Source organism: Streptopelia decaocto, assembly GCF_964273445.1.
Source record: "Streptopelia decaocto genome assembly, chromosome: 2".
Lineage (NCBI taxonomy): Eukaryota > Metazoa > Chordata > Aves > Columbiformes > Columbidae > Streptopelia > Streptopelia decaocto.
Genome location: NC_138655.1, coordinates 34,930,677 through 35,002,765, shown reverse-complemented (window position 1 = coordinate 35,002,765; position 72,089 = coordinate 34,930,677). Strand labels below are relative to the sequence as shown.

The window sequence follows — 72,089 nt, the reverse complement described above, 5'->3', positions numbered from 1 at the left end:
AATATGCTGGATCCTTACACACATTTATTTAAGGCTATTTATAGTACTCCAGACTCTGCTGGAAGTACAGTCATCCATTGTGGAGCTACTTCGCCATACTCCCGTTTAGGAGGGAGGGAGGGGGCAATCAAGCGTCTGATTGTTCTAGGGAGCACAGGTATGGAGGTGTTAGATGAAATGTTCATTTGCAGCCTGAACGGAGATCAAAAGGTTCAGCCACTTAGTAACGCTGCTGCTGCCAAAACCATAGGGGCACCGTAGAACTTGGAAGTCCCAAACCGCACCAAATTACAGGCCCAAATACAAATGCTGCTCATAGCTGCAGGCATGGAAAAGGGACTGTGTGCCAGAGCAGGGGAAAAAAAACCCAAAACAAACCTGAAAAAGTTTTCAGTCCTCTGGGGACACTTCTGGAGCAATATAAATGGCTGTACTGTACCTTGGAGCCTGAGTGTTGAAGTCAGCAGCTCCCTTATAGGCATGTGACTTCCAGAACAAAGTTCTTCTTTCTCTTGTAAGCACTTGCAAGCTCATCTAAACACTGCCACTCTCCAGTCTCCAGGGCTTGGTTATCAGGAGGCCTCTCAGACCCCAGTCTTTCTTCAGTTCTTCTTTTTAGTTCTTTTTTTTTTTTTTTTTTCTAGAAAACAAACATAAATAACATGTTTTCTGGCTTCAGATGAATTTTAACAAAGGGTCCCACCACTTTACACGTTGAACAGCAATTCAGGCTCAGTTCTCCGTGGTAGCACAGAGGCCATCAGCTCCAGTTCTTCCACTGTAAGATGAGAACATACTGCTTCTCCAGTCCTCCTTGGTCTGATACATGGATCACCTTTTATCACATTCAGATGCAAGTCCTAGGGCTGTTAGCTATTCTAGAGCAGGCATGCTATTTTAACTCGCAGTGTCATTCAGATATCCAGGTCAAAGGATTCTGAGTTGAAAGTATGGAAAAGCATTATAGCACAACATTTTGTTTTCATCATAGTGTGCCTTGAGTAGAAAAATCTGCTTTTGAAGTTATGGGTGATTTTTGACAACTTTCCTCATGAAGCTGAATCACATGGCCATGCAGAACCCAATACGCTACCATTTTTCTTTAAATCAGCAACTGCAAGTCACAGCAGATAAAAATACATTTGTAGGTCACAGATTCTTAAGTCAGTGTCCTAGTATCTACGTGAGCTAAATATGATCCACTACTTGAAGATAAGCAGGTAGAAAGTTTAAAATGACCAGTCCAAGATTCACAAAAAAGACTGAGATAGATTCAGAAACAGATTTTAAGTCATCATGCTTTTCAAGTTAACTTCTCAACTGTACTGTGCAGCAACTCAGTTTGATACCAGATCTAAATCCACCATTAGAAGTAAGAGCAGGCTGATGCTGGGGTGATCAGCCACACTGCTCTGAACTCCAAAAGCTGGATCCTCATTGGAAGAGAACAACTTTGCATTTTACGAAATTACCATGGACAAAGTAATAAAATGGGAAAAGGACAAAACAAACTGTTGTAACAACTAATAAGGTAGCTTTATCTTGAAGACTTCTATTTCTAAAATTACATCTTGTGATTAGTTATGGCCCTTTGAGAACAGATCTCCAGTGACAGAAATCCAAGGTGCTCCCAGCAATGAGGGCAGGCCAGCAGTGCTCCTGCCAAAAGGGGTTCATTTGTTGTGCTGCCTTTTTCAAGATCTCATCATTCTGGGCCTTTGAAAAGCCCAGTGTTTACTACTGAAATGTTGCAGAATAAGATGTAACAACCACTTTGGGACTTCTTCCTTACTTTTATAATTCAAGTGTCTGTTTTTTAGGAGTTTGTATTTTGTACAATTAGCTTAAGTTTCTAGATGTACATATACATAAAAGCTCATGGCTGAGAGGCTTCACCTGAGAGCAGAGCTTAAAATAAAAAGACAAGTATAACAGACCTTTGACTTGATTCTCTCTTATAGAGAAATCAGGAATGCGGTACAATTGCAGTACAAATCATACTGTTTAAAAGCATTTTCCTGGATCATTTGAAAAATGTTTTAATAGCATCAGCAATAACAACAGCAGAGAACAACCACTGCAGGGGCATTACACTTCAAACAAAACCAACAGGCCATTATGGAGTGAGCATGGCCGAGAAAGGCCAGGCTGTGTTTAAGATAAAGCCTTTCACTTCTGTGTTGGCAAGTTACTGTTTATTTTCCTTGTGATATGTGTATGAATACCTCAATATCTCCCTGTTCTGGGAATACAGTTAAGCAACTCAACTAACATGTAAATGCATGCAACAAAACCAGCAAAGACGATGTGAAATACATATCAGAAAAATTAAAGCTCAAAGATTTAAAAAAAAAAAAATAAAAAAAAAATGAATGAACCGTTAGGAGCTACTTCCTGATAAACTTAAAATATAAACCCAAAGATGAAGTATTCATTTAGGTAAGGTAGGAAAGATGTATAAAAGCATAGATAATCAGATGTATAGAACAGTTTCTGCACAAGAAAACACTAAGTAGGCTGGGAACCCTCAGGCTTGAAACAGAGAGGTCTATAAAATCATGTGTAGTTCGAGAGAGATGAGGAGAGAATGATTATTCACTACTTGAGACGCACACAAGGAAATAATCAGGTTTAAAACACAAGCCAAAGGAAATACTTTTTCCAAACAAGGCATGGTTAAATTGTGTAACTTATTGAGCGTTGTGGATGCCAAGTATTTAAATGGGTTCAAGAGGGCTTATACAAATGCATGTAGAATACTTCCATTGGTGGCTATAAAAAAAAAATTAAATTTTTTAAAAAAAAACAACAAAAGTTTTGATGCAAGCAGATGCTTCAGAAGTCCCTAAGCTGATGACTGCCAGAAACCGGGTGGATGAAACAGGATGATGCTTCTCTCTGTCTCGTGTCCCTTCCCTGAAGAGCCGTGAAGGCCAGGGACTGGAGCATGTGCTTTTCTGAGCTTGTCCAGGACAGCAGCTCTTCGCAAAGGAGTCTCACAGCTGTGGAGACAAGAAGTCTGCCGGGCTCCCCGGTAAGAGGAACCTCGAGGGTTAACCATAGTTTTTCTCAGCCTTCTCTGCAGCTCATTCTGGTGACTTCGCTGACTTGTGGGACAGAGAAGGGGAAGATTGCGAGAGCAGGAGCAGAGAGGGTCAAGAGAACTGTGGCACCATTCACGTCACATCTAGAAACTACACCAACATCTCCTTCATCTTAAAAAAAATTTTCCTCTAGAAAGCTTCCGAGAGATTTCTTGACAGCACAGACAGTTTACAATGTCTGAAAGTCTTTTTTTTATGGCATGCTATGAACAAAATTTAAATACCAGTGCCAAGAATTACAGTGATTTACATCATTCTCTCCAGGGTGGGGCATACTCTACCCTCTATCCAGTTAGAGGCTCCTAATATCCCCCATGCTGCTGAGCTGTGTCTATCATTCTAAATTAGAAGGTTTCCATTTCAAATTTCCTAGGTTCTCAAAGCAGGGCATACGTGAGGGTACGTATTTAAGTCCTGAGGGAATCAGCTGCGTCCAGCACAATCACAGCTCCCGGCTCCTGCCGCGTTCCTGCGGGTCTCAGCCCAGCTGTTCACCTCCACAGCAACAGCCAGAGCGAGAGGAGAGCGCTCGCCATCGCACCTTCTCGGTGTCGGCACTGCCAGGCTGGCGACTCGATTTCAAACGCAGTTCCATAGATGTGGAGCCACGCAAATCGACTTTTTGCACTATGTCTGTCTCAGAGGTCAGCGTAGCAACACTGAGCTGGTGATCAGGCCAGACACTTAACCTGTCGCTTGCAATTTAACAAATTACAAATCAAAGTACATTCGCAGCTCATGACATGATTCAGCTAGTTTGCCGTCTCTTACCAGAACTACCCAAATCCAGATGTCCAGGAAACTTTTGCCCAGGCTCCACCAAAGGCTCAAAACATTCCTGAAGGAGAGCCATATTTCTTATAATTCTTCCAGAGCTAGATTACCCCGCACTGCAATGCTTTCCAGCAGCAAGAGCAACCCTAACAGGGCCCAGAACAGCCAAAGCCAGTGCATATTTATTTACTTTTTTCCTAGGCAGAATTGGGTAAAATTACCCCAAAGTCAACAACTGAGTGTATCACACTGTCTTCCACTGTCACCTCAAAACTCTTCTATATAAAAGGGGGCATATGCTAAAGGAGCATGACATTTCCTTATTATTGAAGGCAAAAACCTATAAACTACAAATTTTAATTTTCTGAGAAGTTGGTTTAATTGCTGCAGGTGAGGTTTTCATATGGCTCCTGCAGCACCAAAATGGAGATGTCCACAAGCAATGCTCTCACAAAATAAGGATTTCCAATTGTTAGATAAAAAGCCAAAATTTCTTTTCAGTGCAGAAAACAATTTTATAAGCTCCTCTAACAATAACTTTGCTTTGAAAGCACCAAAAATAGGAAATACAGAAAGCAGGTTTCTGCTGTCTTCCCCGCCCCAAGGATTAAGCTGAGAAATCCCCATCTGCCACAGCACTGCATACGTGCCTAAAAAACTGAACTCGGCCAGCAGATGTAATCCGAGGTTTACTTTGCATTCTTAATGTTGCTTTTAATCTAAGATGTTGCAGTTTTGGGTTCAGATAAAGCTACAACACTGGAGGTCTACGTGCTGCTCTCTCAACCAGAAGCAAGGAAGTAACTTTCGGCCAAATAAGGACATTTTCCAAGCCCCGTAGAATATAACATGGGTTTTATTAGTACGTCACCACCAAGATCCAAAACTACAAGGAGTTGTGTTTAATTCAATTCAATGCTCTGTTTTCTGACTTATAGCAGAAATGCTACTTAAAAGCAAACATGTAATTTTTGCAGAAAACCCAGCGAAAACATGGGCCTGTGGATGTATTTTTGCTGCCTATCAGACACCTGAATTCAAGGACAGCTGACACAGCCTGTGGTGGCCTCTAGTGGTTTGGCTCACAAGACTCCACACTTCCCATCAGTATTTGCTAAATTATTCTGGCAATGGCACTGGGGCGAGATGATGATTTTGTGAGGTGCAGCAGGGGAAAGATCAGGCAGGACTTGTCACAGTCCTCCGAGGTGCCACTTAGGTACCAGTATCTGCCTGTGCTCACCAGCTATGGTTCAGTTAGTCACCTGACAGGTAGAGCCACCAGTAAGGTAGTTCTGTCTTTTAAAATTGTGGTTTCCATTGATTTTCTAACACAATTTCTTTTTAAGCTACAGTTTAAGCTATGTTGTCTAACAACTAAACCAAGAACTAGATGCATCTTCATGGAAGACTGATTTTCCCTTAACATTTTCTTTCAGCTAACCTGAGGATTTGCAAGTTACGAATGCAGGTTTTAAGAACAATTAAGTAGTTCAAGAGTTCTTCAAAAGCAACAATCTGATGTATCTTGAGGTGAAATGAATACAAACGTGCTGGGATCTGTAGTCAACCTCTCCACCATATAGCAAATCCAACCCATGGGAAGGTAACGCTCATGGCAAAAGCTTCCTAGAAACACTCCAACTTGCCCTAACTCTGGTGACAGTTCTTAGTTCCCCACTATCTGGCCTGGATCTTCAATGGATCAGTGTAGAGGTTCATGCAAAGACTGCATGAAATTTTACTCTTCTACGTGAGCGAAGCTGAAGTCTAGGAAGGCTTTAAAAGTTGCTTAGCTGAAGAGGCTGGAGATACTTGGATTTGAGTAGTAAACTCCCAGACCACGCTGGACACTGCCCAGTGCAGTTTTTTTATATTCTCTCCCCAAGTTCATGGTTCCCCTCTCAAGTTCGAAAGCGCTACTCAAAGGATACAAAACACTGTGGAAGCCTTACAGCAAACCCCGCCTTCCCAAGAGGAAAGACCAGCACAGCTTCTCAAGTTAACAGAAGGCAAGAAACTCAGTCTTGAATTCCTGGTAATTTTGTGCAAGTTCCATCTCCAGCCTGAGTTACAAGGCATTGCTCTTCAGCTTCAGGAGGTTTCCTGGGTCTGTGTTCACTAGTTCAAGTGAATATCCCCAAACAGAACATTGCATTTGTCTTTGAGCAGTATCTCTCCACGGCTGCTGGGCTGTCGGCAGGACCAGATGCAATTCACATGCCTCCAATTTTGTAACAGACTATTCAAGCACAGTTTTCATTCGATACTCTTTATTATGATATCCAGGAAAACAATAACAAGGTGATTGCTTATTACAGCTTCCACAGACCGGGGCTCCAGGCCTTACTGTCCTGGGTACACACACGTGCGCATACACACGCACACACACAAAAGACAACCCTTGTCACGAAGAACTTACAATCTAAACCAAAACAAAGATAATGATTAATCAAGAAACAAAGAGGAGGAATCACCTGCGTGAGAACACAAGATAGTATTGGCTTGGCTTTTAGTCTGGAGTTTAAGAGTTGAAATTTCTGCCCCGTTACAGTATTCTTCTCACCATGGGCTGAATTTTTACCAGTTAATTACAATATAAGATATATTCTTCAACATATATAACCAAAGTAAGAAGACACAAAGATCAGGTGCTAGACCATCATTTGTCAAGTTTTATACAGCAAAGCTACAGTCTAGAGATTCAGAGATCTTAAGTACTCAGTTTCCTAAATACACCACCATCCAGAAATACTAGTTTCTGCTACACCAGTCAAGGCTTACTGATACATTTTTTCACTTCAGGATATCAAATTGCCTAACCCTTGTGCATGGAATGAAGTGACAACTGTGTTGTGCTGCATGATAATGCCTGACCTTTGATGTTAACCAAAATAAATAAGGAGCAAGAACAAATACTGAAAAGCTATCAAATTATAAAGCTACACTTTAGCTGCTCTGATTCTGCAAAGAGTTTCAAACACAAAAAAAGAAGAAAAAGGACTTGTCATTTCTGGCACTCACATCACAGACTTGCCATCCTTGAGCTGGATAAAAATAATTTGTGGAAACCTAAAATAAAAGCGACAGGACACACAGACGGAGATCAAGAGCAAGTGTATTGGATTCAAAACTAGGTAGCATGTTTTATGTTGTTTTTTTTTTTTTTTAAACCTGAAATGAGAGTTGTTGCCTTTTGTCTTGTCAACGTCAAAAGAACTTCTCTGAAAGGCAGAAGGAGGCCGACTGCAGCAGCAGCCCAGCACTCCTCACCAGCGTTCGCACAAGGAGAACTGACAACTGTAGATGCCAATAGAAGTTCTGCTCCACCCACAAAGGCACTTGCTATCTGGGCATGAGCTGTATCCAAACACGACACTGCAACGCAAGTTGTACCGTAATGTATTCATCTGAAAGAGTTTTGGTTCCCATTAAGTGGGTTCTGATGATGCCCAACATATCGATGTGCTTATTTCTTGCATGTCTGATGCAGAAACACTCTGGCATTGCTTCTATTTTAGTTCTGAAGAGCACAACAAATTCCTTAAAGAGTAAAGAACTAGGCTTATCAGATCCTAAGCTAAGTAGTTCAGGGAGCAATGAGAAGAGGGGATACCTGCCAGACATCCACCACCACAACCTATAGTATATATATATTAAAAAAAAAAAAAAAAAGTCTCCAAAACACAAGCATGGACAGATGCAGTGCTCTAAGGATAATCCACAACTGACAGCGTGAGAACTGACATGATGAACACATAACTAACGTCAGCCCTTTGAAGCATCTTATTCTTTTTAAAGGATCGCCTACATTTTCCCCACATCTTAATTTTGTAGGACATTTGAATACCCTGAGCAAGAGGTAACCCAAGTATTTGCGTGACAAGATGACTATTACTACAGCCTCCAGGCACCAAACCACAGCTCCCTGGAACGCAGGATCTCTACACAGGCTCTCACCGGCCTGACGTTACAAATATCATGATTGTCCCTACTTACTGTTCAAGTCTGTTCAATACTGACATTTTCCATAGAGAACAATTAGGACAGCAATGACCAACACTACACAGGGAGCCTATTGAAGCTGCCAGTCTCCATCTTCTGTAAGACAGGCCCAAAGGGCTGAGTCACAAATGGAATCAAACCCAAGTACGACCTCGGAAACAGCTGGTGAACTTCTTGAAAACAGGAAAACAAAATTAGAGAAACCAAACAACCTTTCCCTCCACATACCTAGGCAGGCCTACAGTCTGGAAGACCTAGACCTACTTCAGTGCATAAGGGGTTCATGTGGACAAAAAAACATCCCACACCAAAAAAGCAAAAAGCCTGTAGTTTCCTGGCTGTTAAGAATTCCTATATCTACACCACCAGTATCATCTTGCACTGCTTGGAAACCCCAAAACAATGTCAGACAAAAGGTATCTATCCCAGTAGAGTAAAGCACATCAAGTATCTCCCCTTCCTCCACAATATCTGACAAAAATCCATTAAGACTCCAAATATTTGGCATGTAGGAACTACCAGAGAGACCATCTCCCTTCTGCTATTGATGAGGGGAAGGCTTCCAATGAGATCTTTCAACTCATACTGTAACAGAGTATAATTTTCAACCAAGGACACAGTCAAACAGGGTAGCTGCCTTAGAGCTTGACTGGCCTTTTCCCTCCACCTTTTCTTCTTGCTTGCACATAAATACTTGTGTACCTCCAGAATTACTATCAGGCAACCAATCCAGGAGGAAAAACAACTTCATAAACGAGCTGTTTTTCAGCTGCACCATCTCCCCGATCTAGCTCACCATGCAACCAGAAAGGCTTGGGCTAGACAAAGCAAGGGACAGAAACCCAGTTTTGGCAGCAACCTACATCACTTTCAGCATAGCATAAGTGTGAAAATGCTCTCTTTAATATGAAGTTTTGCCTCTGACAAAATTACCTCAGGTGCAGTTCATCAGAAATCTGCAAAGAGCAGAAGGACTGTAGATGTGTGTTAACCCTTTTTACAGAAGTCTGAATACTTCTACCAAAGTACCACACTGGTTATTACAATTCTGGGTAATGTAACTCCATAAACACAACTAAAATTTTCAAATGAAAAGGTATTCAGGAAAAATATCAAATGCTTACAAAAAACTACTGATTTTCTAAATGCATTATCCCACCATACTTAATTTACTTTCAGCATATTCTAACATCAGCAGAAATAACCTATGCATTTTCTCTTCATAGCAAATCCTTGATCATTCCCAGATTTGGGGATGGGATCACCTGCAAAGCAGTATTTCCAAAGAGCCAAGTTCACGAATAATTCACACAGGAGAAATCAATCTCTGCAACCACACTCAAGAGGAGAAAGTGTTGAGATAAAAACAAAAATTCTGAAAATTATTTTCAGCTGCTGTGCGTTCCTTGTTTGTACTTTGAAGTCACATATAATTACTTAGTAAAAGTAAAACACTGGTTTTGATAGTAAATTCTGGCATGTAAACCAAACATACATTTAGGGGGGAAAAAAGGCTTGAAGTCATTTATTTTAAGTCTTGGAAAGTTCTGACAAGATGGGCCAGGGGGGAGGGAGTTTAATATATTGAAAAACAAACAAACAACAAACCCAACAAAAACCAAAACAAACCAAAACAAAATTAAACAAAAAACAAACCCAACAAATGTTATTCACAGTCTCTATGAATTACTCAATTCAAATCCATCTAAGTGGACAAAGCCGCCTCTTTGTGGGACGTGGTAACTGACCACGATAAATTATTGCAGCTTAAGCAAAAATTTTGTTAGGCATAGGAATATAATAATGATCTCTTTGGTCATTTCCATTTCTAGTTTTCCTCATTTCATAACGAAGAAAACATGATTAGACAACTGATGTTCTTCCAGCTTACCGAATCCCAGATTACAAAGAGCCAAAATGCAATAACATTTGAAAAATCAGTGTTAAGCAATTCAAAAGAAGTTATCCAGGCAAAGAAGAATCTTATGTCAAAACAACATCAAACTGGAAACAGAATCTCAAAATCTTCTAAATCAATGGGGGTGTCCACCCCACGGTAGCAAATTAAAAGTTACTGCTTTCGCCTGATCCAAAATTATAAATAAGTATTTTTAGTTATAACACAAGAGACCCTGGCTTCCAATACTCTACCCGAATTCTAGAACAACTGAAATTATTCTCTATTACCGGGCAGAAAGCAACAATTCCCATAAGGCAAGGATGAAGATTAAGTCATAGTGGAAACAAAAGTGCTTTTTTAAAAGTCCAAAGGCCAAGAACATCTGTAAGGCCAAAAGGAGACAAAAAGCAACATTAGTATTAACAGGCAAGAATTCACTCTTTTGAAGTTTTTAGAAGTTTAAATTTCAAGACTACTGTGCCAAAGAATGAGGTTTACAAGAAATAGTTTGCCTTTGGGAAACTATTATTACAACCCTTGGACTCCGAAAGGTCTTAAAGATCTCAAGAAGTACCTTAAACGCTCCCTTCATAATTTGTTCCTCCATCCTTTGTGATTTTGACAATGTCAGTACTACCAGATATTACAAGCAAACTGATTTAAAGTCAAAGTAACAGAGTAGAAACTTTAAAAATTTGCCCCTTTTGGCTTAAGGTTCAAATTGAGAGCAAGGCACAAAGAATCCATGAAGGTCTTTTTAGAAAGATAAGACATGACACATGATTTTGTGCAGTGAGTATGTAACAGATATTCAATTCCCTCAACATTTTCGAGTTCCAGTTTTCCAGTTTTGTGGCCAGATCAGAGAGATTCAGTTTCACCACTTGAGTTTTATTTATTCAAATCAAGACATGGTTTAGCTACTGCCACTGGAGCAGCCTGGGTGTATTACAGGGTGTGCTGCCCCAGGGTTCTCAAGCTACGCAAGTCCCGTTCTGTCAAATCCACTAAGGAGCTGTGAAGCAAGTACTCAAGAACTGCGATTAAAATTACCCCAAACATCTAATAAGTTATACTGCAGTAACTCTAAAGAGCACTCAACAATTGAAGAATGGATAGTTCCTTGCAGTGAAGATTTTGTACTAGAAACATTTATTCTGTATATTAAGCAACCAAACTGTAGAAGATACAGAATGTAGATTTATTATTTTCTTGGGTATAAACTCAGCTATAGTAACAGTTTTTAATTAAAACTATTTTATTTATCAGCTTCATTGCTCATAATTACCACTCTCAATCAATAACCAATCCAATACTTGGGTTAACTTGCAAGATTAATTTAGCAACTTCTTAAGACTGAATTAAATCTCTAACTCATTCTCAAGTGAAATGGTACAGAGAAAACATTAGCTGCATCTTAAACTGGAAAATAGACCGGAGAAATCTTCACATTGAATACAATTATGAGAGACAGATAATGGAAAAATTCTCAAATTAAGATTTTTCCAGTTGTAGTAAAGGGCACAATAAATCAGTTTTCAGAAGCTGTAGCTTTTAAATATTTTTTCATAAAAATATATATAGGAGAAATCAAGCTATTTCCTAACAGCAGTGAAACAAAGCAAAGCAAGTAGAATAAAGGAATGTTTCTCATTACTTCACCCATTTATCTAATAATTTTCCTCTTTGTGGAGCCTTAAATGCCTCCTAAAACAAACACAACACACTGTAAGAACTGCCACCCTCTAAAATCAGACAGACAAGTTTTCAAACAAGGTCCAACACACACTAATTCTGCAAGATACATACACTTCAAAAACACAAGAGTAAACAGTGCTACCCAAATCAACTCTTTCTATGACCATACACACTTCCTTCTATTTTTCAAGTGCTAAAGCTATAGCTCAAAAAAGTTTTTTTGTTCCTTGTAACAGATTTCTAACCAACAAACAATAAGACTCTGCAACATTTCCAATTAGTTCAGCTTTGTTTTAATGATATGGGGCAATTCTTAGAGCAGACATTATGTAGCCAATAACTACAAAATAGAGGTTTATTGGTGTGGTCTCAGAATCCCAATTTGAACTGTAAATTTGAATCAAGGCAACTAACTGAAAAGCCAGAGTATCTGAAAATGCATATTGAGTTTTTACTTCAATTTTGCAATACTTCTTGAAGAACTTGGAAAAAGTGAAGTTGGTAGAACAGTATATATCACCAAGATTACAAAAACTGGAAGGAAATAATACATTGCAACAGTGATCCTCATTAAGTGAAGTTATTTCATCACAATAAATGTTTAAAAAAGTGTCAATGTTATTTAAAAAGTGTTGTATTCCCCCCCACAAGTATTTGAAGACAGATAAACCCTTTTTCCTTAGTCAAAATGGCTTCTAAAAAAAGTTTCTCAAAACAACAGCAATAATCAAAAAACATGAACTGTATATCCTTTAATCCATAACATCTCTAGCGCTGAAGGGCCATCCATGTAAAAAGCAGATTCTTTGGGGACATTAGTCAATTAACTTAATAAAACCCAGTTTTACGAGGATTTATCCTTCCTGCTACGAGGCGAGTCTGCTCCATTTGAGGTCACTGTTCCATTTATTCCATTTTCTAGAAAAAAGAAGAAAACATTTTTGAAATATGAGACGCTTTATATTTTATTACACTTTCGTAGATCCCATACAGTCTTTTAACTTCTTTTCTGATGTATGTTCTTCATTAAACCTCATCATTATAATTCCTAACACACTAGTATAATCAAGATTTTACACAGTGAAAAATTTAAAGTTTACTACAATCGAGTCCAGTTTCCCCGACACGGCCAGACACAGAAATGTGTGCATTATATACATCTAGACTGAAAATCAAGACCAGCTATAGTATTTTAGAAGATATTATCTTAAAAAGTAAAATACTCAATCTGTAGACGAGACTGACCAGTGAAATTCTGGAGACACACAGTACATATACTATAAAGACCTGTGCCAGGGAACTGTGTATCTCACCTATTTGGTATTTAAATTCTCACTAAAATTACATTTCTTTGCTTACCTTTACAAGTTTTTCATATATATAGGAAATCTTTATACACATATACTTTTTAATTCTATATGTTAAAGTATATACTTTTATTTATGCTCTGATGAAGATATTTACATAGGTGAGATGGACAGAAGTAAAACACTAGTTAGATTTGAGGTGAGTATGTGTACATGGAAAGAGTTCAAGCACAAGACCAGGCACCTATCTAAGAACACAAAGCAAGAATGTGTTCCCAGGTGCAACCCTCTACTTCTATCCCTTGTTTGGGCCAACTTAAAGACCTTGAGAGTTTGAATCTGTTCAAGTACCACAGCAACCATTTGACAGCAGAAATTTCCCCTAGAAAAACAACCCACAATCTGTGGATTTATAATGCACATGACGTATAGTAAAACAGATCAACATCATACCATCTTGAATTAAAAGTATCCCCCTTTTTCAGTGTTACCACAACCCAAGGAAGCAAGAGATGTTGCCTGACAGTAACTGTATTTATAGAACGGATCTGAAGAGCAGAGTGCACAGCCAGCTACCATGCTTGCTGCTTAACATCTCTGCTCTGACTTGCAGTATCATTCTGACTTCAAGCAACTGTTGTGGGTTTTTTTGTACAAATAACTGGTTAAATTAATGTTTCCCATCTGCAGATGTGTTGCAGTTCACCATAGAGTGTGGCCAATCCACAAAAAACAACTCTTGATCTCCTTCTCCCCCCTGCTACACCCAAATGCTCCCATTTATACAAACAAGCACTAAAACAAAAAATAAAAATCAGAAACATGACAATGAGACCATACAGGAACCCAATTAGTCACATAGTAACAGTCAAAGTCTATCCAACATATTTGGTTGTAAATGACACCACCACTTCAAGCCTATATAAGGTGGTGTTTGGATACTTTTAAAGAAGTTTGTGTTACGCTTAAATCAAGAGTTAGATCCAAGCCAGCTAACTGAAATAATATTTTCTTAAGCAGTTAAGCCAAAACAAGTGAAAGTAAAACAAAGAACAAGAATCAGCATGTGCCTGGGTACCCCACCTACACCACAAGTAGGATTTTTCTACTGTCATTTCTTGCTTTTGGCACAGTCTAAAAGTAAAACATTTTATTGTGCCCTGGCTCCCAAAAATCCATCCAACCACAAACAAAGAAAAAAAAGACTGTTTTAAAGAGTTTAATTGCATATATTACTCTTTCAAAAACACTGTCTTGCTGCATCCTGTGCAAGTGTTCTAAACAGATAACGTTACAGGAATCTTCAAAACAGAAGAGTCTGTAACAACACTAACCTTCTGGATTCTAAAGTTATTTTCTTTCCATTTAAAATAAGCTGTAAAATTCCCCAGTCTTTAAAGACAGGCACAGCTCAATTATTTTGTGAATTAAACCACAATTCCAATTAACTGACTCTTTCCTTATTCCTTCACCACCTGCAAGTCTCCATTGAACTTGGGTGAAAAACAGCAAATTCACCAAATTACATGAATGAAACAGTTTAAGAGATTTTTAAAAGCTACTACATTTTTGACTCACTCATTAAAATGCCATTTAAGTTTATGCTTTAAAAATATCTGTCCTAGAAGATTTAAATTAATTCCACAAAAACAGAGTAAGATGCAATAAACATGAAGCTCTGATTATGCAGGACACCTACTTAAGAAACTACCTTCACTCAATTAAAAGAGTCTAACCATATTTTCTAATGAAAATGAGAAACCTCAACACCACATAAAAGCCAACCTGTGATAATTACAAATGATCAAAAGGATTTACAGAAATACTGTATAAAGTAAGAAAGAAAGGAAAGGAAAGGAAACAAAACAAAACAAATCACTGAATTGATCTCTGACCATGACACTCAGTTCTCAGTGCAAATGGTCTTCACGCTTGATATATCAAGAAGTGGCAGGTTGGCAATACATGACTGCTAGTAAAGGATCATGCTGAAATAAGCTTTTGAAATGACTTAAGCATTTTTTTTAAAGTGCAGAAGTTATTCAAACTAGCAATTAAATACATACAAGTTTAACTGTTGGTACAACAGAAATACAGAAATGTGTGGATTTTTTTTTAATGGAATACAGAATTTTTCTTGGAGGAAAAAACATTCAGTTTCATAAAAAGAGCATGACATAATCAAGAAGTAAAATTTCCAAATGCTTCTACACAGGTTTAGAGCAGTAAGTAGTTATGTGCCCAAAGAAGTATAAAAATTCTACTTTTATAAAAACAGTCCAACATAAACCTATTCACTTGATGGATCATCTAACCACCTCTTGTCCTAAAACCTCTGAATTCAGTGGCAATAAAAACAAGCTTGAAATTCACTGCAAGAAGTAATTGATTACAAAAACAGATCTAAAAATATGCCTGTTCCCTTTTTATAAGGGAACAAAATGTAAGCATGATACATTTTGCTCAAGTAATAGAATTAGCAATAATTAAAATCTCACATTGCATTAACTAAAAAAAAGGTAATTCATTCAGTCAATTAGAAGAGGAAAAAAACCCCAAACAATTAATATACAGTGTTTTTTTAAATTAAAAAAACCTCCACTATATATTCACCAATACTGTTTCTGTAACTGAGTCATCTCACTCCCAAGTTAAACATAAAAAGGCTTTGCATTACCTAAAGTTGCTTTTGAGAAGTCAAGGCAACAGAAAAACTTAAAATACAAACCTCTTTCTTTTCTGGAGCTCTTTCCTTTAGCTGATACGAACTTCTTTTTCACTGACTGAGGCTGAGAAGAAGAATGCTCTCTCCACCTCCGAAGCTGGAAATTAATGAACTTCCACATCATAAATGCTTGAGCCATGCAGATGGAGGCCAGCACACTGATTCTAGAAACAAAACACAGGTAAAGGTTTATCAGTAAGTTTAACTCACTATTTGAATGAAAAGGAAAGTAGAATACCACCTCATATATTTTTTTGCATGTCATAAACTGCCTTTTTACTCAGCTTCCTGAAACACATTATTGATTCTTTCTAGACAACATGAATTTGTAATAGTTCAGTTTTGTTTAGGGTTTTTCTTCTGACTTCCCCTGCCTCTTCCTAGTAACATCCATTTTCTAAGCCATGAAAGACTCAGCTCACAGAGCGTGACTGGGTTTAGCACAGCTGAACAAAACTAAAATATACAGTGAGAGTGAAGCCTTTGTCCCTCCATCAAAACTGGGAAATACTAGATTTCTTTCCTGTTTTCTGTTTTCTTAGTATTACTCTCAAGATACCAGGTGGTAACAGCTGGAAATGGTTTAAGAGAGTATTGCGTTCTGAGTAGCAATTCTGCGGGGTAGTGCTGATATTGACAAAGTTTCAGTAACTTATTTTTCTGGATTTAATTCATAAAAAGGCCAGGTGGTTGGCTGAACATTCTGCATCACATATGTTAGGAAAGTTCTCAATTCTCTAACACACAGCATGCATAGGAGCCACAATAAAGGCAGAGAAAGAGACAGGAATTTTCAACCAGGGCCAAAGATGCTCTGGGCATAATGCCTTGACCACTACAGATAAACTCACTGCAACTGTATCTAGAATTCAATTCACTAACTCCAAAACATTTGAAAGTGATCTCTGTAATTGGATATATTCCTTTTAATTCTGTTTTCTTCTGGCAAAAAAAAAAAAAAAGAGAGCAGTTAGATTTCTCAGCTGCAGACTGTAAATTCTTCAATTAATTTCACTGTGCCTTACAAGTTTGTCACGTAAGCTATTCCTATTGATCCCATTGACTGCAAGAAAACACCTAACCATTCAGAATTACTGGCATTAAAACCATATCATCTATATTGTGTATTTAACACAGGTTTACAGCTCCTGCTTAAGAACTGTTCCAAGTTTACTGTACCTGACAGCCAGGATATTAAAGTTTCCAGTACTGAAATTCAGCTGCTGATCTTCTGCTCTTGCCAGTCCAAAGCCAAAAGTGAGGACTGAGAGAATCAAGGTGAGAAGCCTTCCCAAAACAAAAAGAACTGCCCACAGTGAAAATCTACAAAGCAAAACACCACAAACACTAAACAAATTTTCCGTTCACAACACAAGTACTAACAATGCAAATGTTTACTCTTCACCATGTGAATTTGTTTGAAATTTAAGAACTTACCAAAATTGATTATTTTGTACTTATCCTAAACTAGCCTTGGATTTCTAATACTCATAGAAAACAAAAAGCAAGAAAAGCCCTGTCTCACAATCTCTTTTTACAAACCAGAAGTACAAAAGTATGTTCTGAAAACTAATTTCAACTCGACAGAAAGTGCTTTCCATTACTTTAGAAGATGAGTGTGTTATCAGTTCCTGTAGAACTAGCTGTATAAGCAACCTATGCTGCTCTTTTCTCAACAATTTTTTTTGAAGTATTGGCACATACTGCAAGATTTTATTTCATTTTACACTGCTACTACTTTGACTTAAACAGACAAAGTAGAAAAATAGTTGTTTTAGTGATATAAAAACTAAAATTATTCTGGAGAACTGTGGCCTCTAAGGCAACACTGTTTGAGCTGCCTTCTAATTTTGGTTTCTGGTTAGTTAAATGCACAAGGCTTTGAGACAGAAATTACATGAATTTAAAAGATAAAGACTACTTACCCTTTCTGGTACCTTTCATCACTGAAGTAGAAAAGACGGGATATGTGGAAAAGAAATTCAACAAAGTAATGCAATACCAGAAGAACAAGTCCAAGATGGGTCAGACTATCAAAACAAATAAAACAAACATTCAGACATTTTGTTAGATGTTTAAGACAGAATGAAGCCAGCAAAGGCTTACAATTGACTTACTTCAGGAGATAGGCTCCCGCAATATGGAACAGATAAAGTCCAATGTAGACAATCTGGCGAAAGATATCTTCCTATTAAGAAAAAAAGTAATTATGCATTATACACAATGTTATACATTATTGTACAATGTCATATATTATTACAAACTACTCCCTAGTCTTCAAAATTCTTCCTGGTTTACCAGCTACCTTAATGTGGCCTGTTCTGGCACCAAATTACTCAGCCTAGATTGTCCAATTCCACACATAACTTATTGCTTACTTACCAATAATATTTGGTATCTTACACATACCATGAGAAAATGCATCAAACATCAAAAGGATGCTTTTTAACAGGGCTCACTTGTATTTGATATGACTATTGTGAATTTGTACTAGCTATCACAATACTTATTTGGTATGTATTACTGTATCATCAGGTAACTTCCTACAATTCAGCATGTTTGCTGCCCATCAGATTCTGTCAGATTGCTACAGAAATAAAATAACAGTCTGTGAACCAAAATGAAAAGGTTTCTGAGTGCTGGCATCTATTTTAAAATTTCAAGATCATCCAAGATTCTAGCACACTGTTGCTAGCAAATACAGAAAATAATGTTATTAACCATCCTACCGAGGGAAATGGAGGGATGAGCGAGCAGCATGTGGTTTTAGTGGCCAGCTGGGGCTAAACTACAACACCATCAAATCCATCCCTTCCCAATTTAGAGGTAAGAATGCTGTGGGGGACCATATCAAAAGCCTTAACAGAAGTTCTGGTACCTGACATCGGTAGCTCTTCCCTCATCCACTGATGCAGTCATTCTGCTGTAGAAGCCCACTAAATTAGTCAAGCATGGCTTGCCCCCTCAGTGAAGCCACGTTGAACAGTTTAAAACAGAAATCTTTAAAAAGTAAACTGCATGTGAAAAATAACCCTGAACAGAAACATGGAAAAAGGCTACTTATAGTGGTCCAGCAAGATAAAAAGTGTGCTACAGAAAGCCTCCAGTAAGCTCAAAAGTTTTGAGAACCAGAACAGAGAAAACTCTTGGGGGGGACGAAAAGGATGCTGTTAAAAACTGAGCATTGAAAAACACCTCAGTATGTGGCTAACCAGAACTTCTGCTGAGGACAGTGGTATCTAAATCAAATCCCAGAGTTTAATGTTCCCTGGATTTACGAAATTTTTCACTGCTTATATTTTACACCTATATAATGATTCATGAAGCAACTGTGATTTCAATGAGACTATTCAGACTACTAATTACAAGAAATTAGAAAATAAAATCTCACATTTGTTTGCTTGAAGGAAAATTACTTTAGTAGATAAGAAACACTAGTAATTTTTATTTACAGAACAGATATATAGCAATTTTACTGCAATTAGAAATGCAGGATTTAACTGGAAAGAAAAAATGTACCTTCTCACACACCAACATTTGAGCACCCAAAAGTTCATCAGGAAAAGTGGGTAACACAAATAAAAACAGGTTAAGAAATCCAGGGTAACATATTACTCTGGAAGTCCAAAAGAAATTAACTATTTCATTGTTCGGGTTGCTTGCTTTGGCGTTCGTTCAATTTACATTTTGAACTTACTTTTTTAGTTTTCTGGAAGTACAATTCTGGAAAAGCATGAAACCAGTATGCCAACTGTAAGATGTAGAAAAACTTCATTTGAAACCTGTACAATATAGCAAGAATTGAAAAATATTACTTTTTATTAATGAACTTAAAACACTTCAGAAGCTTTCTAGTGAACACATTTAATCACTGTCTCTAAAGAAAGAAAAACATTGATCCTTCCTGCCAGCCAACTCATAAGCAAGTTTTTTAAAACAAAATCTTTAAGATAAAACTTTCACAAACTTAATTCTTTAAATAATAGTCTACAGAAGGAAAACTCTGTATGCTACAAACTGACAGAGAATCAAGTTCCTCCATAAATATGAGTGAAAATACACTAGTAACTAATATAGTTTTACAGACTATCTATTCTACACAGATTGTACATAACACACCCTAAGTTTAAAACACTCCCTCCTCTCCCCAACAATCCGCTAAGGAAGAAGCCTTACGGAATCAGAGTGTGTGGGTAGTCCCTCCACAGAGAAGTTGGATCTGATATATAGTTCTCCTAAAAAAACAAACAAAAAATCCCAATGAACTCTCAAAGATGCTACTTCCTAGTCAGAAATAATGAATTAACATACATGTGTGTATTTATGTATATGCATATGTGTACATATAAATGTGCACACATCTACATACACAAGTAAAAGCTGCAGATTAATGAATTTCCTTTTACAAACAAAACAAAACAAAACAAAAAACAAACCACAAACCTACAAAACAAAAAAACCTCACCAAACTCCCAAACCAAAAGACAGCTGTATTGGCTTAGGAAAATAAAAAGCAACCAAACAAACCAAGCATTCATTTGAGACAGAATGTCCTTATGAGACAGAGGTTATTTTAGCATCACTACTACAGCCATAAGCCTTTCCTTGTGAACTGCTGACAAGTTTTGAGCTTAAGTAAGAGAAAGAAAGTTTTTTCAGGAGTCATTATGTTAAGGAAAGGAAAAAAACAAACAACGAAAACACACTCTTTTTTTAAACTAAGCTCATACACAAACAGCCACTAGCAAAGACCATGCCAATCGAAAGCACACGCTTGCTTGAGCCTAGAGCACTCCATCTATACGCCCGTTCCCTAGGCTGCCAAAATGCTATGTATGATAGTTTTTGAACACTTATTTTACACTACTGAGCTGACATAGAAAACATACAGAGAATGAAGTACTATAATAGAGTTTAGAAGTTTTCCCTTGGTCAGTTGATAGTAAATAAACTCTGACTGAGCAACACTAACACTACTGGACTTCATACTCAGTTATGACTAAAACTTGCACAGAATCCCTAAGCTTGTTCTTGCTTTAATTTTAAAACTAGCTGAAAACAGAAAAATAAACCAAAACCTTATTTATCATCATCATAAGTGAAGTTTTTGAAAGCTCAGAATACAAAGAGAAGAGAAGAGAAAGCATACTTACAGAGACAAGAATACTTGTTCCCCAAACACAGGAGAAAAGGTAGAATGCACTAAGTTGCCCAGACTCATTGAACTTGCTATGCTTTGTTTTTGAAAAGTGCATTTTCCTGTTAATTTTCTGAAAGAAAAGTCCATTGTTATTTATATGCTTAACATTTATCTATTAACTGTGCTAAAAGTTTCAATGCATGTTTTAACAGTTATAACTTAAAAGTAAACTTTTGCGTTAAAGTTAATAGCCTTAAAGTCTAATTAAAACTTCACAATTATCTTGATGAAAGGAATTAATATTTTGTACTTACATCCAGTATGTACTCCTGAATTATAGCATGTATGATTATTGCTACAAGCATGTAGAAGAAAATTGTAGCCAAGTCTTTGATGCCATAGTGATAGAGAGAGATTGTTTCTGCAGATTGTTCTTCTGAAAGACAAACAGAACTAGCTGTTAGGCACCAATACAGTTTAATGGCTAATAAGTTTGTCTCTCAAAGTGAAACCTTTCAGGCAGAAGTAGTTTGTAGTCAGCTGAACAAACAGAAGTCAAGTTACACTGCTGTCAGAACCTAGGTCACCAGGTTGTTTACAGTCATCTTCTCTGTCACATCACATACTAAATTTGACTTCGGAAAGATGTACTATAAAAATGAAAACTTGAGTGCACTTAGAAAGCTTACCCAAATGCACTGAAAGGAGCCAGTAAAATTATGTTAAACTATCTCCCCACTTTGACTAGTAAACACTGTCACTTGCAAAACCAAAATAAGAATTAATGTGAACTTATCTACCAATCTGCTGGTGTTTTAGTACTAATGATGAATCCAGCAGAACAGAAACATCACCCCAACCTAATTAATTAGTATGAAGTTTCACTAAAAATAAAGTGAAGTAATTTAAAATTGCTTATTATCTATTCAAATTGACGAATTCATTTACCCTCAGTCTAGAAAGTAAGGTATACTAATAACGTCTGAATACACTGTCTCGTAACTAACCTCCTGCAACACACATACCTGTGGCAGGAATGGTAACGTTATACTGAAGTGTAACAAAAATGACAGCTGCTTTTGCTGTAATCTGAAAGAGAAGAAACAAAAGCGCAATAAATTCTCACAGAAATACTTATATTAAGTTGAAAACATTTGCCCATTGTTTTAGCGCTCTTCCCCAGCACGTTTGTTCCCTCCCATAAAACTGATCAACTCACATTATCACACCACTTCACCTGACTTTCCAGAGGCAGAACACATTGCATGATCTCTATAGGTTTGTTTACAGAATACTCAATCTCCTCAAAGAAATATCCTCAAAAAACGACTAATAGTCACAACTACAACATTAAAACAAAAACAATTGCTGCAATTCTTTCTCCAGTTCATACTGTATTATTACACTAACAGAATATCCATATAATGCAATCTCTAGACCACGATGCATACAGCAGTGGCTGAAAATAAACTCCACTTAGAACTACTTTTTAATTTGACAAAATTTGAAGGTTAACATCATATTCATAAACCTGTGGGTGATCTGGAACACGTGAGAAAAGGGATAGACAATGGAAAACCATTTCAGGCCAGCGGCATACCGACTCAGTACAATTAGCATTCTTTCAACCCTGGGCATCCTTTGGCAAAAAGTATAAAACAAAATAAATCAAATTTAGCTGTAGTGGTACTACTTCTTTACAATGGACAATAAGAATAAGCAGAACGAACAAAAGAGAGCGAGGAAAAAAGTTTGTTCTAAAGGCTTTTTCAGGGGATGGGGTGGTGGGGATCATACTATAAAAACCCCAATAAATAAGCAGGACCTCAAGTTCCCGTCTGTCAATATACATAAATTGTCTTTCAACTTTAACACGTCTTTGTTGAATCCCAACAGGAATCAGCATGTTTTAACAGAGAGGGAAAAATAACCATGCTTTACAATATTTACGATCTGATCATTTCTCATTGCTGTAAAAATCTAGCATCCTTGTTGCATTTATAGGATCAACAAGAAACAACACCACCACTACAAAAACAAAAGACCAAACCCCTTATGAGTCTTGGAAGGGTACTTTTGAGTATGTGAAGATACTGATTAGGTTACTACCAGCAGTTATTATTCACAAGAAGTAAGATTTATTGTTAAAACTAGCGCTTTGTAAACAAGCCCTAGATTGTTTTAGGAATCCCTGACCACACAGTAGACCATTCACCCCATGTAATTTCAGGGAATCCAACTAGTTTACCTGTGTTAGTGAAGTTGCCCAGGGCTCCCTATTCATCATGGAGCCTTCAGAGGACAATTCAAAACATCAGTCAATTCTGAACTGCCCTTTGAAGGCTCTGTCAGCTACTCATCAAGTCCTGATCAGCTGCACAAGTCGAGCAGTATAAACACCTCACCATACCAACTTTAACCACAGCAGCTGATTTCCAAGACCTGTATCTAAGCATTTAAAAAAAATGCAACAATCTTCTCAGCCACACCACATCTGTACCAACAAAAGCATATGGCCCCTCTATACGCTGGGGTAGAAAACACTCTGGATTTAAAAAAAAACAAACAAACAAAACAAAACTTCAGCACATCCACTCATCCCAAAACTTCCAACCCTACCAGTAACACTGTAAATACAGTAAGCCAGTAGACATGAAAAGTAATGGTTTAAGTCCATCTCTTTAATCTAAATCACCAGAAATCCACCACGTAAGGACTGTCTTGGTGATTTTTGATAGTACACCCAAACTTAACAGCTTTCTTCGTCTGCATTTTTTTTTCTTTCCATAAACATATGTGTTTCCTAACTCCACTGGCCCCTGGTGCTGAGCAGTATCAACAGCTGGATGAAATTATTCTGAAAACCATCAATGTAATAAAAAAAGGCCCACAACTCTAAACAAATGGCTAAAATGCTAAAAACCCAGAAACATTTACCAAAAAGAAAATGGAAGTATCTTATTTTGATGGGACACCACTGAGAACATTTGGGAAGCCACCCAGGTAAATCGTGTTTCCAGTTTTCCCAGAAGGCAAATGAGAAGAACCAAAAAGGCACATTTCAGATCACCTGCATCCAAACACGGGGGCCCAACGCGAGCGCTTGGCCTGCAGGCAGCCCCAGGAAGCAGGGCCGGCCCTCAGCCAGGCCCGAGCTCCCCTGGGCGGCTGTCAGACCCGGCCACACCGGCCCCATCTCACACGGGGGAGGCGGGAGGTAACTTCGGCAGCAGCCGCGACCCCCGGGCCAGCGGCTCCTCAAACCGCTTTTAGCGCCGGGAGCCCCGTGAGGTGACTAGCGGCCCGGGGGTCTGTGAGGGCGTGGTGTGCCCGGGGAACTCGCTTCGCGCCAAGGATGGGGGGGAAAAGGGCCCACGCGTGCGCCCCCCACACGGCGAGCGGCGGCCGCACGTACACGTCACCGCTTGTTTCCCTTCCCGCCGCGTCGCCTGACGGGAGCCGTAGTGTCGGCGGGGCCCAGCGGGGCCGCGCACACAAAGAGCGGGGGATCGGCTGTCACGGCTGGGCCTCTCCCCCCACTCGCCCCCCCCCCCCCCGCCGCGGTGCGAGCGCGGCCACACACTCCTCCCCCGGCCGCCGCGCTCCGAGTGCCACGTAACCCCGCCGGCGGCAGGAACTGCCCGCCGCCGCGGGAGGAAGCGCGCCTCCCCTCGCCCCGTCCCCTCACGGCGGCGCCGCGCTGCGGGGGGTGCTGGGGCACGGCCTCCCTCACAGGCGGGCAGTGGAGCAGGGTTCTGGCGGCAGCCACGGGCTGCGCCTCTCCGGGCCGTAGACAGGGAAGAGGGCGTTCCCCGAGGGGCCGGGTCCGGGAGCACGAGCCGTGGGAAAGGCGCCCGCGTTGGCTCCTCCGGCCGTGTGGCGGGGAGGGAGATCGGCTCCTCTCTCCGCGCACAGCGGGGGCGAGAGGGTCGGGGACGGCGCGGCCCGGGAAGGGCGTGGGCCAGCTGGCAGGTGCGCCGGGAGGTGCCCGCGCTGGCTGAGCAGCAGCCGCAGCGACCTGCCGCCCACCCTTCCCGCGCCTCATCGGGACCGCCGCGCCCTCCCCGCCCAGCGCCGAGAGCCCCCGGTGGAAAGGGGAGAAGCGGAACGAAGCCCCTGGGGTGGTGGCGCCGGTGCCGCCTCACCTCGAACATGAGCCCCAGCAGGAAGATGATGGCCATGCAGGACACGATGTCCGCATGGTTCTGCACGATGAACTCGTGGCTCAGCACCGGCGGGTTCTTGTTGCTTTTCTTGCGGATAGCCATGGCGGGCAGGGAGCTGGCCGCCGCCTCCCCGCTGCCAGCACAGCTCTCGCCGCGGCCAGGAAGAGGCGGAGGGGGAGGAGGCGGCCGCGCAGCCGAGGAATGGCAGCCGCCGTCCGCTTCACTCCGCCCCGGCCGCAGGGAGCAGCCCCGGCCGCCGCCAGCAGCGCCCCTGCCGGCCGGCGGGCACCTCCCGCTCCACCTCCCCCTGCCCGCCCCCGGGGGCGGTGAGGGGCAGCGCCCGGCAGTTCAAACCGACCAACGGCGGCGGCTCTGGCGCCTCCCCGCCCGCGGGAGGCCGCGCCGGATGGTGGTGCGGGCCGGGGCCTGTCGGGAGAGCCGAGCCGTGTGGGCTCGGGCAGCGGTGGTGCGTGCGCTAGCCCTAGCCAGGACCCCGTGTTGGGCATTGGCTCAGCTTTCCTCTCCCGCTGAGGCAGCGGTGACAGAAAACGGCCGTGAGTCTCGTCGGGCCGCGGAGGAGGCGGCTGCGCACCAGGCTACGCGGGGCCCGCGCCCTCCTCGATGTCCTTCTCCTCCCCCGGGAATCTGGCGAATTTTGTTGCCGCCAGTCCCCCGGCAGCTGGGCACCCCAAGGATGCAATTAGGCAGCCGCGCTCACCGGGCTCGTTATGGTCACGGCTGAGGCGCAGCCGCAAGGTATAGCCTGCACTGTGCTGGCAGCCCTCTCCTACCGTCCCGTCTGCTGACATTACACTGTATAGCTTGAAATAACATACGTTATCCGAGTAACCGTAACAAGGAACCCAAGAAAGCATAAGAGAAGAAAAGCTACCCGGGAACTATAGGAAGGAAGAGACATTAAAAGGGAGGCTACTTGTGGATTAAAAAAACAACCAGTTTTAAACAGAATAAGAGGTCTGAGAAATCAACAGATGCAGGAAGCATCCAGGCCAAACTGAGCTGTCCTTCAAGCCCTGCAAATTCATGCTACTTTTATTTATTAAAGCTTCTGGCTGACTCATATACCCAGTGGCTATGTGGAGAAGAAAGTTCAAAAAAAAGGAGCAGTTTACAGCTGAAGTTTAGTGTTGTCACAGCAGCTTTTACTGCCGGCAGCTAATGAATACAGGACAAGAGATTAAAATGCAACTATTCAGTGTGGCTTTGCCTTGCCAGAACTGAGAGTGTGCACCACATAATGAACTGTTTTCCACAGGTTGGTTTCTTCCTGCTATATGGAGCAAACTGCTTAGTGTATGATCAGGTTTTTCAACTATGAAACACCTTCAACTGTGAAGATGCTCAGAGGTTTTGTATTAGTGTATTAAATCAGGAGACAGGGATCCTTGGTATCTATAAATGACCCAGGGTACTTAAAAATACAGGAAAGGCTACAGAAATTTTCCCCTTCAAAGCTGGAGATTTTTTTTTTAATTAAAAAAAAGTTTTTAAAAAATAAGCATTCATATTTCAGTCCCTTAGAAATCTCTTAATCCCCTGGCCACACCAGTATTTTGTAACTCCAAAGTAAGCAGAACATTATTTCAACAATAACAATGTGAATGTACATCCATAATTGCATACTGTGTAGTCACGAATGTAACATACTGCACCTGTGAAGTACATTGGTTTGGGATAAAAATTAGAATTCTTTTTGCAATGTAGTCTTGCATCTACCTCCCACCTCAGCCTTAAATCAGGTCATTTCATCTCCACAGAACATAACAAACAGGACTTAACTGGGACAAGACATCCTTTTCTCAAGCTATAATCAGCAAGTGCCTCGAGCACCTGACTACAGGGCCTCTTATACAGGCAGAGAGCTCCTTGGTTTCCTCTTGTTTTTACGTTTGTCCTGATGGTATTGTGTAAACTGCTATACTGAAATGGAAAACAAGTCCTCATCTGAACAGTTGCCTCATCTGAACTGTTTCTGCACCTTTCTTTTACTGGAATTCTCTCTCCTGCTGCCTGATGTTTCTTACAGCTTTTCAGTCAAGGTGTGATGACCTAAAGCACCCGAGACTGCCAGCCCTCAGCCTGCTGCTTGCCAATGGGTTGCGGCTCTATGTTTGCCAGGTTTGTTTCCAGATGTTTTTGAAATACTAGGCTCCGAAATGATCACGTCGTTTAGGAAGGAAGTTCCTGACAGTCTGAAATGGGGGAAGCTTCCAGTGTCCTTGTCACGCAAACCCCAATACACAGTTTCAGGTAACACGGCTGGGGAGGATTTGGTGGTAAGTGCATTATTGCACCTGGAATAACAGACACAAAGAGAACAATGCCCTTCCTATTGGGGAACCTTTCTTGAATTCACTCATCATCAAACATGCTTAAAGATACAACCAAGATTGACATTTGAAACAGAGTATAAATAAGTGAGTTAGCAAGAAACAAAACAGAAACCCCCAAAAAGGCTATAATTACCATCAAAATTATTTCCCAGGTCTGCAGCCTAATAAATGATGCTGAAGTACAGGATCTTAAAATTAACTGGCAGGAAGGCTAGAAATGCAGTTTGTGCTCCTTCCAATTTCTGTCCCCAGCTGTACAGAAAGTTAATGCATCAAATGCTGTTTGCTGTTCTAGCTTGATGAAACAGAAGTTGCCCCTTCTCCTGTTTTTATTCTTAACTTTTAATGCATACTGCACAGATGAATGTATTCAAAACAAGAGACGTAAATAGGGTAATCCCCATTTTTATACTTACATGGCATATAGCTTACATTACCATTCTATTTTTAAATAAAAAACCACTTCTGATTTATAATCTCATAATCAACAAGGAGTCTTAGGACTTTTACAACATGTCATAGCTGATATAAATATCCTTTAATGTATAATGTATATACATCTTAGTAAAATTGCAATCTCTGCTTTTACTATTTCAGAAACATCATATACAATCATTAATGACAAGTCTGGTTAAACTGCAGTTTCCCTCGTTTTCTGAAAATGCCACGTGTTTGCTGCAGCACAGCACAGAACATGGAATTGTCTGATTTATATCCTATTGCTTTTTAATCACATTCTTGCAGATTCTGTTAAGATAAAGAAGAGTCTGCTCCAACTCTGTGCATATTTTTGACACTGATTTGTTAACATTTATGAATTATTTGAATGAATTCCATAGATATGGTATTTCCACCAGAAAACAGCAAAGTCTGGAATTACTTTCAGTGTTTGTTAAAACTTATTGCAGTGAGCAATCAACAACAATGTGTGCAGGCAGCTAAATTAAAAAAGAAGAAATATAAACCCCAGTATTTACATCTGTTAACAAAAATAACTTGTTTTTTTTTAGAATGTACAGACAACTTACTAGAAAATCACTTTTTGAGAAGAACAAGTAAATGAAAAAAGGTTTAGAATAACACATTTCCTATTATTTTTATTGGAGATTTTTTTTATATATCTGACTTCTAAAGTTTATAATATTACTTCAAATTATTGCAATATTAAGTTTGTAAGACCTTGCTATTTGTCTTCTGCCACCAATGATAAATTTGGTATTTTATAACAGAGGTAACATTCAGTTCTTCACACTGATTCTGTTTTATTAACTCAGTAGTTATCAGGTTATTTTTAAAATTCCCATAAAGTAGAATATGAAAAGCATTAGTTAACTGACTAATTTCATGTTGCTTTAAAATTGTGTTACCACTTAAAAAAAAAATTAGTTTTTATTTTACTTGTATGAGCTCATTATATTTGTTCATGCAGCTGTTGTGCAGATTAAAAATATTCTTGAGCAATCTTGCGTAACTTATAGATTGTTCCTCCATCTGAAGTTGGGAGCTGCCTCATGTACTGTTAACAAAAAAAAGAACAAATAAGTCACAAACTAACACTTAAACGCTATATATAAACATCAGACTATCTAAAACGTAACCTGTACATGCAAATGTCTGTACATGTCATTTTTATTAAAACTATTGGAATACTTTCCTTCAGGCCAGTGCTGAGTTTTAATGCAAGGTGACAAACATTACGTGTTTCACAATGTAACCCAGCAATATAAATAATGATTAATAAAAGGGTTTAATAGTCCCACAGTTATTTTAAGTTCAGAATATTAAAATTTCTAGATATTAAGAAATCTGAGGTAGCACAGCGCTTGTTGCATTTTCTGAAATTTATGAACTTTAGAGAAAAAAAAAAAATCTGTGCTGCTCAATCAAAACTAGTCAAATTATTTTTATCTCTTAATCACCTGTTTTAAAAACGTGAAACAATGACCAAGATGCTTATATTCAAACATGGGAAAAAGCTTACACATGTATATTGTGCCATGCTCATGTATACAAGACATTCCTTTTCTAAGTCAGAAAAGCATATCTCTAAAGGCAGTATCACTCCTAACTGAAGTTATAAGCTTTATACCAACATAAATTGCAATCCTTAGAATGAAGCAGTGAATTAATAACTGCAGCAGACAGCATATGGCCATAATTTGCATGGAGTAACATTGTAACATTGTAATATGCCTGTCACATTCATTATCGATACTGACAACATATTTCTTTGGAAAAATATTTTGTGAAAATTAAGCAGACAATGTTATGACTGCAACTCAAGCCTGCCATAATGAGAACAAAACTTGAAATACTGGAACTCAGACTATGTGGAAAGTACATCATATCAAAACCAAGTGAACAAGTAACAGGAGTATGCAAGCATTTGTATGCTGCCTGCTCGGAACCAACAGAATCAATTTTCCTTAACAGATGTCCTTAATTTGAACTGAAGATCTGACAAAGGTCCTATGATGTTAAGTGTCTAAGGCTGTATTTAAAAATTTAGCAACTGTTCCCACATCGCAGAGATCAGCATAGAAAAACTCCAAGTGTTCTGATGAGTTTGCTTTCCTTGTTCTCTGTGAGCAACAAATGGAAGATCACAAAACATAAACTTTAAAAGGCACTCACTGTGGTTCAAGGAAAGCAGGAGCACACAGCTGAATCAAGGACCCCCAACTGGAGTGCAAGAGTCACAACAATCCTGTAAACAGGATTGTAAACAGAGTACCCCCTCTAGTTATTTAAACTTTCTAATAATTTCAAGCAGTTGCTACTTTGTGAACAGACACCTGTCAGAAAATGCTGTTGGCTTGAGCTGCTTTGGCAGTGAAAAGGATGGAATAAATAGTCAACAGGATCTGATACCCCTGAGGAATTTTGTGGAGCCAAACTGGAGAAATGTGTAGGTCAATAATGTATGTTAATAACCAAGAATTCAAATTACATTTAAAAGCTGGTGCAGTAAGTATTATGCTGGTAAGCTTCCAGAGCGTTTTGCACATAATATGCTTAAAGATGTAATTTTCTGAACTTCAGTAATAACTGTATTCATGTGATTCTAATCTATTTTCTTTGAATAAAAACCAGGTCATTATTATTACAAAAACTAAGTCTCAATTGTTCAAACAATTAGTACTTAGCAATTAGCTGATTTATCATTAAAATAAAAAGAAGGTCCAAGTTGGAAAAAAATAGACTAATTTCATGTTGTTTTTCAGGTTGGTAAGCACTGAAAATTTGAAAGTTTTAAATATTCATGTAACTATTTACTTATAAGTAGACAGTCATGGGTGCAGTTATGTAATATACAGAAGGAAATATTTTCCTTAGCTTCTGGCTGAATAATGTTTCCAAATAGGCATGCCACTACATAAATACTTCACCTTGTTCACTAAAAGTCAAGGCAAAATGTAAAAACAGTAAAGTAAATATAGTTGCTCTACTTAAGTACTGTACTAACGAGAAACTAAAAATTTGCACTGTGTGATTTTAACTGTCTTTAAAACACATATATACAACCATATGCATTTAGGAAAGACAGAAATGTAAAATGTAATCCCATAAAATGCTATGTACATGCATATTTAGGTATGAATTTCAGAAAATACAGAAAGGTATAAACACTAGCACTCGGAATGTATTCCATGGTATGTTTTAAATAAAAATTTAAAGGTATATGCATTGCAGTAATCTGTGCTCTAAGTATGTCACAAATACTTTATAAAATATTTTCTAGAAGTTTTGAAATACTGTTTTGAAATAGGCTTTTTGTACATAGACCTACTTCAAATTGTCTGAAGGACACCACTGCAACTAATTGCCTTTTTTTTTCTTGTCCCAGAAACTGCACTAAAATACAATGAGAAACACTACATAGAAAATAAAAATGAAAATGACCCTCCTTCCAGCCACAACTTACACACTTTCCCTTCTTTCTCCAGCTTCTTTAGGTGGACTAGGAGATTATTTTCTGCTGCTAGAAGTAAATTTTCAGGGATCTCCTAAAGGGAACACAAATATGCATTCTGTACTTGTTTATATAACTCCCAATTATTCTTTCAATATATGAACTCATGGTTTATTAATATAGACTTTCTTCTTCTGAATTGCGATGTTTAACATTTGGTTAATCACATAATGACAACAAACTGAAATGAGTAAATCAATTTTACACCACCTAAACTAGCAACCTAATAACACACTTCTGTTTACTTTGATCATTGTTTGCACTATGTGTTTGTATTATGCAAACTTTGGCCAACATTAAGACTACGGTGCTCTTCTGAGCTTGGTCTGCACCGGGTTGTCAGTGTAGCTGAGCATTTTTAAAGACAAATTTAAAGATGCGTTTTTCCACAATACCTATTACTTCTATTCCAGGACAATATTTGCATGGGTTTAAATAGACTTTAACAATTAGTATTTGTAAATGAGTAACCAATTAAAAAATACAACAGCTTTAGGAGGACAAATCTCTTAAAATTTTCCAATGCTCACTAGATAAAAACCAATAACATTTCTCAAAATCCCCCCTCCAGCACTATCTTCCTGAGAGTAAAGTCTTCTTTTTGAAAATTAAAAAGTTCTCCAAATGACATGAGTCTGGCAGGAAATTTCACTAGAAAACTAGCTCAATAAATTGTGAATCTTTAAAAAGGCTTGACAAGTTATGTCTTCTTTTTTTTTTAATAAGAAAGCTTTAGTACTAAAAAATTCTTATGTAGTGACAAGGCAAGTAGTTGTGATTTACAGAAAGATATGAATGGCTGTATACTTAAAAACTGCAGTTGTTCAGGCAGGAAAACTACAGGACTTGAAAACCCAGAGGTAACTGTTCACCAACACTGCAAAACGTTCAGTGTGACACAGTCATTCTTTTGGAAGCTGAGGTTCAGCAGAACCATGGAAAATGAGTTGTGAAGCTGTTACAGGTCTGTTCACAAACCACAGCCATTGGCAACCTGGACATCTTCCTCTAAAGCAAATGCTCTATCTTCTATCTCTACTTGTGAGGGAGGTAACCCCCATACCACACATAGAGATTACTGAGGGTACATGAAAAACAATGAAGTAGCAAAAAAGGACTCGTGTGTCTCAAGACACACACAGGCATCCCCACTTCTGAGCACAATATCCATCTCTGTGGAACTGCAGTTCACCTGTACCCTCCTGCAGACCAATACATCAGGAACTAGAAGTTTTAACTAATCTTTCAGGAGGCTCCAAATATACTTCAACAAATCAAAAATTAACAGTCATCTCATACTTTTCACTTAGAACCAAGCACTACAACTTTATTTTTGCCTGGTCCTATGAAACTGTGCTTAGGACTGTCTAGATAGTAAAATAAGAAATTTGTAAGAATCATCTGGGCCCCACTCCAACAAAGTGTTCAAACATACAATTTAAATGCAAAGTCATATATGAATTGTGAACAAGCAGAAGTATTTTCTTCTTTTTTATTTTCCTCTTTGAAAAAGCTGCCATGGTCTTCATGCAAATTCATGAACTGTTACACAGAATTTTATGAACATAGCCTTAATTTTCTTTAGTTTCATCTACAAACTTTTAACCAATAATTACCTTGTATACTATCTTTACAAGCTCAGAGGATGTATATGATTTTCCAGCATTCTTCTCAAAAACATTTAGAATTTGCTGTTCACGTGCCATTCGGTGAGAAATGTAGCCTTGGATTCTAGCACCTGCATCACGTACTACTGGACCATGACCTAAATCAAAACACATGTACCACAGCGCTATTACTTCAATTTGAAATTAGGTGCTACTGAATAATTGAATCATTCTTATGTAAATTCTGGTAGACTTAAAAGTCATAAGAAGGGAGAAACACCTGTATGTACCACCCTGTCAGAGTATCCATTATGTTAAATTGTAAGACAATCTGTATATTTATTTTTGCACATAAACAGGCCAAAATTAAATTAGAATGTCTCCATCACAGTCTGCAATTGGAAAGCATTAAGTTGGAAAGGAAGAATTAGGATCTGAAAAGTCTGAATGGGGAAAGGGAATACTTCAGATGGAATAAGGAAAGCAAGGAAATACTACTTTAGACTATTTAAAAAGAGCTGAACAGATTTGAAAGATGAAATTCAGATTATACTACCTCTGCCCACCTCTCTCTCCCCAAAGGACATGGATACTGATGACTTAAACTGATACTGGTCTTTGAACAGTAGTGGTTGAGGAAAAGGACTCATGTCCTACTGTCCTGTTGGGAGCTATCTGGCAAACACAGAAGTGACTGAAGTAACATGTTTAACTGTGACAGATAAATTTTCCAGGATACATCTTTAAACTGACTAACACACTCTACTTTATGCCGTTAAGAAAATACTTTCATAAATATGATGACAAAAATCAAAAGGAGACAAATCAGCCAATCTGAACATGTCAGGGTAGGAATAAGCAATGCAGAAAGAAGGTGCTATGTGGATCCCAGTTAATAAGCAAACCACATGTTTTTCCTTGGACTTATTATGGCATTTTCCTGGACTTATTGTTCAACTTTCTGAAAGGCCTTTGAATCAAATCAGAAAAAGGCTTAATTGGTAAAGCACTAACCTTTGTGGAAAAATCAAATACTGCCTCATGATACACTAAAATGACAGATGAAATGAAAATATGTTTCAGACATGAGAGTTACATGCACATGCATGTTTTACCTATAGATAAATTTATTTGCATGAATATTTGTCACATGCTTTTTATAGCAAGGTTTCCTATTTCTTTGCCCGTATACCTCACCTGAAGTAGCAGCATAACTTCCAGCTCTGCTGGTCTAAACTCCAAGTAATTTATAAAATTAATAGAACAGAAACTACTGAAAAAATAGCTTTCTTTTAGAAGTAATTTGGTATAATCCAAATCAGATAGTTTATTTTGAGGTTCTCTATTTTAAAAAATCATAATATTCTTTACTTGTACTTTTGACCTAACTGACTAAATAGGTTTTTAGTTATAAGGCTTTTTAAATCAGCAGTTATTTTGTCTGACAACAGGCAGCTTATAGAAAAAGAGCGACTAAGTTTTCATGTTTTGAATATCTGTGAAAGAAAAAAGTGTCAAAGGTATATATGCTTCAGCAAGTCAAAATATTTATGCATATCTCAACTTACACACTCAATTCAGCAGATTTGAAATTACTAAATATACATTGAAGCTTACCTCGTGTACAGATAATATAAATAAAAGACACGTAACATGTAAATATAAAACTATACTGTCATACGCACATATATTTAATGATGTCAAACGTATTTAATGTGAAGCTATTGTTCCTTACAAAATAAGTTACAAACAGTATCTCTGTAAATATGTTGCAATTGATAAAAACAAAACTTTAAATTTAGAAAAACCACATTAAGATGTACAGAGCAAAGACTATAATGGTGGCTATCATTCTCTTGCATTCTCTAATGACAGAGGTCACATTAAAGTATTCAAAATTAAGGCCTGCACAGGGAATCACAAGGCAGGCTTAACACCAGTCCCTGCTTTTCCAAGAGATTTAATTGACTTAGACTACAAGACAAATGCCAGTTCCTGGAATGGAACCCACATTTTGAAAAGTTAAAGGCATTTCATATCCATTTTATCATCTGATCCATAGCCATTATATATGCATATACATACATTAAAATGATATCAGAAAGCTTGGAACTAAATCTCAATATGGATCTTTCTGACCCATATTTTTTCAGGGACAGCAACGCAGTTAACTTCTCCAATAAAAAAAAATTAATATCTGCATAAATGTAAAATGTTTCTGAGCATGTAAAATAGATCTCTCAAAATATGACTGTCTTTCCAATAATTTAGAGTTATACCAGACAGCTTCCTAATTTTTCAGATCTCTGTATAGCCCAGATGATCAGAAACAGTAAGTTTTTATTCTCATAACACTCTGAAGAAATATAGATTCTCTTATTTTACAGTGAATTAAAGCATAAAGGATAAAATTGAAGAAAATAATTGGCTTATGAAATCTTGCACAGATTCCTAACTCCAGTACCATTTTTTCTATTGTTTATTATTACAGGATAGGGAGCCCTCTGCTGACTAAAACACCCTTTTCTGGTCCCAAGGATTGTCATCAACTATTGGCTGTAAATAGACAGTCACGAGTATCCTGCCTGAAGTAATTTCCACATTAAATTAAAAGAAGAAATATGGAAGGATTGGCAAAATTTAGCTACTCGCACTTAGCCAGCAGTCAGCTTGTTACAAAAATTCCTGCTGCTCTATATCTAATTCCAAGGCTGCAATGTGAGTGCTAAAGCATGGATGTGGAACAGAGAAAGAGCTCAAGAATTATGAAGACTTAAAACTGCGATAAAATCAAAGTACTGAGCTTATATAGAAAGTATTGGTAAGGCAAACAAACTTCTACTATAGTTACCATTTTACCATAGTACATACCAATAGTATAAACAATTGTTCTGATTGGGCAATATTTATCTTTTACACAATTGCACTACATTTTGTCATGCATGGATAAAAAAAAAGAAAGTTAGTGCCAAACAGCCTTAATACTCATCACTGAGAATGCATACATGACTAGCTTCCTAACTACAAGTACAGCATGGACATACAACAGTGTAGCAAACAGTTACAGATAAATAGGACAAATATTCAACCTTGGTGAATATGTAATTTAGATAAATAATTTTTAAGAAGAGTGAAATGCAACAGATATAATTGATAAACCAAATAGAATTTGGCATATATGGGGTTTTGGAAGGCAGAAATTAAATTAGAGGAACACACTGTGTTATGTAGGCATTTGGAAAAAAAGCAGAACATTTGATTGATCAATACACTGAGATTGTGGAGGCTAAAATATTTTTAGTTTTACCAGTAGTTAAGTCAATACCTATGAGCAAGTCACTATTTTTGTCTATGTCAGCCTCCATATCCATGGAATATCTGTAATATTTTTCTTAAATAGCATTTTTATGCTTAAATTTTAAAGCATTTAAAGAACACTTACTTCAAAAGAAGCGTATTTTAAAAACTGACACAAAAGAGATTTGGTTATGTAGGCTAAACAGAGATGGCTAATAGAGGAAGGCAGAACTGAGAATGTAGACACTGTTGCTCAGAATGCCAAGTTGAAGAAGATGAAACAGAGAAGTCAGAAAAAATCCTGAGATGTAGCTCTGAAAAAGCAAATGAGGAGCTTAAACCTAAGTTACATCGTGAATTCTTAAAATCCAGTCTTGTCAAATAGGCATATGACTTATATGAAAAGTAAATTCATTCCTAAGGTTTGGAGATGACAGAGAAAAAAATTAAGGCAAAGTCATAGACTGAATGAATTGGCAACTTATTTTTAGAACATGATGTTTGGCCTCTTGGCTCTTGTTCAAATTTAAAATAAGTCATTAACCAAGACAACCATTTTACAGTTCTGCAGCTTTCCAAGATGAATTTGTGATTAAACTGTGCTGCAAAGGACAGACATCTCTTAAAAAACATTACTAGGTTACTCACCAGTGGCAGTGCATGTGGGAATGGAAAGAACCAAAAGAGCAATGATTATTTTTTCTTCCAGGATAACATTAAGGCACATGGATAGAGTAATAAAAGAAAACCAATTTTGATGTATAATTCCAACAGTGAAAGATTCTGGCCTCTGTAGGCTCTGGGCACAGAAGAACAACATTGACCCTCAAATGGAGAAATCTCAGGAAGGAAAAATATCTATCACTGGGAAATTTTCAAGTCTTGCAAACCACCATGCCATAAAATCATCTTAGCTTAGCACTGCCCATATATTAAGTAACAAACTCTAATTGTTACATTAGTAATGGTGTTGGACGGCAACAGGAGTTCTCAGATTCTTAGAGGAGATATTTAAAAATTATATAGTAAAACAGTGCAGTTAAAAATAGAATCACTTACCTGGATATATTAAATCTAGTTTCATTTCTAACAACCTTTTCAAAGTTTTCATGTAATCATATAGGTCTTCAATTACTGTTGTTCCTTCCCCTAAAATACAATCACCGGAAAATACAGCATTTTCTTCTTCTAGATGTAAAGCCATATGATCATCAGTATGTCCAGGAGTATATAAGACTCTGTTTAAAGAATAACAAGAAAAAAGCATAAGTTTTTCATGCAGCATATATGCATCATTTCAGAAGCTAGAGACAAATAATGATAAAATCTTATACTTGCAAAGGCGCCCACAACAACAAAATAAAACCCAGAAAAAAGTAGACCAAAAAAGGCTGAAGTATCGATATAAACAGCGTATTGCTGTCAAATTGTAGTCCATTTTCTCATACCATGTAGAGAACACAGATCATCTCTAACATGCTTTTACTTACATGACAGATCATAACAAAAGTGCTTTAAGGGAGCTGGCTAGTCATGTGGAATTTGTGTTGCAGAGGGCTTTACTCTGAAGCTTTAAAAAAGAAAAGTTGACATATTATTTCCAGATTGAAATGTGTGGAGTCCTTCACATACACCTTGCACTTAGCAAAAGAGGGTAAGGATGACGTTGCCAATTCTTTTAGAAGTTAACTATCAGTTTCTGGACCCAACCCAGATAAAGTTCTTGTCCCCCGAAATTTATTTTTCCCTGAAAGCCCCCCGACACAGTGGAGTGGAGCTGTCAAATACAACAAGGAGTCATGGTCTTTCTACTGTTCTATGTGCAGGTCATTAAACATTTGAATGGTAAGGATTTAGGATCCCACAGCTTGAATGAGTACTGCATTAGAACGCAGCAAAGGGGGAATGGACAGCTGATATGTATCTAGTAACCTGGGCTGTTAAGGAGCTGTGCTGCAGTGTCCTTTCACTACAATTTTTGAAAAGCAGGCGGCCTCCTGCTGGGGTTGATTCAAACTGAGAGTACGCAGCTCAGACCAGCATCATTGCTGAAATTCATCAGAATCTTCTTGTTAATGACAGATGCATCAAAGCAGTGATCAGGGGCTGCCAGAGCTGGTGCCAAGCAAGGTGTACAGGCCAACACTAAACAGCACCCAGCCACGCCAGTGCAGGTTTGGGAGGCCAGAAGCACCGTCTTGACTTCCAGCTCTTACTGAATACTGAGCTCAGCAGACAGCAGCTCAGACATTGTGCTGCAGAGGTAACATGAAAATCAACCTGATGGGTTTGCATTTTGCCTTTGTAGGAAGTGGTATCCTGCAGTTCCTGATGAAACTTTACCAGGAAGCTTAACCACTAATGTGGAAAAACAAAGGAAAAAGAACCCAACACAGCTTGCAAACATGCAGGTTGCTAACTAAAATTTATTATGTAGATACTGCTATTTTGGAACCACTGGTGGATCTAAGAGCACCCTTAAAGCACTTACTGAATTAACCAGGTGAGAATACTTGCTTCTAACCAAGCAAAAAGTTTGGCTGCATTATCCCAAACTTCAAAATGTTTCATGCCATCTTACTTGGATTCAAATGTAACAAGTTGTTTTCCCTGTCTAAATTGATTCTGTTCAAATGTGGACCACTTAGGGTAGCGATAGGTCTTCAATATTCAACATAATACTCTCCATGTTTGCTTTTTTTGTTTGTGGGATTTGGGGTTTTTGTTTGTTTGGTTTTTGTTTTCGTAACGCTAACAAAATAAAATGCTTTTGGTCAAATATATGCTTTATTTTTCCGTTTTTTTCTTCCAATCAGCCAGCTGGCACATTCTACAAGTGGCAGATAATTCACACCTAAACTGAGGAAAACAAGCTAAATTTGTCCTTAGAGTAATGCCTTGTTAAGGAAAGAAGTCTGGAAACAGAATGGTCAGATCTTTCTATTGTGTGTTCGTGTGAGACAGAGTAGCTTTCTGTTTCTGACAAGACAGGCAATATGCTATCTGAGAAGAGGCCCTCCCATATTGGCACCCTATAAGAAGCTGATGGGTTAAAGGTTTAAAACTTAACATTTTAAGTATTAAATGGTTTAGTGTCTCCTTGGGAAATACTTTTAAAGTAAAAAGAAAGGCATGCTAAATAATCCAGCCCGACTACCATAAACTTCCCCAAAAGTATCAATATCTAAGAGTGATAAGAAAGTATGTAAAATCCTATCTGATTTTCCCGGAGGAAATAATTTTCAAGGGAAATGTTCTTAATTTCTATACTGAGGCCAAAAAGCAAAGGCTAATTCCTGACAATTCTCATTCATAAAAACAATTTCTTCATACAAACATACCCTGCTGGATCATGATAGGAAGTCTACATGCATAAGCATTGGAAAGATTAGATGTATGAACTCATTAGAAGTCACTAGAAGTTAAGGTACATATATGTGTCAGAATTCTGAAGAAAAAGTTGATCCAACAAACTTGCGGAAATTGGTGTTTACCTGAGTGTGGCTCCCTCTGTCTGTACCACATCTCCCTCTTTAAGATAAAAATATTTATGGCCTCCTTCTATTATTTCTTCACGGTGAGGGACACGAGGAAGCTTACTGATGCGATATTCAGAGTCTATTCAAACAAAGCAAAGAAAATGATGTTTTGAATGTCACTAACAAAGCTAATTCCACAGAAAGGCTACTTTTTCAACAAGTGCTATTAATTATTACACTGTATGAATACAAAACTAGATGCAAGAAATTCTGTATACTAACTTTATGTTTATAAATCCCCTTATTCCAGAACCACAAACACTGAATAGTGAAAGTCACTGAATGTGGATACTGTACTCTGTACCAGCAGCAATTTTGAAGATGAAAAAGCACAAGTGAAATTCATAAAGTGTCAGTAATTATTATATTTTACAAATGTTTCTTCTTGACTCATCAAAAGAAAAAAAACCCAAGTTTCTACAACAACACTAAGATTTCTGTGCTCATGTTCTGCATTACTTTTCACAGAAGCACCATTCAATATTTGACTAACACTGGATGAAGGCTTTTTGACCTGCAATTTCTCTCAGCATCTGTCATTCTGAACTGTGAACAAACTGTGAATGCTTTGGCTAGAACAGCTATAGATAGCAACCCAGAAAGGTATTTATATCCCTTGCTAGTCTTTACAACCATGTTCATGGGCTGACAAGAGCAAAATCCTCACAAAGACACCAGTGTTGTTTTCAGTAGCGCCCAGGCTCCTTTGCAGACAAGCACCTGGCAACTTTACAAAATCTGGTAATGCCTGTGACAAAGCTTGTGATGAAGTCCAATGACAGTAAGAAGAACCACATGATTCACACTGCTTATTCTCTTGTCAGATAGTAAAGCAGAAATATCTCCTACTGTTTATCAACATGAAATACACTTTTTAAGATCAAAATTTACCTGCAGACTGCCCTACCCTCTTCCCCCTCATGATCTGAGGCCTACAAATTTGTCAGCAATTACTGATGATCTGCTGTAAGGAATCTCAAAGTTATGCATGTTCATTTTTCAATATTAAGTTATTTATTGTTTTTACCCAAGCAAAAATAATAGTCCATTTATTGTTATTGTCAAGGTAGAAAGAAAGGAGTATCAAAATTTCTTGCATCTCTTAATATCATGTAAACTGCTGATGGTAATCTAGGTTCTCATTATTCACACACAAGAAAAATTCACTATAAAGGTATGCACAGGTATTGAAGAAAACCCATAATACGACGACTATAATATTTAGATAGTTCGTTGGTCTCATTCTACACACTGCAACAGTATAATGAAATTACATGTAGTTTATATGGAGAGCTCAGAAGAATAATCCAGCTGATTTGTACAGAAGCACCCAGTAAAAGTTTTTCTTGACATGTATCTAACATTTTCAACAATATTTGAAATCTCTGGCCTACCATTTGGGATGTCTTTGCAGATATCAGGTACTCCACCAGTATGATCACGATGCCAGTGTGTCACTAGAATTTCTTGAATTGAGACGTTGAACTCTGACAGCGCCTGCTTTAAACAGCCAATATATTCAGAAGTAGCTGGCTCCCCAGTGTCAATAAGGACTCTTCTACACATGGAAAAAAAAAGGGGGGGGAACAGTAACAGTGTGAGAATTTAGAGTGCTCATCTGACAGTTAGATCATGTTTTAAAAAGAACCCAACATTGCATGGATATCATAGAATAATTTCGGTTGGAAAAGACCTTCAAGGTAATTGAATCCAACTGTTAACCTAGCAATGCCAAGTCCATCCCTAAACCCTGTCCTTAAGAACCTCACTCACACGTCTTTCAAACACTTCCAGGGACGGTGACACAAGCACTTCACCGGGCACCCCGTTCCAATGCCCAACAACTGCTTCTGTGAAGAAACGTTTTCTAATGTCCAACCTAAACCTCCCCTGAATGCTGTAATAATGAATACCTCCACTTCCCAGACGCCATCTCTCCCCTCCATGATATTCTACCCCCGTGGCATAACAATTTACGAAGGGGGCTAAATAATAAATTTAGTCCACACGTTTGTGGGATCTACCGTTCAGCACCGCCGGGACAGGCGAGTGCCCCCCCGCTTCCCTCACGGAATTCCCGCCTCAGCCCAACAGTCGCCCGGCCGAGACTCCACACCCCACCTGCCCAGGCCGCCTCCGGACACCCGTCCCCAAGACTCAATGCTATAATTTTTATTTTTTTCTCCTATTTTTTACCCTAATTAAGGCATTTAGGGACAGCCCAGTAGCCGGCTCCCGAGCCGGGGGCAGCGCACAGGCTCCGAGAGGGGCGGGAGAAGGGGCCGGGGAGGGAGCGGCGGCGGCCGACGCCACCCCTTCCCCAGCTCCCGAGCAGGGTCGTTACCTGGGCCCGGTGCCCACCAAGTAGGTGTTGGTGCCCTGCAGAGTCATAGGCCCCGGGTTGCAGCCCAGCACCCGTACTACTCGTGACGAAAGCTGCTCGATGCGCGGCAGCAGCGACACCATCTCTGCAGCGGCACTTCGCTAAACCACCCCGGCTCCCCTCCCCTCACACCACCGCCGAGGAGCGAAGGCGGAAGCCACTATCCACCCCGCCGCTCCGCCTCCCGGACCTTCCGCCCGCTCGTGAGGCGGAGCGGCCGTGAGGCAGTTCGGCTGCCGCCCTCAGTGAGACGGTTCCTCCGGCCCGCGGCCACCGGCGGCTTTTGGCAGGAAACTCGTTCTCTAGGAACAGACACTGCGGTAACTCAGTGGAATAAAAGCGATGTTCTCCTTTGAGGAGTCGGTGGCTCGCTGCTGCTCGGTGAGAGGTCCCGGCTCTGCTGGCTTCTTCCTCAAGTTGGGAGAAATCGATGGTAGTGACAGCTGCATCTTCTGTGTATTCATGGAATCATAGAATCATTTCAGGATACTCAGGATCCTCGAGTCAAACCATAGCCTAACTCTAGCACTAAACCATGTCCCTAAGAACCTTGTCTAAATGCCTTTTAAACACTTCCAGGGATGGTGACTCCACCACTTGCCTGGGCAGCCTGTTCTGATGCCTGACAACCCTCTCTGTGAAGAATTTTTTCCTAATATCTAATCCAAACCTCCCCTGGCACAACTTGAGGCCATTTCCCCTTGTCCTATCACTTGCTACTTGGGAGAAGAGACCAACACCCTCCATGCTGCAATCTCCTTTCAGGTAGTTGTAGACAGCGATAAGGTCTCCCCTCAGCCACCTTTTCTCCAGGCTAAACAGCCGCAGTTCCCTCAGCTGCTCCTCATCAGACTTGTGCTCCAGACCCTTCACCAGCTTCTTCACCTTCCTTTGCACTCACTCGAGTACCTCAATGTCCTTATGATGAGGGTCCCAAACAGCACAGTATTGAAGGTGAGGCCTCACCATTGCCGAGTACAGTGGCACAATCAGTTCTCTAGTCCTGCTGGCCACACTATTCCTGATACAAGAATGCTGTTGGCCACCTGGGCACACTGCTGGCTCGTATTCAGCTGGCTGTCAGTCGTCTGAGAACATGCTCACAGCATATATAGGAGCTATATATCCTTCTGCATGGCATATAGGAGCTATGTAGGATTCAGCATTTTTGAGAAAATTGGAGAGATACCGGAGAGAGTCCAGCAGATTGCCACTAAGGTGATGAAGGGACTGGAGCATCTTGTCTATGAGGAAAGACTGAGAGAACTGAGACTGTCCAGCTTGGAAAAAAGAATGCTCAGAGGGATCTGATCAATGTATATAAATATCTGAAAGGAGGATGCATAAAGGATTGTGCCAGGCTCTGTCACAGGCCATTGCCTCTGGTCTTGTCACAGTGCCCAGTGCCAGGAGCAGAAGCAATGGACACAAACTGAAACACAGGATGTTCGCCCTGAACATCAGGAAACACTTTTTCCCTGTGAGGGTGACTGAGCACTGGCACAGGTTGTCCAGGGAGGTGGCAGAGTGTCCATCCTAGCAAATATTCAAAAGCCATCTGAACACGGTCCTGGGCAACTGGCCATAGGTGGCCCTGCTGGAGCATGGGGGTTGCAGCAAATGCCCTCCAGAGATCCCTTCGCACCTCAGCTGCTCTGTGATTCTGTGAAATTCTGTCTCTGTCATCTAAGTAGTAATACTGTGTTTGAAAACAGCATTCATTCTAGACTCTGCAAGGTGCTGAAATTCACCTGTTTGGCTTAGCAGTGTCCCCTCTGAAACCCCTGATGAATTGCATTTCATTTGGCATTTTAGAGAAATTACAGCAGATTCATCCTCTCCTTGAAGTACCTGTATATGAAGAATAAAGATGATTTAACCTGAAATTAAAGCAGGTGATATTACTGTGGGCAACTTTATCAATATTACAATTTCAAATGTTATCTAATTGTTTTATGCCTATATAAGAGCCTATATATTACTCATAACAAATACATGTAAATTTATAAGGTGATCATAGCAATACAAAGCAAAAAATACTGGGTTTTTTTTTGTTTGTTTGTTTTCTTAAATGGTTTTTCACTATATAAAAATAGAGTTGCAACACTTATATTCCATCTGGGGCTGTTTCTAGGATTTGCATGGGCAAACAGAACAGGTTTCTACTGTCTTCTGCTAGGGCAGAAATCCCCAAACATGATCTTGAGAGGCAAATTTCCAAAAGACTCATTAGATAGACATATCTTGGATTAGAGCATGGAACTGAAAAACAGAACTCAATGGCTTCAAGATGACTTTGTAACTTCATGAAAATTCAAAGCTTAAACTTTTTGGTTTGCTTAAACTCTAGTGTGGGCAAGTTATACCTGCAATACATGCCAGGAGATGAGCTATTGAAGATTTCGGCATACTAACAGAGGTCTGTATCTTGCCATGCATGACAAACAGGTGTTCCCCCCTCTAATGCTCTGTCTCTTTGCTCCTTTTCCCCTTGCAGGTTCCCAGTCTGCCACAGACCCATCTGGTGCGTTTGGCCTCCTGGGCAGTGTGAGGCAGAGGATGGCAAAAAGCAGGGAGGCAGCTCTGACATAGAGCATGCTGCGCTTGCTAGTGTTGACTCATGACTATGGATTTTCAGTTGGCCTCCAGGGTCAGAGAACAAATGGTGCCCTGCAGCTACCTGGTCAGACAGCAGTGCTGCATCTTCACAGCTCAGGGACCAGCAGCGTGCCTGCCTCTAGGCTGTTTCATCAGTGCTAATTTGGCTGCAGCTAGTACACTGGGAGCACTAGCTAACCCTTCAGCTCCACAAACAGTATGTGTTACGTTACAGTCACCCATTCAGCCAAACGGTTTGCTTTGTTGCACACCAGAGGCTTGCCAGCAGTATGTTTGTTGTGCAGGCCTGTATTATGCAGCACTTAAAAAAAATCTGCTCCTGGACTTTGATTGCTGCAGCTGTTAATTGCCAGACAGCACAAAAGCCACAGGCGGTGCTGCAGTACAGATACTGGCCATCCCTATATGTAAGCCTTCAAGACAATTTTTTGGATCTGTTTGATAAATCAAAGCTTTACTTATTTGATATATAAAACCGTAACTTTTTTTTTTTTTTAATTTTCAAGCTCATCTAAGCTTGAACTAAATACAATAGAAAGGGTTAAAGGAAAGAAGCCTTTCTGTGTGCAGGAATGCTGATAAAGTAAGCAAGACACCCCTATATGCCATATTCCAGTGTCTTCCCATATCATTTTCCTGTATATTGTTTTATAAGAAACTGTCACTAGACCTGAACTTACCTAATCATGAGGTACCCTATTATGGTGATTTTGTAGCACGTGTGTATCCTATTTGGTTGTATATTCAACACATTTTCAGGCCTTAAAGTTTAGTTGCTGTGTCATTAGAAAAAGGCACTACTTAAGCAAATACAAGTTTTACATTTCAGTGGTTTCCTATTTCTAAGAAAATTCTGCAAGATTAGAGAAGATTTCTGAAATTATTTACCTGGAGTCTAACATGTCATTGAAAACTCAGAAACAGTAAGGTGCAGGTGCTTTTAATATGACAAGACTTTTTTTGTTTTCTAAATGAAAAAATGTTTCCGGTCTGCAGACTTGTTCCCTGGGAAATCCTTATTACTGCTTTTGCTGTCCTGTAGTAAAATAATACATTTTCTATTAGGCAAGAGCTGTGAATCTATTTCGTCTGTAGGTGGCAGAAGTGGGTGCCTTTGGGGAACGAAGTGCACGTTTTACCTGCTACTATCATCTTCATTGGCTGCACAAGCCTATCAGTTTAAAAAAATTTGTTATTTCTCTTATAATACAAGGGTTAATAGGCACGTAGTGAAAGTCTTACTGTTATACTCCCTTCTGCGGTACAAGCAAATATGAGTGTACAGCCTCAAGTTGTTTCGGTTTACTGACTGGTTTATGTTATTAAGACAGAATTTTGAGAGGAAAAATATTCTCAACACGGCATGTTAGACCACTAGTTTAAAAAAAAAAAAAAAAAAAAAGCTGAGTTTTAAGGAGCCTAAAGTTATTGTTCCTCATATACCAGGTGATATTTGATGGTGGATTAATTTTCTACAACTATGAGATAGTAAAATGCAATTTGGTATTTTTGAAAATCCCACATGGTCTCTGCATTTTTAGTGCTCAAGAAACCTTTGAGTTCTGCCACTTGGTTTTCTTCCCCAATGTAAGCATGATTGTTGAGGATAAATGCCTCTCCACTGTGGCTGTGTAATAGCCTAATAAGTCTAAGCATAAGCATGTAATTCTGTGATAATTAGACAGAATCAATTGAATAGTATATAGAAAATTTCTTGAGACACTTATCTTCATAAACATAGGCACATGAAATCTTGTTGAGAATTTTTTTGGTTGGTAGGTTTTCATGTTATTTTAATACAAATCTTGGAGCTATTTCTTGGTACTTGCAGATATTTTCTTATTGTATTTTTTTGCTTGTTACCTGGTACACAGAGGAGTAAAGAGACCTTAAATCAAAAAGAAGTGAAGCAGATTTCACAGAGGGTTAGTAGACCACAAGATTCCTATATTAAGAGGAAGCATTGTGTAGCAAATGTAGAAAGCCAGATCAGCTGTTTTGTAGGAGGTGATTCAGGGGGATTATGAAGGGACTGGGGCATCTGCATCATGTGGAAAGGCTGAGAGAGCTGGGACTGTCCAGCCTGGAGAAGAGAATGCTCAGGGGAGATCTCATCACTGTATATAAATACCTGAAGGGAGGGAGCAAACAGGATGGAGCCAGGTTCTTCTCAGTGGTGCCCAGTGACAGGACCAGGGACAACGGGCACACACTGAAATATAGGAGGTTTCCTCTGAACATCAGGAAACACTTTTTCACTGTGAGGGTGACCAAGCTCTGGCATAGGTTGCCCAGAGAGGCTGTGGAGTCTCCATCCTTGGAGATATTCAAAAGCCATCTGGAAACATTCCTGGGCAGCCTGCTCTAGGTTACCCTGCTTGAGCAAGAAGTTTGGACCAGAAGACCTCCAGAAGTCCCTTCCCACCTCAGCTTCTTTGTATCTTTGTGAGATTCTCCTAAATATCTCTCTATTAATGCTGCTCAGTGCATAAATACTCCATGTGAGTTCAAATTTAGGATTTACTGGATAGGTGACCAGGGCTTCTGCTGTAGCAGGATACCAAGTAGCAGTGGTGGTAGAAAACTACTGGCAGCTTGTACAAGTATTTTGGAGTAATTAATGAAAAAGTAGAGGAAGGTATTACACTGAAGGGAAATAATCAGCCAATACACTCTATCAAGCCATGCATTTTCTTCTGTAACTTCCATTAATACCAATGTCAAAACCATTAATTGACAGCAAAGCTCAAGTATCAAATGTAAAGAGAGACTTACACAACAGATCTTCAGAAATCCTGTGGTTTTTCAGGTAAGAGTTTCAGAGTCTCGTTCTGTTTATTTCTATGCTAGTCCTAGTGAGGACTTTAGTTTCCGACGTCTGGAATAAGTTGACTATTTCAAAGATAAAATATCCAATGTCCTGTTAACACTAATCAAAGTCAAGAAAAAAGCTCATTCCTACTCCATCTGAGAGCAAATAACAAGATGTGTACCAATACCATAGGAGTTTTGTCACAATTTAGAAAAGTGTTTTCTTTGATGGCGAGCCTAACTAGTAAAGAAATAAATCATCCAGCCAGTAATTTAGCTTGTGAGCTGCTTGCTTTACACTCAAAAAATCAGATACACAATTCTTGTCTCTCTCTCTGTGCTACAGAGTTTTTGTTGGTTTTTGATAATAACAAAGGTCACATCAATGAGTTTGTGACTTGGCTCATTTAAGATGCCTTTGTATAAAGCTGTAGGAGTTTAGTCACTATTTGGGCAAATAGCTCGAAAAGCCTTTACGAATTTAAAAAAGCTGAAGTGGAGCTATAAAAATTTCAAACTATACATGAAACTCAGTGTATAATGCATTTATTGCCCTGCTGCAAAATTATGTGAATTTTATAATTCAGGGAGAACACAGATGACCAAAATTTTTCATGCGTAAAAGAATGATGTTAGTAATTCACTTAGTTTGATAGAGACCTTTTAGGATTTAAAGGAACATAGGCATGGAGGGCATTTGTTTTTCCAGTCTGCCCCAGATCCATGGAGAGGGGTAATCTTGGTAAAAGCTGCTAAATGTAGATAGTCTGATCCACAGACGGTTTGACACAGTCTTGACTGCAGCTACTCCTGCAGTATCAACCATTGATGTCCCAGTGAAGTGAAAGTTGGAAAGAAAGAGTGGTCCAGTCCATCCCAGTGGATTTTATGCAAGTGGAACAATCAGGTTAAGAGAATATAAGACAGGATGGTTATAATGAATCACACTTGTTTTTTTGGCAAAGATTACATAGTTTTATGCTGATGTCAGACATCTAATTTGCTGCAAAAGCACACAGTAGCTTAGTCCAACACTGAAAGAAATAGTGTCCACAAAACCTATATTCTTACAGAGTGTTTGTATTTATTTGATCTTTTATAGGACAAAACAGGTGTCATTGTAATTGCTGAGCTGCTTCTTTTCTGAAGTCACCAGGATTTTGTTGTGGAGCAATATACAACTACTTTTTAAATTAGTGCATTCACGATGTTCATAGCATAATGAAGAGCTTGTTTGGCCTGCACATAGTAGGCCTGTTATCTTTGAATCACCAGCGAGATGATTCTGCACAGGCAGACAGGTCTCTACTGCCTCTATTCAGAAGGCTGTTATGGATAATGCATTGGCTCACTGATGTCCTAAGGTGTTTTCCCAATGTGTTGTCTTGCAAGAACGAGCCATGTGCAATTGAACCAGAAATTCTGCAGCACTGCTTTGGATTCAGACATATTTTTAGCTTTAGAAAATTAACTTGGTCCATTGATTCTGTTCTTCAACTGATGCCATGAGAAGAATGATATTTCAAGCACTTTGAGAGTGGCTTATGATTGTGGTGTTTACAACCTACAAGGGGAAGCAGGAAGGAGCACAAGAAAAGGCAGGCACTGATATTGTGTTAGCTATGAAGATACTGCTAGGATTGCATCTCCTGTCCCGAGAGCCAGAAAAGCTCAGGCTGGGGGCAGGCATCATCCTATGCCGTGCAGTCAGAGAGGCTGAATCGCAACACCGGTCCCTTGTGCCCTGCAGCTCTTTTAAACACACATAAAAATTGTGTGTTGAGTGCCAATAGCTCACCCAGAGCAGGGTCTTTCAAACACCTGTAATTTTACCAGAGGAAAACAATTTTAATCACTTGCTGGACACATGCAGTATCTTGATGAATCATTTGACAGAAAAGCTTTTTGTTTAGATTTTAAAGTGCATTGTACTGCAGTTTTCCGATATACCCCAAAAGATTGTTCTTTTTTCATAAATCTTTGAGATATATAAATGCATATACAAATAAATAAATTAATATATTGTGCTGGTTTGACTGAAAATGAGTTAATTTTCTTCATGTAGTTAGAAACCTTTCTTTTTCATAGATAGCATGGTCATTATTTGGAGTTAGTTTAAGAACAAGAGATAACACCCCAGCACAGAGCTAATATTTTTAATTGATCTGGTCTGAGAGCCAAGGGCATTCTGAGTGCTCTGCCCACAGGTGTGAGGCATTGAAGAAGGGGAGCATGGATGGGGCAGAGCTTGACTGACATCCAGACTGATCAATAAGAGTATTCCATCCCATTAGCATCATGCTTCATTTTTAAGGAGAGTTGGGATCTGCTGGTCTCTCTCTTGGGTGCTTTCTCTCTCGTGCGTTCTTCTTCATTCTTTTTGTCCAAGCTGGGGGGGAGTTCAGTTTGGCGTGTTTAGTTCAGCCTTTTGCCATTTTGCAGAGGTCTCTGGGCCTTTCTGCCTTTTTTCCTCTTTTCTCTCTTCAGGATCGGCTGTTGGGACCAGATGCTGCTTCCTGGGACTGGCTGCTTGGTGTGGACGGAGTTTGTGAGGAATTGCCTCGAGTATCTTTTATTTTATATTCTGTTTCTAATTTATATAAAAATTTACTAGTCGTTTATTAGTATTTTGTTATTTTATTAAACTGTGTTTATCTCAATCCAAGTTTCTCCCTTCCCTTTCCATTCTCTCCCCTATTTGGGGGGGATGTGGGGTAGGGAGGGTATTGAACTTAGTAGTAAATATGGACTTGGACTTCTAAACAGAATTTTTATAATATAATTTTTATAATATATTCATAAGAGTGACAGTTCTTGACAGGTAGCAAATCATTAACTGTGTCACATGGTTACCATGTGATTTTAGTTTCAGTTTGTGTTATACCAGTAAGCCCTTTATCTTTTCTTGGGCTTTTTCAGGTCTTGTAAGGGTATGGATGGGAAGCCTGTGAATATGCAAATCTACATTTTTTTAAGCTGAAAATTTTCTATCCATGGCCAGTATTAAGGTAAGTCTGCATTTTTTAATAGCATTTTAAATTTATGGTGAGAAAAGAATGCCTTGCTAACCACATTTTATTGTTTCTGCTTTATCACAAAATGATTCCGTAGAAGTATGTTAGTTTTCAGAGCAGGCTTACATTTACGTTGGCTGACAGGCACTTTACTCTTCTTGCTCCTTTCATGTTACATCTCATATGTTTCATAAGACCGTGGGCAATATAATTCTGAGTGATACAAGATACTCTTTCCTGTGGCACCTAATTTTACCCCACCTGGTACATGAGACCATGGTACTCTTTGGAGTGCTATCATGCATAAAATATAGGGGATATTAAGGGCTGAGATCTTCAACAGAGATTTCACGTGTACCTGTGAGCAGGCATTTGTGCTCGGGCTTGGAATTAAGACATTGGACATTCAGGAATACAGATTCATGAGTGTCTGATAGATTATTTTTTTTTTAGGTTACCATGAGCAAGATGTAAACCCTGTTTCTTACCAGCCAGTCCAAGGCTTTTTCAAGACTAGATTCCTTGTTCAAGATAATTATGAGACTGTGAGCAAGCTGACATGCTTGAAAATGTGTGGCTCCTCATTTATCTCAGCTTACCTGTTGGGTTCCCATACCACCACAATGTCTGACAGATCTGCAGATTGCTGACATGACAGCAGTTTGAACAGTATCTGTGTCAGAAGTAGAAGTCAGCTGGCTCACATCTACTCTTCATGCTGTTGTTTTAGAGGAGTCTGGACATAGCCTGTAAAACTTCCATTCTTTTTAGGGGTAATATGATAATCACAGAATGTTAGGGATTGGAAGGGACCTCAGAAGATCATCTAATCCAGTCCCCCTGCTGTCGGAGCAGGAACACCTAGATGAGGTAATTCCTCTTTGTGAAGTGCCCAAATATAAAACGATAGGGAGGCTGTAGAAGGGGACACATCCCGTTACCCTATTTATTCAGTTCAGGCACAAAATTAGAGGCTACTCCTTGTCACTCAAGTGTCTAATACAATATCACTCATTAAATATGAACCTTGATATACTGCCTACTTTGGCCATGAATTGCCTACCCAAAGAAATTTCTGTTTGTATCCAGTTATTGACTTAACTTTTACTGTTGGGTTTCCTGCAACAAACAAATAGTGAACCTGTTTGGGGTTTTGGATTTTTAAAAAAATCTGTTCTAAAAACCATGTGTAATGTTCTTGTCACAAAAAAAAAAACAACATACAGTTTGACAAAGGTGGTACCTCAAGTTGCAGAATGACATGATGTTCTTACACAGAGTAAATACAGTTTTCTTTGGAATTTTCTTAAGTGAGCCCTAGTAATAAACTATTAAGTTGTTTTGCACACAGGTTTTCAGTTATGAAACATTTGTAAACATTAAGTTCAGTTTATGCTGGACTTTGTACTGAAGTCCACTTCCCTGAATCTGACTGTGAATTAGATATAAATTGCATTAGTGGTCTGAAAGACATTAGTGGTATTTTTTTTGGAGAGGATAGGAAAGAACAGTGAAAGGATTCCAGCTATCCCAGCTGTAGGATTACCTGATCTTTCTGACCTGTTTGGGGCTGGGGAATGAAACCTAAGTATGAGATAAAGCAAGAGGCTAGAAATAGCTAAGGTGTAGATTAACAACAACAACAACAACAACAAAATGTTTAGAAACCCAGCACCCTTTTACGCTGTTACATTCCCACTTGTCTTCATTAGGAAATGAAGAGCTTAAGTTCTCTTTTTCTGGAGTTGTACTTGGGTTACAGCGTAGACTAAGCCAGTCAACACAAGCAAAGAATTGTCATTACCTTTGTTCATAAGATATTAACCAATTGTTCCATTTCATTCCTCTGTGGCAGCATGCCTAAATTCACAAAAATCCACAGGAGACTTGCCTCTGCACAGCCTGCCCCTGCCCCAGGTTCCCTGGCACAGCTGTTTGTCGTGTATTCTCTGCTGCTGCTTGGTGGTGGCACCAGCCCAAACCCGGTTCTTTGGTGTGTACTGCATACTATCCTTTGAGATTGCTGCCAGCAACTTTTTCTCAGATAAGCAAATGAAATAAGGGACTTTGTCATTTTAATGTTTATAGCTTTGCAGAGGTGGAAATGAATCAGGCAGAGTGTACTACCTTATAGCTTTTCTGTTTCACCTGGCATTTACCACAGTTCTACAGAGGAAAGTTGTCTAAGGACTACTCAAAGAGGTCACAAGGATCCTTGCAATTTTAATCAATGTAAGTGTAGCTAGGACTGTGAATGAGTTCTATTTACAGTAGGCAATGTGGTTGGGTCACATGTGCTGCTTGCTAAGTGGAGAGTGACTATGGTTGGGAGAGTGGGTGACGTGAGCAGGTTCGAAGGTGCAACTTCTCTTAGGCTGATTGTTCGCTGATATCTCAGTACATTCTGCATTTTGTACTTGCATGTTTAAATGGTCATGAGAATTGCTGTATGATGCTTTAAAAGAAAATATTGTTACTGCTAATCTTCCGTATTTCTTCTTCTTTTTAGGGACCAGTAATGAAGAATGACTCCACCAGTTAGAAAGACAATTTACCGTTATCTTTTCCAGAATAGATGTGTATCAGTGAAGTTAATTAATATTTAAATGAAGAATACAGATAAAAGCAAATCCCTTTGCCATAATAAGAATGTGTAGCTCAACTTTCTTTTGTATAAAGCGCTATGAACAGGTGATATCATCAGGAAAAAGACTCCATTGTAGGAAAGTATTTAGACTAATTTGTACTTTCCTTTACATGAAATGAGGAGAGAATGACAACAGTGACAGTCTAATGCATGATGAAGTTTACTAAGCAGGATTTTATTTTTTTAGTTGGTGGAATTATAATTTATGTAGTTGACATTGGAGTGGACTTCTGGGTAGCTAGTAAATATTTCTGTCAAGGACAATATTCTTGGAGCATATTAATATTGAGTTTTAGAGGTCTTTCATCATTAATAACTCAGGTATTCAGTTACGAGTGGTTTAAAAATGATTGGGAAGGTCCTGATACTGGGAAGCTGAAATGGATTTTTCTAGTTCATCTCTTTCAGTGTGGAATTTTTATAAGGTAAGCACATTTATTTATTTATTTATTTATTTTTAAATAAGAAATCATATTGCCTTAAGATAGTTTGTAAAGAAATATGGCTTCAGGGACAAGACCACTTCTGTCATTAACAATTATTGCTCCAGGTAAGCAAATGGATTTTTGTCTGCTTATGCCAGGGGTGAATTATGTCATGTTTTGATGGAAATGTATGTCTTCTTTCATTTTACCCATAATAATTTTTATCATTCACAGCCTAACTCTATTTGATTAATCAGCCTTTTGATAAGGCATATTTAATTACAGAGTAATACTGTTGTAACTGATAAATGTAAGTTTTTAAAGTGAGGTTAAGAATTCATTGGATTACACTAAGCAGGTGAGACAGCTGAAGTAAGAGGTAATTTTTGAACCTGAGAGTCTAGCCATGTGTAGAAAAAACACTGATTCAGGAGACAAATGAATGGTTGAATAGTTAGTAAGAATGCTTGCAGCAGTACTTCCTGCAAGACTGAGGTAATGGTGACAGGAACCTTTGTTTGCTGAAAGGCACATGTCCAGGAATAGTTTAAGATACCACATACTTATCATTCTGTGGTGGTTTGCTATAAAATTATCTTATCATTATCATCATTCTAGAGATCATTTTGCCAAGATTTTACTTCTATTTTAAAACTAAAGTGAAAGATGTTGGCGAAAAGTTCTGAATTTTAAGTATTCTATGTATGCAACATGCAAGAAACGTGAGTGAATACACTTATCAGACGCATTTAATACAACACTTATTTAAAGTGCCTCCTTTAACTTCCTATGCTATTCTATGGACAGCATTGAAAGATATATTTATGCCAACATAAAAATTCCCCTCACACACGTTTTATTCACCCGATGTTATCATGGATTAAGGAAAATACCGAAGCTGTTAAGTGTCACAATTAACTTTTTCCTCTCATTGTTATTTTTCCCTTTGTCTGTCAGCTTTACTTTCCTGCTCTTTGCCATCTTACAATCCTAAGTTTCAGACTTCAGAGAGGAGTATTTATAGACAGATTTAATTTTTCTAGTGTCAGATATTAGAAAAACTTAGAAATACTACATTTTGAAGAAAAAGAAAATCCCTCTTCAATTTCTCTGGACAGTTTCTTTTTCACTAACCACATCCATGGTCACGGGTTGGTTCATGGGAGACACACCAAGACCTGGCCACAGGTTCTTTACCAGGTTCTGCCTTTTAGAGGGGATATCTTGGGGCTCACTGTGACACTCTCCTTTCAGTCTGTCCCCAAGGCTTTTCATCCTCAGGTGTGGCCAGGAGTGCCATTCTTCTCCTGACTTACAAACCTACCCCTCTGAGTTTGCTTCTTCCAAAGGAAATTAAAGCCATCACCTCTCTTTCTGATAACTGGTGATAAATGTTAAGCCAGTAACCACGGTGTAGAATGGCAGAAGCTGCTCTTTTAATGTCTGGCTGAAAACTTTCCTTTTTCCCTTTTCTCTACCATGACCTCATTCTCTGTAATCTGTTCAGGACTGAATTTCTATAATTTTCAAAGCCTCTGCCAGAATTAGTCCCATCTTCTCTGAGTGGCTTATTATCTAGTAAACATAATTTTGCCCTTTGAACTGACAGTGTTGTCAACTTGGTCAGTTGTCCTCTATTGCACACATGATATTGTCTCCTATACAGCCACTTATACCTGGAAAATTTCCAAGCTGGTATGTATAAATTACAAAGATCTTTCAGCCACTCCTCTGTATTCAGCAGTGGGATAATGCATACTGTGTAGTACAAATTGATAACAGCATGCTGACTTCTGTGCTTGTACCTTGGTGATCAACTATTACATACTTCCTATTAAATGTGTGTTTTCTTAGGTGTAACCACATACAACTCCCTCCCGTCTTCCTTCTTAGTCATCTGATTTATCCAGTTAATTTAGACAATGAGTCTCTCAGTTTTATCTCTACAGTCAATGGATAAAAATAGATTGAGCTGGGTCATACTTGTTAAGGTGAGTTTCTGCAGAATGTTATTTGGGGCAGGAACATATATTCTCCATTTACTACAGAGGAAAAGAGGGACCTAGTCAGTAAATACATCCTTAGGATCCCTGAAATTATAAGATGTGAATACACCTTGCCAAATTGTCTTCCTTCATTCCTTGCTTTCATTCTTCCCTTCTTCCCTCTCTTGTGTCTTTTACACTTTTTGCTCCATCTTTGAGACAGGGAACTTAATTATGTTATGTTTGTACAGTGCACAGCACAATGGGAATACCTGGTTATGTTATCACGTTGCAATGCTAAGAAATCAATATGGAAATCATATGTGTGTATACATTATGTGCATATATATGTTAAAAATAGAGCAAAAATGAAATTAAAATTGTTCTATATGTAATAAGTCTTTAGTTTCTTTTAATGGAAAGAATGTAGACCTGTAATTATATTTCATATGAAATATTGTCTGAAAGGAGACAAAATTATGTTGGTAAAGTATATATTACTTCTGCTGACTAAAATTATTTTCAGCCTGACCCATTTAAATGAGTCACACAGATGCTGGTAGAATTGAGAACAGACTGTGGCTTCACAGTCAGCATTAAGACAATAACACAGTCAGTGTATGTCAAAAAAGGGGACATTTCCCTGGGGCACCATATGAATTCTGGAGTCCACTGACATGTAGCAGTTTGGAGCATCAGTCGAGGATGCCTCCGGAAGACTAAATTTTAGCAATTAATAACCTTCACTGTCAGGATAGAAGGCCATATTGTGATATTGGCAGCTGCTGTTGTGTCTCTTGATGCTTAAAGGTTGGCTCAAGGTGCCCTGAATCTTTGAACAGGAGCAGATGAAAAATATGTTTTTTGCATATTTGTAAAGATGAATTCTAAATCCATGAGACATCAGAGTAAATGTGAGTACTTTGCTGAACCTGGGATTATTTCATTGCATGTTTTTAAAAGACAATGAGAAAAATTCAGAGTCAAGATAGGTGATGTTCTGTTTATACTGGTACAGACTTAGCACCTGGTAAATCACATCCAAACCAAGAACTGATTAAAAATGAGGACTGAAGCTGGTAACATGCCTCTAGCAATTTATGTGTATAACAAGAAGTTCCACAGGACAAGATAAGTAGAAGGATATTTAAGATACCAAGTCAGTGGGGTACAGAGGGTCAATTAATAGTGGAAGGTTTATAATGCTACTTTAAGTGAGTTAGAGGTTACATAATAATGATCACATTTTCTTAATACGAATTTACAGACCAAAGTATTGATTTAGTTGCATCAGTTTCATGGATTTTATTCAAGCCATTTGATACTTAGAGAATTAATTTTAACATGCAGCAGAGAATAATTTGCCTTTGATTAGGGATTTATACTATGCTGCAAACTATGCATGTTTAGAAGTTAGACAGGACAACCATTGTTGCCAGGTGTCTCACACCCTGCCTGCACAAAGTTCTAAATGGCACCCAAATCTTTGTCGGTGTAGTTTGATGAGATGGGACGTGCAGTGTAGTACTGGGATTGTGGTGGAAAGTCCTTGGTGGAAATCTGAGGTGAAGCAGGTGGCATGGAAGCACTGCCAAGGCAGCTTGCCTGTGACATGTGAAGGCTGTGAAGCAACAAAAACAAGTAGCTGCCACCTCTGTGAATTCCCAGTCAGAGCCAAAGCCTTCCTAATTTTACAGTAGACCAGGAGCAAATGTCATCCTTTACAAAATGATGATGAAAATATAGGAGTATCTTAAGAACAGAGAGACAGTGGAGCTGTGTTTCAAGGAGTGTTTATAAAAAGTGGGAGTCCTATCATCTGTATTCTCCATAAGGCAACACTACAAGGGCAGAAACCCTCTTTTTTTTCCTCCTATCAAAGTGAATATTATATTTACAAACACTGATAATTCTTTACTGTTCTTATATGACGGTTACAGTTGTAAAGAAGTGATTTTTTTTTTTTTGTTCCGTTGGCTTCCAAGTAACTTATATATCTTGGATTAATAAAAAAAATGATCCTCTTTAATGAGTTTCAAGGGAGAAAAAGTGGTAACCCTGAATTTATCTGTATTTATGACATATTCATTTCACCTTCAGTTTAAGATGGATCATTTGCCTTCTCAGCTGTGAGCTCTGCAGCTCAAAATTTATGCAGATGGTTTCCATTTCTTGCTGCTTGGACAAGCACAGGCTCTGGTGAATGAGTCCATGGACAACTAACAGATTTGTCTATCCAATTGTTTTTTTCTTGCAAACATTGCAAACTCTCCAGATGTTTACATCTTGCATGCAATAACCAGATGTTTTGGAATACTAATTGTTTCATAAACTGGAAAAGCTATCGATGCCTTGCCAAATAGTTCAGTTATTTGCTTATGAGTAATTGTGCAGAGAAGAGTAAGATACATATACAAAAACATAAAAGTAGAAAACAGTTTCCTTTGGGAGTAAATAATGGCTCTAGAGCCAGCTCACAGAATCCGCGTATGGCCTGACTGGCGGGGCTGCAGTCTATGAACCTCTGCAAGAGAAGAGCAAAGGATCTTCACCTCAGGCTCCTCAGTAGTAAGAAAACTACTCCACATCTGCTACTGCTGCTTCCAGGTTGCAATTCTCACTTCTGTGGTGCAAAAGCTTCACCATACCAGGGAATAAGTCATGATTCCTCTAGCATGCACTTAACCCAGGACCTTCAAAATCCTGGGTGTCTCATTTGTAGCTCCAGAAGAACCTGTGACACTGCCTCCCCTGTGGTCAAAGGATTTTGTCCTTAAAGCTGGTGAAGATGTTACACTTTTAAATCCTGGAGGAGCCAGGAATTCTTCCTAGGGCCCCTTGTAAGCAGAAGGGGACTGTGTCGTATTGGGAGATGATTCTGTGAGATCCAGGTGTCTAATGATCTGCTGCCCCCTGTTTGCGATGTAAACGAAATGCAACTGTGTGTTTTGTGGGGTCCACATGGCGTATGATCCTGTGGACGATCAGGGAATTGGGAATCTGCAGCACTTCAGCGTGAATCTTGAAATCATCTCAGATGCAGCCTTAAGGAACAGAAGCAGGAAACAAGGTAGGGCATAGGACCTTGCCTTGCTCAGCCTGCGCGCTAGCAGGCTTGTACAACTGTGTAAAATAACCATGCGATGGTTTGTGCTGTTCTTCTTGATTTCTCAAGAAAATACACCTGAATGAATGATGTAATCTTCATAATCCAGATGACTAAATCCTTCTGTGGAGAGGAAAGGCCTTTAGCAATGTTTATAACGCTAGAAAAATTGGCTGAATTTCAGTGAGTTTTCTTGAAAAAGGGCTGCTGTTGCTGTCCTTGGCTGCCAGTTATAGTCAAAATGGGTTCATTGGAGAAGAATATTGCAAGCTCAAGATATCTCGGAACTGAATAGGCAGAAAGAGGCTTGAAAGTCATGTCTGAACACTGTTATACTCAGAATCCTGTTTATGGGAAAACACACAGGATTTATATACCTGTAAAGCCAAGAACTTAGTATAAGTGAAATTGTAACAACTGATTCTGAGAATCATTATTAGTCTAGATCTATCTATTACAGAAAAAGAAAGAATACTTCTATACATAACAAGTTTCAGTAACAATGACATGATTAAAACGGTTACATACATATTTCATAGTTCATGTCTCTTTTCCTCATGTTTTCCTCTCCTTTCCTCTGCTCCTCCAGGTCTTAAGGTCAGCAGTCTAATTCTGGTGTGCATGGGGGTTATGGGTGTTACCACTGTCTGGAGTCTTTCTGGGAGGAACACGATCTTCATGTTGATGGTTCCACTTCTTCACTCAGGATCCACTTTGGGTCTATTTTGTATGTTTGCTAGCATGCTTTTAGACTTTGCTTTCTCTTTATTTCTCTGCAGCTTCAGGTTACATCCAAACTTAGTATCTATGGTGCCTTTTATGCGTGCTAGATACAATTTCGTTGTTCTTTTTGTTACCCCTAAAAGTAGTTTCATCCAGCTCCATGTCTGCATTTCTATAACTGATTTTTGGTGAGTTGTTTATAGCCATGGAGTCTCCAGTGTCAAACCATCCCTTATCATCCTATGCATGTACTCTTTCATACTGTATCCTCTGTCTCCACATCTCAGGACTTCTGCTGTCATACCAGGACTATATTTCTCCATCCTACATCATCATGTCTGTCATAAATAGCTCATTCAATACAGAATATCTGCTTGTTACTGTTACCTCTATAAACTATGGTTGTATCAGACAAAAATGAACAAAAGTAAAGCGAATTAACCACCTGGTCAATTGGAAGAAATCACCAAATTTTCTGCAGAAAACCCAAGCAAAACAAAGTCACAGACAGGTCAAGAAAATTTCATAGAGAGCAAGCCTGGCAAGTCTCAGCCTTGAGGCCTTGCAAAGCACAGAGAGAGTGGTCAGGCATTGGAATGGCCTGCCCAGGGAGGTGGTGGACTCGCCGTCCCTGGAGGTTTTTAAACTGAGATTGGACATGGCACTTAGTGCCATGATCTAGTAAACGGACTAGAGTTGGACCAAGGGTTGGACTCGATGATCTCTGAGGTCTTTTCCAACCCAGTCGATTCTGTGGTTCTGTGGTTATGCTGCCTCACTAATAATGATGTATTGTGGTGATGCAGAGTTATGGGGTTTCACCTACAGTCTGTCCAGCCAGTGTTACGCACCACTTAAAGTCAAGTAACCAGCAGAAGAGAGCAAGCCTTGCTTTGCTTCAAGATAGGATTTACATGCATAGTTACGAGAATACTTCTCATAACAGTCTTTGTTTGCTGCTGAACAGTTTTACTGGAAAAAAGCTCTTTAGATGTGAAAACACCTTCTTTCTTGAATTGCCCTGTTTAATCTGTTATAGAGAAGAGGATTGCTTACATCTCTTGGCTTCTGAAGCAGTAGTGCAATGATTCAGATAATTCACCAGGGCTGTGTGTCTCTTGTGTGAGTCCATTAGGAGCAGCAGAAATACTATGATTTCCAGCAGCTGGAGTTCTGGTCCTACACCAGGTTGTAGCCACCATCCTGTTTTCCTAAGCTGTAAAGATTACCATGTACAACAGCTGGTTCCTCCCGTAACTATCAAAATAGTTTTTGATTAAAACATAAGTGTTCTGTTCCCTCTAAGGTGCTATGTCCACCTCCAGGCCTGAAGTAAAGACCTTGAAAATGGAAATAAGAGCTAGGGATTTTTTATCCCTAAGCATGACATTAGAGATATACTGAACAGACATGGTTCTTTACCACACAGAATGCACACCGGTTGTGACTAACTAATTATGTATATTTTTGCATTTACTGCTCTTTCAGAGGAAATGCTCATTTAGGCTTAATTGAAAATAAACCAGATATGTTCTAAAAGTCATTCAGATGTACTCATTTGCCAAATCAAATGGCTTGTTCATGTAGAACCACTCAGATTATTTATAGAATCTGTCACCCCAGGAAATCCATGTGTCTTGAAAGTAATTTTCTAAAATGAAAGACTTCCTAAGTATTTAGAAAAAAATACTGTAGTGATTTTTTTTTTTTCAAATCCTTTTGTATGTTTGCAGTTCATCAGATATTATGCCTGGGGCTTATGGATCTATATTATATTTATATATATGGATGTTCACAGCTGGATATTTACTAATACCCTTAAAAGGGTAAAAAGAAAGTGAATGGGTATCTCAAAGAGAGACTGAGAAGAGATGCCAAGGGAATTTTCAGAAATACGGTACTTTAAAAAAATAAGAACCTAGCAAAATAAAGCTTGTAATCTTTATTCAGGCAAGTCTCATTCTGTTCGAGTAGTTTTTACATTGCATTGATATCACTGGTCATAAATGATTATCCGATATCACTGGTACCAGGCAGATACTATACTAAAGGTGCTGGATTGCATTCAAAGATAAAATGTGAACGGAGAATGAAGTGGGAAAAATCATTGCTAGGCTATACCATTTTGCTGAGTTGCACTTTTAAAAAATTATGTCTAATCAAGTCTCCGTTTTTACAGGTATTGGTTTGCTTTGAAGTATGGCTGCCAAGCTGCATTTAAACAAAACAGTGGTGGAGATGCATCAGAAACAGGCCCTCCCAACTTCATTCAAAAACAAGTCATTGATGTAGTGACTGATATTAACATGCTCAGAGTATTCAAGACTTTTCTTGAGACTACGCCACAGCTTTTTGTCCAGATTTACATCCTCATGGAACACGGCAAAAATAATTTCTGTCAATGTGAGTCTTTCTCCTTAATTTGCAAGTTGAGTATCATACCTAAAAAGAGAACTCATGTGATTGAGTAACATGTTAAACATACCTTGGAAAACATACGCTCGACTATGTATTTACTCTGCTTTTATTAATATAATTTCTGTCTAGTAGATGGTTCATTCTGCTAAATCCACAAGAAGGAAGATGTCACTATAACAAGTCATAATACCTAATAGAAACATAACGATACATCACTTGAAGATAATCTATTGAATACAATTAGTATATCATTAGCAGAGCAGTTTGTTTTGTGTGCTTTTGCTTACAGTTTCTTTTAAAACTGCAAGCTGCGCATCTTGAAATAAGTAATACATTTAGAGGAGCCCTGTGAGCTGTCACTGCCATAATTCACATTACAGATGAAGGGACAGTCAGAAAACAACTAAGGATGTGTCAGCATTATAACGAAGAGATACTGGTTCAACTCTCAGAAGCAAGGCAGGAGCTGTAGCATGTCCAGCTCTGAACCTAGTGGCATTATTGACAAGACATTGACTTACTCAGGGCTGGAATTTATCTAACCAAATGGAGAGACCTGCACTGCTGTTTAGTGTTCCTTCATAGTCCATGGTCTAAATAAGTACTCAGAAAAAATGTTCAGATGAACCTCTTCTTAAATATGACCATGTGAAGGGTCAAGTCTTAGTTATAGATTTCTACATTACAGACACCCCAGATTCAATATCAGTTGCTGAAACTCAAGTTTTTATGGGCTATTTACAATATGTTGGGAATTTCTAAGTATCTGCATACGGGGATGACGAATATGACACACAACTTAAGTGAAACCATCAATGGCCAGAGGCCAGGCAAGATAACCTAGGCATCCCAAACAGCATTACATAACTAGATTTAGGTAGCTAAACTGAGCCTATAAATTAAAGTGACTTATTTGGGAGCACAGAGGAAATATAAAATGCTATAAAGAATCTGTTAAAAAAAGCATGAACTTGTCCAAGAGTTCTTTCAGAAATAAGAATGTAAAATAATTGTATTTTATTTAGGTTTAACATTCATCCTTGTGTTTTGTCTAGATGCTGCCATTTTTATGTCTTTTTGTGGTATCTCCATTTCAACGGTTGATTATCAGGTATCATTACGACAATCTCTGCCTGATAAAGATGAATTTCGTGTGCTTTCCAAGTTAGTGTATCTCTTCTATAAACTGTTTACCATCACTTCTTGGATACTCAGTATTTCACTGATCACTCTACTAAGTGTTAGAAGTTCTGTAATTCTGCTGATATTTCTTTGGATCTGTGGCTTCACCTGGACTTTGAAACAACATACGACATTTTGCAAATCTATGAAGATGGAATATCTGTACAGAACTGTTGTTGGAATTATTCTAATTTTTACGTTTTTTAACATAAAGGGGGGAAAAACAAACTATTGCATTTCTATTTATTATGCCACTCACACTGTTGTAACACTAGGTATTTTGCTTGTGTATGTGTTTTGGAAACCTTCTGTTATCAAGGGAATACATTTTATCATTGTGAGTATCTTAAGTGTTCTTAGTCTGGTGTTAGGTATTATTTTTCTTGCTGTTTATTATAGACGTTTTCATCCCACTGCTTATTGCAGGCCACAGGTGTGCTCGGATGAAGTTGATGGAGAGGCAGAACAAAAAGATAGAGTGAAAACCAGTAGATTTCAAAATTTCATAATGCAATGAACAGTATAGTTTTGTGTGGGTGTGGGTGTGTGTGTGCTTCAAAGCAAATACCTGCTGGACAGTCTCTCTGCCATTGTTTCTTGTGTATCGTCATTGAGTACTACATAACGGACTGAAGTTATTTCCTCTAAGTAACTATTGTTTTCTGTGATGCTGTATAAAGCCTTTATAACATGAAACTCTGTGCGAGTCAAAGTTAATTTTGAAAGAGAAGCAATTTAATCTATCCATCCAACATAATTTGCTGTTTTAGTTATTAGCAATGCAAATAAAATATAAGAAAAGCTAAAAGTTAATAAAATGAAAGCCAGCATTAAAGACAGATTCTATTCATTTATGTTGATTCTGTTAAAAACAGGGCTTACTTTTCTTGCTGGAAGGGGAGTGCAATTGAAGTAATTGGGGTCAGTGACCAGTTATCTCTGTCTGCTTCTTCCCATTAGTGTAAGAGCTGTGGTTCTTTAGATGAGCACAGTTACAAACCATACTGGCTTGTCCCTAAATACTCCCTAAAGAAGAATAGCTTTGATTTATGGCTCAATCACTGTCTTGCCAGAAGGAAATTTGGGGAGATATTTTCAAGTATTTTATCTTCTAGGTGTTTTAATGATTCCTTTGTTCTGTTTATCTTTCACGAAACCTTCTGTCTTTAGGGGTGATGCCAGCTTGTTGTTCTGAATTGTGATAGGAACCAGAGTGATTTACGGATGGCAACAAGAGTCTTGCATATAAAGGAAAAACTATCTTCCTTGAAGCATTTGTCTCCTTTGAGTTCTCGGGTGTAATACTTTAAATGCTGGTTTCCACTGAAATGGGGGCTAGGCAAGGTTTGCAGTGGTGCAGCTTCTTTTGTCTTTGTCACTGGAGAAGAGAGAAGTGACTGTTCTGATGCATTAAACTCACAGGGGCTGGGAAAGGATGAAATGAGCAGCTCATCCATCAAGATTTTTTGGCAGAAGGCAGAATGAAATTAGACAACATTTCAGTTGTGTTCAAACGCTAAATAAACAACAAAGGTTGATAGCCACAGCTTCTTCAGAAATAAAATCGAAGGGGAAGCCTTTCAGAGCTGCTGCATTTTAAATCTGAATTATGGAAACTGGGGCTCTTTCTCTCCCCTCCTTTCCCCTTCCAATAACTCACTTTTGCAGTTAGAGTAGCCACAGGCAAAGGGAGGAAACAGGGTTTGAGAAAAGAGACTAGAGATAAGATAAACTGATAAACTTTGCCAGGAACCAGATCTATTAGCATTTTGATTGGCAGCAAACATCCCTGAAACTTTGGGGGAAGGGCTGATGCATGGTCAACACTTAGGGTGCTGAAGAGCTGTGTCCCGTGCCTGTCCTGTCAAGTCCATAGACTGCAGACTGCATTTTAATTGCCACTCTTCCAGACCTCAGGGAAGTTGCTAAACATGTTTCTATCCTGTTGTGTTGCCATAGTTCTCTTTACCAGGCCAACTACTTACATCTCCTTAATCCTGTTCAAATTAATTAATTAATTAATTAATCCTGTTCTCATTAATTAATTAATTAATAGCTTGGTGTGCCTTTCTGAGGATATGCATGAAAAAGCAGTGTAGTAAGAAGAATTTCCTTCGAAAATCCCTCATTTCTGTTTAGGGGTAACTAGTATGTGGGTCCAGAAGTTAAGACACAAAAAAGCACAATTCACGGCACCTAAGCAATAGTTTCCCTAAAATGAATATGTAAAACAGCACCTTCACTTCTCTGTACTCTGGAAAAGAGATTTGCAAAGGCTGCATAGGTTAAACAAAAAGCTCAAGGCTCCATTGTGCTTCATGTGCCATGGCTGCCTCAATTTCTGCCTCCTTTATTATTGGTGATGGTGGCCTTGGCAGCAAAATGCATGCCTGGTTTTAGGCTGAAAGTACTCTTATTTTGCTATTAAAAATAAGTTCCTAAATAGTGAAGACTATCCCTGTATGGCTTCACACAATTTTATTTTTTGATAATCCGAAATCCTGAGGAGGGACCAGGGTAAGGTAGGGCAGAAAAGGGAGACTACTATCTCTGTCTTGCAGAATATTATAAAATTTTCTCTAACAATTATTTGGAAGAAGATCTCAAACTTGTACATTATCTGAGAAGTAGATCACTGGGGAAATATGAGCTTCTGAGAAGTCCCAGTGTGGGAGTTTCAGCCCTGGGGCCTCTAGGTTATCTGCCTGCTGCCAGATGCCAGAAATCTGGAGCCTGAGTTGCTCTGGAGGAAGGTTAGTTTCTGGTGAAACAAAACAAATTTGTCTTGCTGATTTTTTTGTTTTCCTTTCAGCAAACTGAGAAATTCCAAGTAAAAATATTTCATTGCCATTTCAGTGGCCAACTGTTAATGTTCCTTTTATTTCATGAGAAAAAAAGCTGAATGTCGTGCGGTCTTCTGTTGTTCTCGTTATGTCTCCTCATTCCCTCTTCTGTGCCACTGAGAAGAATGTTACACTGAAGTTGTGTCCGGAAGAAAGGCATCTAGGTGGCTGTTTATACCACACTAACACAAATACACACCAAACACAACTGTTTAAGTGTCAATCCCTATTTTATGATTGTAAGTCCTAGTGGATATAAGTTTAGCTGTATCCTAAAACTGGAAAATGGTCCTTTGGGAAATCATGCAGATTCTTTTCACAAAGCTTAAACAGATCTTCAGGATCCTACCACAGATATTGTAAATGTCTCCATTTTGCTGTCATCAGTCAAAGGGCCTCAAGAGAAGGGAATTCCTGTTAGCTTGTCCCCTGTAGTCTTTTATTTATTTACTTATTTTCAGCTTTAATGTTCTCCCTTTCTTCCTGATCTTGAGTTCAAGATTTTCACTTTATTTCCTTACTTTTCATAGTTATGAAAATAGCTTCTAATTAATATGGTCATTTTAACTCAGAATTACTGTAGGATGGAGGACAAGAAAGCACATGAGTTGATTCTAGGCACATTACATATCATCAGTCACCACTTCAGATAAAACAAGCAAAACTCCACTTCTCCTAGGTGTAAATTTCAAACAATAGACTTCATACATACCATTTCTGGTCCTCAACTGTTCTTAAAGTTCATCTGCCACTCAGTTCATGCATTGTGCCTGACCTTGTCATTTTAATCGAACTCCAAATTGAAAACAAATGTCTTTTTTTTGTTGTTGTTCAATATGTCCATTACATCTTACAAGAAGTATTTTAATAAGTTAAATAAAAATAATAAACAATTTCTTCTTGTTTTGACTACCGTGGGACCTGGGTAAGAGGGACAACATTCAATAGAATTGTTTTAATTATCCTACTAATATTCAACGTGCCATTTGATGGCAGGGGTGAGCTCACCTGATGTACCACAGATAGCACTGATTTATGAAGCCATAATTGGGTTTCCAATAAACATTTGTCAAAATAATGTATTCATTCAAACCAAAGCCTTCTTTATTTATTCATATAAAAGAGCACTTAACTTTCAACAAAGAATTGCCTGCCATCAAAAACACTCCATAAATGGGAGAAATTTATGAAGACACAGTACCAGAGGGTGAATGGTGGAAGACTAAAGTTCACTTTAACCCTTCAGAGTGCCAAGTTCCACCTCTTGCTTGTTACTGGTACTATGCATATTTCTTTCTAAAAGCCCCAAGCCCAAACTTTAACCTTTGTATATTTAGACCAGCTCTTTTTTTCTACCATAGTCTTACATCTCCAAGATGGTTTTGAAACTAACATCTCTCATTTTTATTATGCGTTAAACATGCACACAGCTCAAAGGTTTTAGGCTTACCTACATTCTGCCCATGGTTTTCACCATGTGTATATTCTTAAAAAAAAATAAAGCTTGGAGAGGTTAAACGACTTATCTTTTCTGAACCTGAGGCAGTACATGTACTTGTCATTCATTCCCGTTGAAGAATTGTCCTGTTTTACCTCTTCATACACTTCTCTGCTTCCTAGCACTTCAGTTTCATTTTGCAGGTTTTTAATAGAATAATAGTGAAGCACATTATTTGGATGGAGTGCAGATAACCCCTTGGAATCCATCTTCACAAAAAAATATTCTCCTTTTACCTCCAATTAGCTAACATATAACAAATACAAGTCACAGTGAAGATTTCCACTATGAAGTCTTATATTCATTGGCTTTGTGAAACATAGACCTTGGTGGGATAGGGAGTGATGCTTCAAACTTACCTTAGCCTGCTAACACCTGTTGAAACTACAAACTGTGCTGGCTGTCTTGTTATTGTATATTGGTTTTCATATATGCTTCTATTTTTAGCACACTGTTTCTATTTCTCATATTGAACAAAGCTATAAATAAGAGAGCAGACTGAGAAAGGACAGGAAAGGTTTCAAGTGCACATTTGTTCCTCAGAAGCTCCAGATGGGTTACTTTTTGTGTCCATAGTGCATAGTGCAATTTTTACATCATAACTATAGTTTTTATCTTTCTTTTACAACATTATGACTTTCAGTGACTCATGTTCAATGCACAATGCACAAATATTTTTTTTCTGCAGAAATCTTGTCCCCCTTTGCGTGTTTGGTTTTCACTGTAAGATTAAGTTCAACTCCTGCCTTCTTTTGGCTCTGGCTTCCTTCACAGAGATTGGTTTCCATGAATACTGAGCCCATGGTCTAGAAAACAGCTTCTCTTCTTCCCTGGCAGATGTTTAGTCATCAAAATTGAGGTGGTGTCACGGACCATTTGGCGGTGGACTCATGATGGTTCTTTTACCTTGATCTCAGAGCGCAAAATTAAGGTGACCAAAATGCCAAGGGGTTATAATTCAATCAAGCAGTGTTACTTTATTCATTTACCCATAAAGTGGCAATAGAGAGAGAGTATAAGAAAAAGAAAAGGGAAAAGAAATGGGGAAAAAGTAAAAGTAAGGATGAGAAATGAGGTTGCGTTTATCACCAGTCCAGTTCCAGAAGTGTCCCTCTGGTCTCCGTGTCCCGTGGAGTCCTGCTGGCCCTCTGTCGTGGTTCGGAATCCTCTGGTGGGAAGATCTTCAATGGTGTTCATTCTGGAGTCATCTTTTATGCTTCTTCACCCCCCCTTGCTCCCATTGTTTGAGGCCAGTCTCCGCCTTGATTTCACAACCCAGGCTCGTACTGTGCAGGCTCGAAAGATTTCACGCTTTCTTTTGCCAGTGCTTACATGTCCAGCATTCAGGGGTCTTTCTCTGGCCCATTGGGTGACCTCAGGACCCTTGGCGAGCTTCTGGGCATGCTCCTTTTCGTTGGCCATTGTTTGAGGGAGCAGGTGAAGGACACATGTAACTGAGGCTGCAGGTGAGAACACATTCTTCTGGACAGCAGCTATTGTCCCTGGGTCGAAGACAACCTCATAACAACCACTTTCAGGAGGCTGGGGCTCGTTTGGCTGAAGCAGCAGGCAAAGTCCACACAGCAGCCATTGTTAGTAGCAGCCACCCCCCGAATCAGAGAAACAGTGCAACAAAATGCTTCTCCTCAGGCTTCTCTCCAAGTCATTGTCCATCTGTTCTTTCTGTCAGGGCTTCAGTTCTCTAAGTTCTTGATGGCGACGTTCAGGCAAATACTGCTCCATCTTCAGACCAGTTCTCACAGGTAGGTCTTCACATAAATGTTTGAGAGACTTCAGGACAACACCACGGGCTTTTTATAATTCTGCTATCCCTATATTTGAGGCTTTTAAAAGCTATGTCCTACGTGAAGATGTGCATCTTTAGTGAACATTGCATTATTCAACTGAGACAAGAACTGCTGTGACAGAGATGGTGTGTTGCTGATTGTCTTGTAAATCATCAGATCTTTGTTATACTGTTTGAGTTTAATGAAAAGGCAGAGTGAGAAGAAAGAGAATTTTGTAATCTTGGCCCTGGAAAATGGTGTCATACAACGGATACAACAATGCAGAAAAACCACTGCTACAGGTCTCTCCCAAGTTGTTTTTGGCTGTGTTTTGCTGGGCTATAGTAATTCCTTAGCTTAGATTTCAAAGGATGAGTCTTAGTCAGCAATCTGTTGCTTTTGTCAACACTCCAAAGCAGCAAAACAGTATCTCATATAGCTCTGTCCTGCTTTGCCACAGCCACTGGTGTGTGGCATTGTTATCTGAGTGGCATTGGTACTTGTAGGCTGGTATTGATTCAGTTTTCTGCTGTATATAATGAATTCAAATTGGATGTTAAGTTGCATAGGGTCCTCTACAATCAAAAACAAAAACAAAAATACATCCAGAGGACTGTCATCCTGTCTACCCAGACACCTATTTAGGATGTGGTGAATCTTCCTTTAGAGGTTCCCTTTCCCACTAACTACAAAAGGAACATCAGCAGGACACAGTTTAGGTAGGCAAAACCAGGTAATGAGACTCACCCTTTGCACAGTAATTCTGTCACCTGTAGCAGAACCCCAATAAGTTGTCAATAAGAATCTTTCTTCAGACTATCTGTAGAGGGACCATAGGTATATTAGTTTCAACCACTAAACAGCCAAAAACTGAATAGTGGGAATGCATCTTCTTTCTCCTATAGACATGGACTTCTCTGAGATCGTTTGAATCTCTCTTGTTTGTTCTGCATAATGGCTTCCATTTAGCGTTTCAGATTGCCTTGTTAAAGCCTTTGGACCATTTCTGAACAGCATGTTGAAATAAGTAACCTTCCTCTGAAACTTTGTGTTACTGTCTTCAGTGTAGTAAGCAACCAAGTATTTTAAAATTAAACGCATATCAACTTGAATTAGGTTTTCTTTAGGTGCGAATTGTTGATATGACCCTATAATGTTTTCTCACTTGACAAGAACAGTGCAAGAAACTTACCCCGGTGAATTCTCCCTGGGTTTGCTACCATGGCATCAACTACATGATCTCAACTGAATGTGACCTTATAGTTCGCGAAGGTGAATGGCACAGTTATGTAAACACAAGAGAAAACAGACCAGGCCACATAACATGGAAGAAGTTCCCTATAAACAACTTCTTAGATGACACTATTAAAATTTGCATAGGCCAATGAGCTTGAGCTTTGGCAAACAGTTGCTGTAATCAACAGCTTTTTTAAAATAAGCATAATACGTGCAAATATATTTTTCAAGCTGTGTGTCCATTTCTCCAGCATTCTGTTAAACAGTTGGGGAATTTTATAAAAAGAAATAAGCATGGCAGTTTCAAACAAGAACGACTATTATCGGGGAAATTAATATCAAATTATAATTATGTGATTTACCGTCTATAATTATAATCAGACTTGAACAACAATTGTAGCTATCTGTAACTAATTTATGCCTTTCATTGGAGAGAAGAAAAATAAACCCCCCCAAAGACTTCTCTAATTTATTTTCTCCCAGTCAAAGAAATTATATTTACATGTATGTGTTTAGAAGTATAATTAAGGCAGCCAGGTGTGGCCTTCCTCTCTCAGCAAGAAAAAACTCAAAACCACAAGGTGTGGGTTTTTTGGTTTTTTTTGTTTTGTTTTCTTTTTTTCTCTAATGCCCCACTGTGCATGGGAAAAGAGAAACTAATAACTTGCTGCCCATGTCACAGGCAATAATTGTTTTCACCCCATCGAAGAGGGCTGGACCTCTGAGGCTCAGCAGTTACCAAATGCCACATGTAAGATGGGTGGCCCCTGGTTTGCTGATTAATTGCTACTTATTATTCTTGGGTGTTTTGAGAAAGAATGGAGTTTTCAGGTCAGACACTCAGGAAGAAAGCAACAAAATCCAACTAAAATACAATGTCTTTCGCTTTCAGCTTCCATTTATCAATAAAATGTGCAAATGAATGGCTATCAAACCAATGATTTATTCGCTGCTTATAGAAGTCCCAACAATATTGTGTCACTGTTATCTTATGTATGTGTCAGACAGTCACGTACACCAAGCCAAGAATTTGACATAATTTAAGACCTCCATCTGAATTTTTGTTCTAAAAAACGTTTTTCTCAGCAGTAGATTAGGGACAATCTGTGGTTACTGATACAGTTTACAGTAGCTGATCTCAGGAAATTGATGGTTGTTGCTCAGGGGAATAAACTGACCAATTCAATATTGTACCATGATTTAAAAAAAAAAAAAAGAGCCCATTTCATAACATTTAGAAGACTGGATTTTCCTATTCCCTACTGAGCTACAGAAGCAGGTCCTCCACAAGTGCAATTCACCATTGTTCTGTCATCTGAAGTCAGAGCACAGCTTGAGAAGACAGCTCATACAATATCCATCTTCTATTATGGTGTATTTTGAAATCACAAGCAATTAGAAAATTATTTCAGAAGATACTTGCCCACACCTCATCGCTCTCGTCCCTTTATTTTATATTAAGGCCTGTCTGGGACTTCTTCAGGAGTTAGCTCTGCTGCTGCTGTTCACTGGCAAGCACCTTTGCATGACATGTAGGCGGTCTATGCATGGGGAGGCCAAAGGGCAACAGGGTTTTGGATACAACCTGAGTGAGACCAAGACACGGGGGAGAAAGGACGGTTAGGCCCTGCCCTGTTCCAACCTAGAGCCCCCCTTTCAGCTCAGTCTCCACTAGTCCCCACTTGTACCCATGGAAAGTGCATGAGCCTGTCTCTTGTGCAGGAAGAGAGGGGCAGAGCCTGGCTGTGCAGCCAGAGAAGCACCTTGAGGACAGTCTATATTTCATTATTGCCAGAAGTTATCACATAATGAATATAGTTGCA

General features: G+C 38.9%; 3 protein-coding genes across 3 annotated transcripts; 1 reads left to right on the top strand and 2 right to left on the bottom strand.

Annotated features, from left to right (window-relative positions):
• Positions 1-11,757: 11,757 nt before the first annotated feature.
• On the bottom strand, positions 11,758-25,102 carry TRAM1 (translocation associated membrane protein 1). The gene is made up of 11 exons (XM_082046793.1): positions 24,799-25,102; positions 21,679-21,742; positions 20,968-21,089; positions 20,667-20,783; positions 19,690-19,748; positions 19,211-19,295; positions 17,631-17,701; positions 17,439-17,543; positions 16,693-16,836; positions 15,517-15,677; positions 11,758-12,399 (listed from the first exon to the last, which is right to left on the bottom strand). Exons 1-11 carry the CDS (start codon positions 24,919-24,921, stop codon positions 12,326-12,328), a joined length of 1,125 nt encoding a protein of 374 aa, XP_081902919.1. The 5' UTR covers positions 24,922-25,102; the 3' UTR covers positions 11,758-12,325.
• A 2,059-nt stretch (positions 25,103-27,161) lies between these two features.
• Positions 27,162-42,151, bottom strand: LACTB2 (lactamase beta 2). Its single transcript, XM_082045476.1, has 7 exons — positions 41,934-42,151; positions 40,984-41,147; positions 39,545-39,668; positions 37,110-37,288; positions 32,763-32,911; positions 31,099-31,180; positions 27,162-28,689 (listed from the first exon to the last, which is right to left on the bottom strand). Exons 1-7 carry the CDS (start codon positions 42,053-42,055, stop codon positions 28,646-28,648), a joined length of 864 nt encoding a protein of 287 aa, XP_081901602.1. The 5' UTR covers positions 42,056-42,151; the 3' UTR covers positions 27,162-28,645.
• An 11,038-nt stretch (positions 42,152-53,189) lies between these two features.
• XKR9 (XK related 9) lies at positions 53,190-63,419 on the top strand (the record flags this gene model as incomplete). Its single annotated transcript, XM_082045201.1, has 3 exons — positions 53,190-53,488; positions 61,482-61,705; positions 62,776-63,419. The coding sequence occupies exons 1-3, from the start codon at positions 53,214-53,216 to the stop codon at positions 63,417-63,419; spliced, it is 1,143 nt and encodes a 380-aa protein (XP_081901327.1). The 5' UTR covers positions 53,190-53,213.
• Positions 63,420-72,089: the final 8,670 nt, after the last annotated feature.

Coding starts and splice junctions, on each gene's coding strand:
- TRAM1 (XM_082046793.1), bottom strand. CDS start 24,921: ATGGCTATCCGCAAGAAAAGCAACAAGAACCCGCCGGTGCTGAGCCAC. Junction 20,784..20,967: donor TTCAGGAGTACATACTGGAT/GTAAGTACAAAA, acceptor CTTTTCTTTCAG/AAAATTAACAGGAAAATGCA. Junction 17,544..17,630: donor GCGGGAGCCTATCTCCTGAA/GTAAGTCAATTG, acceptor TTGTTTTGATAG/TCTGACCCATCTTGGACTTG.
- LACTB2 (XM_082045476.1), bottom strand. CDS start 42,055: ATGGTGTCGCTGCTGCCGCGCATCGAGCAGCTTTCGTCACGAGTAGTA. Junction 39,669..40,983: donor CTGCAAAGACATCCCAAATG/GTAGGCCAGAGA, acceptor TTGTTTGAATAG/ACTCTGAATATCGCATCAGT. Junction 31,181..32,762: donor TTGTAAAGATAGTATACAAG/GTAATTATTGGT, acceptor TGTTCCCTTTAG/GAGATCCCTGAAAATTTACT.